Raw genomic sequence first — 72,089 nt, forward strand, 5'->3', positions numbered from 1 at the left:
AATAAAAAATGTTGCACAAATAATCTACATAACACATTGCATCATATTCAACATGTATGGCCTATCCAATTGCAGGGAACTGCTCAAAATGACCTAGCAATTGCATGGAACCGTCTGACATAATCTAGAAAATGTGTAAATATACCCGAGAGTAATAAATGTACAACAATATACTACTTGTGCGTTGTTGGAGGGGTTTTTATTGTAAGGACGTTGTATCCATCAGGGATCAAAGATAGAAGGAAGTAGATGATAGGAGATGGAAGAGAAGAAAAAGAATAGACAAGAGGTAAACACGATAAAGACAAAGCACAATGAATCAAATCAATAGGTATTGATAGAACCTGGAATCCCTTGTCTGGAACTACTCAAAAGCAATCTCTAAGCATTAGATCTCCTAGAGCTCCCTCGTAGACAAAAAACATGCATCAAAATAATAGCTTCCTCTTTGCTGCTTGGAACCCAAATTTGATGGTTCCATTGGCTTCAAAATGGGAGTAGAACCGTAGGACACCTGACAAGAATCTCTTAGACCACTCCTACTTCTCCTAGTTCAAAGTGTTGTTTACTGCCTATCAACTGCAATTGCGATGCGCCCCATTTCACCCATCTTTCTTTTGCATGAAAAATCAAAAACTAGCTGAAAAGCCCACTTGCTTTTTGCTTGCCATCCTATTCTAGAGAATTTCCTAGATTTTTAGAATATTTACAATAAATAATATCCAAAATATCAAAAATAGGCTAGAATATTTACAATAAATAATATCCAAAATATCAAAAATGACTCAGTTAACATTGACTCTCTAGATCAATAAGAAAGTTGGATGACGATCCACTCCAAAGTTTTTCACATTGTGTTCGTGTAGTGGCACGATATCCACCCCCTCTGAACCTACACATCCTCCTCCGGTATATGCCATTGATGCACCACCCGGATCAAACACACATTGCGTCAACTTGTCACTTATCATGCATATAAGAAGGCATCCTCCTGGATAATAGATCAAAATACTCAGCATCTGCAATAACTCTTGAGCCACACCTAGTACGCCCTCTAGGGTCATAAGGCCTTGGATGTGTATCATACACTAGAGGTTGTTGAATCTCCATATACATGCTATCAATGCATCCGTAAAAAAATACATAGTAACATGCTTGCTCTTTCAAAGTCGAGCGCATAGAAATGTGCTTATATTGGCAATTGTGTACCACATTGAAAGAGATCATGAACTGTCTTAGAGAAAATAACTTTATCCTACAAATCATGTGCATCCCACACTTCACCAATCTCCCTCTGAGTCCCTACATCAAGTAAAATATGAGCTTCATAAACACTTCAGATGCATTAAGAAAATCTACAGATGCAATGGCTGACTCTTCCTCTATAGGATCTTCCAAGGTATCCATAGTTGTCTTGATATCAAACTACAACTTATATCCCAACTATTTGCCCTCTTGCTTATTATCCTCTTTTTGCTCTTGTCCAATTTCTTCCATAACATGCTCGGGAGATGACTGATTTGCAATTTTAGGAGGATCCTCACTTCTTCTTATTGCTCTCTTAGATATCCATGTATTATCTTCATCTCTCTTCTATTTCTCTTCCACAAGTACATCCATGTTTTACTCTTTTTTTGAATATGTATCTGCCATCCACTGAATATGCATCTAGCAATGATTCCCAACCAGTTATGTCACAAATGTCTTGCCCTGCATGAGACATTTCACTATCAATAACTTTTCTCTTTTCGACTGCATGCAAAGCACGTGTCCATATTACAGCCTCCTTTGGACATGCATTCTATCCAACTATAGACCAAAAGTAGAAGCATGTACAACTACATAAGCATTTCGGACAGCCAAGTCTTCCAAAAACTTCTGCATACCTCCCTTTCTAAATTTCAAAGCAAGAGGCAATCCTGTTTCTTGTGCATGGATCTTGCCATCTTTCCAAAAGATGAGTTGTCATGCCAAGGCCTCCTGATAGGCAGCACAATCCTTTCTCTCATGTTGCAAACTATCATGCCATATACATCGTTTTCCTTGCTTGGGGGGACGGGCCATCCCCTTTCCTCTTGTCTTTTTTCATCCAATTTTATGACCTTCAATTGAAGATCCCGCATGCCTTTGACCAATTCATCTAATACATCTTCCCTAACATTGGGAATAATAGGTACATCCATAGGTTTAGCCATAGAAGTGGGTGGCTTAGTGGATACATTAACTGTTTTGCACATAACAGTGGGCAAGATAGAGACATGCAATCTTTCTCTTCTTCTATGCTTTTCACAAGTGCAGTAACAGCTTCATTGACATGTCTCCACTCTATTATAAGGCATGTCTCTGTAGTCTGATCCTCTAGCAAATCATCAAGTTTCTCTTGAAGCTCATGATTTGTTGCTTATAGAAACAATTGAATTTTTTGACTTGCAAGAGCTTGTTGCCCAAAAATCTAGGAAATTTTACATTGTGTATGTTAACATTGACTCTCTAGATCAATAAGAAAGTTGGATGATGATCCACTCCAAAGTTTTTCACATTGTGTTCGCGTAGTGGCACGATATCCACCCCCTTTGAACCTACGCATCCTCCTCCGGTATATGCCATTGATGCACCACCCGGATCAAACACCCATTGCGTCAACTTGTCATTTATCATGCATATAAGAAGTCATCCTCTTGGATAATAGATCAAAATACTCAGCATCTGCATAACTCTTGAGCCATACCTAGTACCCCCTCTAGGGTCATAAGGCCTTGGATGTGTATCATACACTAGAGGTTGTTGAATCTCCATAGACATGCTATCAATGCATCCCTAAAAAAATGCATGGTAACATGCTTGCTCTTTCAAGGTCGAGCGCATAGAAATGTGCTTATACTGGCAATTGTGTACCACATTGAGATCATGAACTATCTTAGAGAAAATAACTTTATCCTACAAATCATGTGCATCCCACACTTCACCAATCTCCGTCTGAGTCCCTACATCAAGTAAAACATGAGCTTCATAAACCCTTCAGATGCATTAAGAAAATCTACAGATGCAATGGCTGACTCTTCCTCTATAGGATCTTCCAAGGTATCCATAGTTGTCTCCATATCAAACTACAACTTATATCCCAACTATTTGCCCTCTTGCTTATTATCCTCTTTTTGCTCTTGTCCAATTTCTTCCATAACATGCTCGGGAGACGAATAATTTGCAATTTTAGGAGGATCCTCACTTCTTCTTATTGCTCTCTTAGATATCCATGTATTATCTTCATCTCTCTTCTATTTCTCTTCCACAAGTGCATCCATGTTTTACCCTTTTTTTGAATATGTATCTGCGATCCACTGAATATGCATCTAGCGATGATTCCCAACCAGTTATGTCACAAATGTCTTGCCCTGCATGAGACATTTCACTATCAATAACTTTTCTCTTTTCGACTGCATGCAAAGCACGTGTCCATATTACAGCCTCCTTTGGACATGCATTCTATCCAACTATAGACCAAAAGTAGAAGCATGTACAACTACATAAGCATTTCGGACAGCCAAGTCTTCCAAAAACTTTTGCATACCTCCCTTTCTAAATTTCAAAGCAAGAGGCAATCATGTTTCTTGTGCATGGATCTTGCCATCTTTCCAAAAGATGAGTTGTCATGCCAAGGCCTCCTGATAGGCAGCACAATCCTTTCTCTCATGTTGCAAACTATCATGCCATATACATCGTTTTCCTTGCTTGGGGGGACGGGCCATCCCCTTTCCTCTTGTCTTTTTTCATCCAATTTTATGACCTTCAATTGAAGATCCCGCATGCCTTTGACCAATTCATCTAATACATCTTCCCTAACATTGGGAAGGTTTAGCCATAGAAGTGGGTGGCTTAGTGGATACATTAACTGTTTTGCACGTAACAGTGGGTAAGATAGAGACATGCAATCTTTCTCTTCTTCTATGCTTTTCACAAGTGCAGTAACAGCTTCATTGACATGTCTCCACTCTATTATAAGGCATGTCTCTGTAGTCTGATCCTCTAGCAAATCATCAAGTTTCTCTTGAAGCTCATGATTTGTTGCTTATAGAAACAATTCAATTTTTTGACTTGCAAGAGCTTGTTGCCCAAAAATCTAGGAAATTTTACATTGTGTATGTTAACATTGACTCTCTAGATCAATAAGAAAGTTGGATGATGATCCACTCCAAAGTTTTTCACATTGTGTTCGCGTAGTGGCACGATATCCACCCCCTTTGAACCTACGCATCCTCCTCCGGTATATGCCATTGATGCACCACCCGGATCAAACACCCATTGCGTCAACTTGTCATTTATCATGCATATAAGAAGGCATCCTCTTGGATAATAGATCAAAATACTCAGCATCTGCATAACTCTTGAGCCATACCTAGTACCCCCTCTAGGGTCATAAGGCCTTGGATGTGTATCATACACTAGAGGTTGTTGAATCTCCATAGACATGCTATCAATGCATCCCTAAAAAAATGCATGGTAACATGCTTGCTCTTTCAAGGTCGAGCGCATAGAAATGTGCTTATACTGGCAATTGTGTACCACATTGAGATCATGAACTATCTTAGAGAAAATAACTTTATCCTACAAATCATGTGCATCCCACACTTCACCAATCTCCGTCTGAGTCCCTACATCAAGTAAAACATGAGCTTCATAAACCCTTCAGATGCATTAAGAAAATCTACAGATGCAATGGCTGACTCTTCCTCTATAGGATCTTCCAAGGTATCCATAGTTGTCTCCATATCAAACTACAACTTATATCCCAACTATTTGCCCTCTTGCTTATTATCCTCTTTTTGCTCTTGTCCAATTTCTTCCATAACATGCTCGGGAGACGAATAATTTGCAATTTTAGGAGGATCCTCACTTCTTCTTATTGCTCTCTTAGATATCCATGTATTATCTTCATCTCTCTTCTATTTCTCTTCCACAAGTGCATCCATGTTTTACCCTTTTTTTGAATATGTATCTGCGATCCACTGAATATGCATCTAGCGATGATTCCCAACCAGTTATGTCACAAATGTCTTGCCCTGCATGAGACATTTCACTATCAATAACTTTTCTCTTTTCGACTGCATGCAAAGCACGTGTCCATATTACAGCCTCCTTTGGACATGCATTCTATCCAACTATAGACCAAAAGTAGAAGCATGTACAACTACATAAGCATTTCGGACAGCCAAGTCTTCCAAAAACTTCTGCATACCTCCCTTTCTAAATTTCAAAGCAAGAGGCAATCCCGTTTCTTGTGCATGGATCTTGCCATCTTTCCAAAAGATGAGTTGTCATGCCAAGGCCTCCTGATAGGCAGCACAATCCTTTCTCTCATGTTGCAAACTATCATGCCATATACATAGTTTTCCTTGCTTGGGGGGACGGGCCATCCCCTTTCCTCTTGTCTTTTTTCATCCAATTTTATGACCTTCAATTGAAGATCCCGCATGCCTTTGACCAATTCATCTAATACATCTTCCCTAACATTGGGAAGGTTTAGCCATAGAAGTGGGTGGCTTAGTGGATACATTAACTGTTTTGCACGTAACAGTGGGCAAGATAGAGACATGCAATCTTTCTCTTCTTCTATGCTTTTCACAAGTGCAGTAACAGCTTCATTGACATGTCTCCACTCTATTATAAGGCATGTCTCTGTAGTCTGATCCTCTAGCAAATCATCAAGTTTCTCTTGAAGCTCATGATTTGTTGCTTATAGAAACAATTCAATTTTTTGACTTGCAAGAGCTTGTTGCCCAAAAATCTAGGAAATTTTACATTGTGTATGTTAACATTGACTCTCTAGATCAATAAGAAAGTTGGATGATGATCCACTCCAAAGTTTTTCACATTGTGTTCGCGTAGTGGCACGATATCCACCCCCTCTGAACCTACACATCCTCCTCCGGTATATGCCATTGATGCACCACCTAGATCAAACACCCATTGCGTCAACTTGTCCCTTATCATGCATATAAGAAGGCATCCTCCTGGATAATAGATCAAAATACTCAGCATCTGCATAACTCTTGAGCCATACCTAGTACCCCCTCTAGGGTCATAAGGCCTTGGATGTGTATCATACACTAGAGGTTGTTGAATCTCCATATACATGCTATCAATGCATCTGTAAAAAAATACATAGTAACATGCTTGCTCTTTCAAAGTCGAGCGCATAGAAATGTGCTTATGTTGGCAATTGTGTACCACATTGAAAGAGATCATGAGCTGTCTTAGAGAAAATAGCTTTATCCTACAAATCATGTGCATCCCACACTTCAACAATCTCCCTCTGAGTCCCTACATCAAGTAAAACATGAGCTTCATAAACCCTTCAGATGCATTAAGAAAATCTACAGATGCAATGGCTGACTCTTCCTCTATAGGATCTTCCAAGGTATCCATAGTTGTCTCAATATCAAACTACAACTTATATCCCAACTATTTGCCCTCTTGCCTATTATCCTCTTTTTGCTCTTGTCCAATTTCTTCCATAACATGCTCGGGAGATGACTAATTTGCAATTTTAGGAGGATCCTCACTTCTTATTGCTCTCTTAGATATCCATGTATTATCTTCATCTCTCTTCTGTTTCTCTTCCACAAGTACATCCATGTTTTACCCTTTTTTTGAATATGTATCTGCCATCCACTGAATATGCATCTAGCAATGATTCCCAAGCAGTTATGTCACAAATGTCTTGCCCTGCATGAGACATTTCACTATCAATAACTTTTCTCTTTTGGACTGCATGCAAAGCACGTGTCCATATTACAGCCTCCTTTGGACATGCATTCTATCCAATTGTAGACCAAAAGTAGCTGGATACATTAACTGTTTTGCACGTAACAGTGGGCAAGATAGAGACATGCAATCTCTCTCTTTTTCTATGCTTTTTCACAAGTGCAGTAACAGCTTCATTGACATGTCTCCACTCTATTTTAAGACATGTCTCTGTAGTCTGATCCTCCAGCAAATCATCAAGTTTCTCTTGAAGCTCATGATTTGTTGCTTATAGAAACAATTCAATTTTTTGACTTGCAAGAGCTTGTTGTCCAAAAATCTAGGAAATTTTACATTGTGTATGTTAACATTGACTCTCTAGATCAATAAGAAAGTTGGATGATGATCCACTCCAAAGTTTTTCACATTGTGTTCGCGTAGTGGCACGATATCCACACCCTCTGAACTTACACATCCTCCTCCGGTATATGCCATTGATGCACCACCCAGATCAAACACCCATTGCGTCAACTTGTTGCTTATCATGCATATAAGAAGGCATCTTCCTGGATAATAGATCAAAATACTCAGCATCTGTATAACTCTTGAGCCATACCTAGTACCCCCTCAAGGGTCATAAGGCCTTGGATGTGTATCATACACTAGAGGTTGTTGAATCTCCATATACATGCTATCAATGCATCCATAAAAAAATACATAGTAACAGGTGATCGGACCTAAAACGGGCCAGCACTGGCTCATGCACTAGCCGGACCTCTATCATGCACTCAACAACCCCACAACCTCACGGCCAGGAGCATGGATGACACATATATCATCTTCCTAAACATCTTGCATTTGTATCACGTCTCGTGGTCCAACTCTAACCCAATTAACACTCCTCAGAGGGAGTCCCAACACATTGCCCAATAGCACAAAACACAAACATAGGAGGTCCTCCAACGGCGGCTGACTACCGCTACCTCACTGCGACTCTCCTACATCTTGGGGATCGGCCCCTCGATGCGTCGTTAAACATATATAACACATTCGAACACAAACTTCTCTCTTTTATGATTCGCTTATTTCGAGGAGATATACCATGCTTCCTCACTTTACTTTCCCTTAGATCCAACGCCTAGCTTACAGCTTGGACAACCTTACTCACTCAACGTTGGTCATATTCCTCTAGAAAGTAATTGCCATGCATCCAGGAGGTATTATCTGACACCTTTTAAATTTCTTTATGATTCATGCAAATTGTGAATGTCCACGTGCTCAAACAATTAAGAAAATCAGCATTTGTGCACATGTGGAAAATATTTCTTTCAATGATTTTGACTATTGCTCGTATGTGGTGTTGCATGAACCTAGCATCGAGAAACCCTCGTGCTACTAGGTTCTTAATTTTTAATTATCGACCAACCTAAATGGTATGCATAAAACCAGCAAGCTTTTCATCATTTCATTCAGCATTTAAACACCTTTCATACACTCCACCCCCTCACCCGTTTAGGTTGTGCGTGGTGCATAGGTTTAGGGTTCATTTTTCACATTTTTATTGTATGAAAAGTAATAAAAACTCAATAAAACATAAAGGTAGGGCTGAACTGAGCCTAAACCTCATACTTCAAACCCCCCATACATCCACAAACATGGTTCTTATTTTTTCTTAAATTTCGGCACTCAAAATTTATTTTTCTCCTATTTTTCTCTATTTTTCCTATTTTTCTTGTATTTTTTCCACAATATTAAATGACTGAAAATACAAAATGAGTTGTGGGTTGTGGCCCTTAGGTTCATTTTCAGCAAAAACACAAGTTTAGTTGGTGTGTCGTACTATATTTTTCATTTATATCTCAAAAAACACCCAATTTTCCCATATTTCGCGTGTTTTACGGGTTTTACACTATTAATTTCATCCACGACACTTATGATTTTCTGATTTTCTGATCATAAAAAGTTGGAAGACATTGCAGACAACATTACAATGCATAATCATCCCATGGGAACAAATATTCATGAAGCAAATTGTATAAACCATCAATTTCCTTTGTAAAAATGAGATTATCGTTCTTTGTGGGTTGCAGGTTTTTATTTGCCATATCTCGGGACTGATTTCCAATCACCATTAATGCTCATGAAAGTCCACAATCAGCAATCTTCCTTCCTCTTGCACCACGGAGCAATCCGGTCTTCATTGGACAAGCATCCATCATCCATTCTTCTTCTTCTTCTTCTTCACCACATGAATCTGCCTTTAGAAGAGAAAGAGGGGGGAGAGAGAAAGACTGAAATCAGAAATCTTCATAGAGATGGCCATTGGAGGAGCGAAGCACGGCAATAAAGTCATCATCCAGGGGGGATTGAAGCCCCATGATCAATTGCCATGGTTGTTTGCAGGTTGCATAATGCCTCTCCATCCAAGAAGCGCAAATTTCGGGCGCCATCTTCCTCCACGCCTCCTCCACGTTTTTTCACGTTTTTTCATCTTCACAATGTCAAGTGGCATAAAATTTTAGCCCCCAAAGGTCACCACTCAATTTGGCCAAAGTTTGGTCCACCTCTTCAAATCTTGACCGGTTTCTTGGCCATTTCCCCGTCCGGACTCCGAATTGAGCTCTGAAAAATCTTGGGCGTCCGGCTCAACATCTCGCATTGGCCAATAACTCTTGTCAACCTGCACGATCGTCTGAAAAATTATGAAAAATCAACAAGTGTCGCTCAGGCGCCTTTAAAGCACTTTGGCGCTTAAAATCGTCCTAGATCGAGCCGCCGCCTTCGACATTGAATATTTTTCCCTTGATATTCCTAATTTTTAGCTATTTTTAAGAACTTCTCGGCACCAAAATTCCGCTCTCATTGGCGACTATGGGATAGGGTGACTCAGCCCGTCGAATCCCACAATAGATCTGCACAAAACAACCAAAGGAAGTATCAAACTGATACAAAATAAATACATACTAAACACAGCACAATGCTTACCCTACCCCCTGTTAAAACCAAGGCATAACATCCACAAGGAGTAGGCCTATCATAATCTGATAAAAGGTCCGAAGCTAGTCACTAACCAACCGCTCCAACACAGCCAAGCTAAAAAGAACTGTCAAAGAGGTTACCCTAAGTGGTGGTCTAAACTACCTACCTAACTAAGGACAACACAACTAGGAGCTCCTACTAGGCGAGGACTCCTATAGCCTGATCAAGAAGTATTTTCTTATAACACATTGCTTCTTTTAGGGTTTTATTTTTCAATACTCGGGCATGTAAAAAGGAGGGAGTTGAGCGTAGTGACCCAAGGAGAACAGGGCATCGGCCTCAGGACCTGTCTCGGTACCCTAGAACCTACCAAGCCCTCGCAAGACGACACTTAATCCTTTTCTAACGCTCACTTTTATTTTCGCTCCAACCTTCCTTAATTTCTTCTTTTCCAGCAAGACGCCACCCCTAGGAAGACAGGGCATCGGCCCCAAGTCTGACTCGTCCCCAGGAACCTACCAGGCCTTCGCAAGGCAATGATCAACTACTTATCAATTTTCATTTCTTTCTTATTCTATTTTTGATAGGGGTTAGAACCCCTTTTTACACACCTTTGTATTTATTTATTTTCTTGAAGATATTCAGGGTTTCTTTTCCTTTATCCTCATTATTTTCCTTCTGGTAGGCTTCTCTAACTGCCTCATAACTAACAGGAACTCCTAGAATGGATGCCTAGCAGGCTAGCAGAATAGGGTCACTAGAACTCCCTTCTAAGATAGGCCTTTTAATGCCTGACAATGTCTTTACAGGAGGCAACGACTACTCAGACCTCCCTCAAACATACTAAACCTAAACCTGGGACTTCATGCCTTGGACGCCGGTCCCCAACAAGAAACAAAAAACCCCTTAACAAGTACACAAACACATATAACATAACAACCACAGTGCTCATAAAGGAAAGATATCACCTGGAGAGGGACACAAGAAGCTTCCACGCAACAAAAGGCTCCTTCCAAGCTCTTTTTCAAACCTGTCTAGCATAGAACTCAAACAAGAAGCCATGAACTGCACTTGCACTAAACAGACAACTGGCCCTCTTGGCCTAATGAAATAAAACACTTCACTACAAAATTGAATCGGCCCTCTTGGCCTAATGAAATAAAGCATTTAATACCTCGCAACACTGGCCCTCTTGGCCTAATGAGATCAAACAGAATAGCACCTACACATCCCTCCCTGGAAGAATCTAGATATACAATAATAAGCTCCTTTCCAAGGAGGAAAAATAGGCTCGTAGCCCTAAACTAAATGCATAAGGTTATGACCCATCCCTCCTGCATAAATAGCAAGAGACGTACGCATAATATGTTGACTAATCAACCTATGGGTCCCAGATAATAACGGTAAATCAGTCTCGGCTACTCTTTGCATTACCCATATCAACCATCGTCTGCCATATATTGCATGTTTTGATAACATACCCCACAAGCGACCGGGTCTTGTTTCATCATTGATAACAATATCCAGACTAGGACCACAATTAAAGAAGAGGTCTTCTTCATAAGCAAGATTTGCCAATGTGCAAACTGATTCCAGTAACGTGGGATCAGCTGAAAAGACACTCTCTCAAACTCTTCAAGTAGGGTCATCGCAGTCCGATGATACATACAAAGAATGGGATTCCGCACTGTGTATGTCCCATCTAGCTGATTCAGGATCAACTGGGAATCCCCTTTTACTAACAATCAACGAATACCACCTTGTTTGGCAATATGCAGTCCCATAATCAAGGCTTTATACTCTGCCATATTGTTAGTGAATCCTACCCCGAGATAAGCAGCTAACTTCATCATCACTCTTCGTCGAGGATCTCGGATTACTACTCCAACACTCCCTTTTTTATTAGGGCCCCTGGACACTCCGTTAAAATATAATGTATACGTCCACAATGGGTTTACACAGCTGGCCATCACAGCCTCCTCTATTCGTAATTATGGTAATCAAAGTTTAGCATGTTGAGAGGATGAACTAACGGCTCCATCCCACCTTCTTCATTGAACTCAACAAGGATACTTGTCAACAGTCGTAAACAGTGATGGCAGAAAACTTTAATCTCCCACACAAAGGTTCCGTCTTCTTGCTCAATCACCTTATATCCTTTGCTCCACCATATGAGTTTCCCCTGATGGTATCTCTGCTCCAGATATGGGTGCTCCAAATAAGTGATTAACCGACCCATCAATCGACTTTTAAGCTCTTTTCCGCAGGTCTCAAATCATCCCTAGCATGGACCTGCAATGCATTTCTCTATATATTAGCATACTTAGAAATAATAAGGTTTAATCTTATTAAGATTAACCTTATTCTTAAACTCTACTCCCTCTAGATCAGCTAATAGGGCTGTAGACCTATTCTTCCCTAACCTAACAATCTTGTAGGGCCCATCCCATTTAGGTTCCAATTTCCCTGGGAACAACTCCCTATGCGCATCGTAATACAAAACCAGTTGTCCTTTCTTAAAGGTATACTTCTTCGCTTTCAGGCCATGCAACTGTTTCATGCGACGTTTAGCCACCTCTTGGTGTAATAGGCTTTGTAACTTAATTTCATCTAGGTGTGCTAAAGTCGTGAAACATTCTAATAGGGCGTCCTCATTACCCAAAGAATGATTTATTGCAAATCTAATGGTTGGTAACTCAATTTCTAAGGGTAAAACGCACTCCTCACCATAAACGAGTTTGAACGGCGTGTGGCCAGTGGCTCGCTTGAACGTGGTATTATATGCCCATACTGCCACATATAGCTTCTTATCCCAGTCGCGTTTCTTTTCAGATACGACTTTCGATAGGATACCCACAAGCTGCTTGTTGGTACTTTCAACCTGCCCATTTGCATGCAGATTATAAGGAGTCATTTTATTGTGCTTCATTTGCCAAGCCTCAGTCAAGCTTTTGATAACCTTATTCAGGAAATGGGTTCCAAGGTCCGACACTAATTCTTTCGATGGACCAAAATGGCATATTATCTGCTCTAAAAGAAAACTAGCAGTTTCTTTAGCATCATCTTTCCTTGTTGCACGTGCTTTTGACCACTTTGTGAAGTAGTCAGTTGCTATAATAATATACCTCTTTTGCGTAGTCGACGACGGAGTAATAGGACCCACAAAGTCTATTCCCCACTTCTCAAATGGAAGTATCGCCATAATAGGGGTGAGTGGTCTTTTCCTATTCTCTCGACTATCATGTCGTTGACAAATATCGCATCTCTTAACATACGTGGATGCATCCTGGAAGATGGCAGGCCACCAGTAACCTGCTCTTAAAGCCTTTTGTGCTGTAAGTCGTCCAGCAAAATGACCTCCACAAGCGGAATCATGGCACTCTTCCAAAATGAATGGCACCTCGTCAGGCATCACACATCGGCGATAGATGTCATCAACCCCTTGCCGATATAATGTACCTGCGATCAAGGCAAACTTTAACGCATGCTGCTTAATTTTCCTTCTCTCAGCTTTAGATAGTTCGGATCTAGCCTCTCCTATCGATAAATAATGCGTTATTGCAGCATACCAGGAGGGAATAGATGCCGTAGCTATCTTAAATAACGACTCCATGTCACTACCTTTAGCCAGAGATTCTTTCGGCTCCCCAAATTCCACAAGACATTCCACGATGCCTTGCAACCTTGGTGGCTTACTCCTGATTTCATAATCAAATTCCTGCAAAGTGATTAACCACTTCGCTAGACGATCAAGCGGCTGCAGCTTATTCATCAATAATCGAAGCCCCTCCGCCTTCGTATAAAGCAAAACTTTCTCATAGAGGATATAGTGCTTGAATTTCTTGGTCCCAAAGACCATCGCAAGACACAACTTCTCCATGTAGGTATAATTGATCTCTGAAATGCCCAATTTTCGACTAGCAAAGGCTATTGGATGATACCACTTTTCCTCCCAAATTTGGGCTAAACAGCACAGCTGATACTATGCATGGTGGCTGCTGAAAATATATAAAACACCTCACCTCTTTTAGGTGCTTTTAAAACGGGAGCTTTTACTAGCTCCTGCTTCACATCCTCGAAAGCTACCTTACATGGGTCACCCAATACAAACAAACAACTGAAGGACAATAGATTTGTAAGCGGCAACGTTCTTTCTGCCAAGGCGTTTATGAATCTACGGTAATAACCAACCGAAGACAAAAAGCTATGAACCTCTTTCGGAGTGCGTGGTGGACCCATGGCAACTATGACTTTGACCTTCTCGGGATCTGTCACAATTCCTACTGAACTGACCACATGGCCCAGCAAGAGCCCATAAGGTACACCAAAAACACACTTCCGTGGGTTTAGAGCGATGCAAAATTTCCTGCAATGCTCAAAGCATTTTCTTAAAATAATCAACTACCTTTTTCTCACGGTGGCGACCCCTAAGTCATCAATAAACACCTTCAACTCTTCAGGGGATATGTCACTGAATGTGTTTTCTGTTGTTCGTTGCCAAAAACCAGGCGCATTGCATAAAGCAAAGGCCATCACACATGGTATGCAAAAGTACCAAAGATAGTAATAAAAGTTGTTTTCAACTTGTCCTCTTCTGCAATTGCCATCTGATTATATCCTGCAAAGAAATTCATAAACAAATATATCTCCCTACCCGCTAATTGATCCAAAAGCTGGTCAATGAATGGCAACGGGTGGTAATCCTTAACCGTCTGCTTATTCAGCTCTCTACAATCTACGCATAATCGAATTTGATTATTTTTCTTCTTGCTGATAACAACTGGTGAACATCATTCCGTGTGTTGCACCGGAAAAATCAAACCCGCTCTCCGAAGCTTCTGTAACTCTTCAAACAGCCCGTCCCTTAGTTCAAAAGGCATACGCCTTACTCTCTGTCGTACAGGACGACTTCCCTCTTTTACAGGAATAGTATGAACAGCCAGGCTGGGAGGAATGACTCTCAGCTCATCATAACTCCAAGCAAAAATGTCGTGGAATTCTTGAATCAAGGACACATAGTCCTCCCTTTCCGCTGAGCTGAGCATAGAACCTAATTTAATTGGCCGTGAATCATTTGGCGTGCCAAGGTCTAGCTCGATAACATCTGCATCTCTTATACGAACTTGGGCCTCTGTCGGCTCGTTCAAAGTGATCTGATAGATGTCTTCTGTGGTGGATCCCTCTTTGGACTCATCACTCGATGATGTCTCACTGGCGGATAAATCCTCTAATGTCTCCAATTCTGTAGAAGATAGAGGAGGTCTCTCACTCTGCAGGGACTCAGGATAGGCATCAATCACCATGCACTGAGCACCTCTGCCCAATATCAGCCGACCGGTGGGTATATCCACTTGGCATTCTGCTTGCAAGATCCAAGGTCGTCCAAGTAATACTTGGTAACTTGGACACCCTGCAAAACGAATCACCCTAAAGTCCAACATGCATTCTACATTTGCAACAGTGACATGGACCTTAGTAATGCAGCCTTCTGGCTGTCTCAAACTATCATCTGCCATTCTAAGAATTGTGGAGGTATCTTTCTGGATCGTAAGACCCAACCTTTCCATCAGTTCAGAACTCATAATGTTAACAGATGATCCCGTGTCGACAATGGCATAATCTACTAATATCCCATCGACATAGGCTGCAACCCTTGGGCAATGCTTCTCAGCACGCTCGAACCAGTCATCACCAATCACCTTATTTTAGACTCTTCAAACCTTACAAAAACCAAAGAGAAATGAGTGAAGCTCATTAATAGAATTGCATGTGCTGAAATTGATTGTAGCATGGCACCTCAACATGAGGTTTCAAAATCAAATTGGATTGATTGTTAGCCAAAAATTGCATTGAGGCTCAAACTTTGAGCCTCATAGGAGGGTTATGGCTTCAAGGTGGCCATGATTCATAGCTTGAACTTTAGGTTGAACCTCACACAATGATCACAGATTCACATCGATTTCTAGAGAATGATTATCAAGTTTGCCTAGGGTATGATCACACTTCTCTTTGAAGCTCTTAAGCCTATTGGTTGGTTAAAAGACCTCATTGAGGCTCAAAAAATACTCTTAGGTAGGGTACAAATGAGCTTCACTGAGAGGCTTGAATTCAAGTTTGAGCTTGAAGTGTTATCTAAGGATTGAGAATCTATAGCCGGCAAAAGTTGCATGTATTTTTCAAGAAAATAGATAGAACCAAATATAAACCCAGTATAGCTAATAGGTATTGCTCAAACTTTAGATGAAGGCTTAGAGAATGGTGACACTACTTTGCAGAGAATGGTTGTGGAATTTGAGCAATATAGGGTCATGCAATTCACTTTGAAGCTCCAACTTATGTTCAAGCTTGGTTAGTGAAAGACCTCTCTTTGAGGCCCAAACTCTAGTTCCAACCAAGATAACCATGGGCTTTGCTCATTAAAGGTTCTACGATATACCCGGTACGCAGGATCTTTCTAAATTCCTTGCGTACTCCTGAAGAAAGCTTAATAAGCTGTAAAAGATTCACATCTGGCTTGACTTCGCAAAGAGAGCTCGCCAAATTGAATTCATGATAGTTCGGCAGAGTTCACTTTTCACGCCAAACCATCCGCTCTTTAGGTTGCTGAACCGGCTTTATTGCCTCTTTTTTAACTTTCACCTTTTTCCTTGGTGGTTCCTTATCCTTCTTAGCATCAGCTTTACTCTCCACGGGCTTCAGAGGTCCTCCTTCCATGGCAGGATCCAGAACTTGCATTTCTTTGTCGCCCTGTTTAGGGTTTCTGTCGACAGGCTTATCCTTGTCGACCTCTCTACCCTTTTGACCTCTTGTAAGGACAGCTCGCAAATTAGAGTTTTCAGCATCATTAACGCGCACAGCCTCAATCAAACTAACCCCACTACCACTAGGCAGCTCCTTCACTGTAGTCTTTGGTCGTTGGAGTATTTGTTTAGGCCCGTCTTCTCGCTGGGAATCATTTCCTTGCGCACAATGATTAACAGCCCCTAGTTGCCCACTACCTTGCTGGAGGGAACTAATCTTACTCCAGCAAGTGGCTGCTAAATGACCGGATTTCCCACAGATGTCGCACTTGACATTTGGGAAATTTCGTGGATAATGTTGCCCACCACACCATTTGCAGCTAAACCTCGAAGGTGCACCCTCATCTGGGTATCTACTTCCTATCAAATTTTGTTGTTTTTTAAGAAAGTTGACATCAACGGCTATTTGTCGATACTGCTCGGTAATCATGTCGGTATAATGCTTCATCATGTCCTTAACCTCGTCAAGAACATTGGAAGCGCTCGACTCATAGCCTTGATCATTACCCTATCGTTCCATCGGCCTAACAATCCGATTAGGCACTGGTTCTTGAACCACAGGCATGGTATTAGGATTAACTGCCTGGCCTCCACCATTTGGAGCCATTTGACTGCCCGTAGGCATCGACATGCTAGGGGGAGCTGGTAATAAAGGCACATTCTGCATCATTTTCCCTCTCCCATTAGGATTAGCCATCGCTATCCCTTGGCTACCACTGCCATTGGCCGTCGCCATATTATTTCCCAATGCTAGACCCATATTCGGATTGCTCGAGAGGCATAGGCTGCTTGTAGTCGGGATTCCACTTCTTTTGCTCGTGTAATGGCAGTATCTATATCCCCCAAAGGGACACTACTCAACTGCAACTGGATATTAAAGTCCAAACCATGCAGAAAATATTGCAATTGGGCAGCTGCGGGGATAGGAATAGAGGTGTCCAACTTACGGAAAACCTCTTTTAGTTTCTTCGCATAAGCACAAATATCCTCGTGTGGTTCTTGGCGGGTCACGTTAAGTACACGCAACCAATATTGCCCACCCCTTTCAGGGGCAAACTCCCTTCGAAAAGCTCCATAAAATGAATCAATATTCAATATGGTTCCGGCTTCTAAGCCATGATACCATATGGCAGCTCTTCCTTTGAGAGTCATGTTGAAGAACATCATTAAATGTCCTTCTTCTTGGATGCGACAGTTAAACATCAGCTTTTGAAACTCCCTGATATGGAGTTCCGCATCTTCCTCAACTAGCCCATTAAAAATGGGTAGCGGGTAACCTAGAGCCGAAAAATCCGTCGTTCTTGGAGGAATTGCAATAGGCTGCGCCATGACAGAAATTGGATTTGCACTAGAAATAGGGGACGATGGGGTTACACCTCCCGCACTTGATGTAGACTGGCTTATGAAAGAAAGGGGAGAACTAGAGCTCCCACCTTCTCCTAACTTACCGCTTGTGGCACCAAGACCTTTATATCCACTCCCTTGTAAGGGTTCAGCACTGCTATGCTTAGGGGAATACCTCCTAAAAATTTCAACATGTTGCCTAGCTCTTTCGTCTCTCTCTTGCTTTTGGATTTCGGCTAGACGATGCTTATCGATGAATAACGGGTCAATCTCAGTATCCTTTGGCATAAACTGCTAACTGGTCCCTAAACAACCAGGATTCGAGGACCACCACTTCCTAAGCAGCTCCCAGTAGACGCACCACTAATGGGACCTAAAACGGGCCGGCACTGGCTCATGCACTAGCCGGATCTCTATCATGTGCTCAACAACCCCACGGCCTCGCGGCCAGCAGCGTGGATGACACATACATCATCTTCCTAAACATCTTGCATTTGTATCACGTCTCTTGTCCAACTCTAACCCAATTAACACTCCTCATAGGGAGTCCCAATACATTGCCAAATAGAACGAAACACAAACATAGGAGGTTTTCCAATGGCTGACTGCCGCTACCTCACTGCGACTCTCCTACATCTTGGGGATTGGCCCCTCGATGCGTCGCTAAACATATATAACACATTCGAACACAAACTTCTCTCTTTTATGATTCGCGTATTTCTAGGAGATATACCATGCTTCCTCACTTTACTTTCCCTTAGACCCAACGCCTAGCCTACAGCTTGGACAACCTTACTCACTCAACGTTGGTAATATTCCTCTAGAAAGCAATTGCCATGCATCCAGGAGGTATTGTCTGACACCTTTTAAATTTCTTTATGATTCATGCAAATTGTGAATGTCCACGTGCTCAAACAATTAAGAAAATCAGCATTTGTGCACATGCGGAAAACATTTCTTTCAATGATTTTGACTATTGCTCGTATGCGGTGTTGAACCTAGCACCGAGAAACCCTCGTGCTACTAGGTTCTTAATTTTTAATTATCGACCAATCTAAATGGTATGCATAAAACCAGTAAGCTTTTCATCATTTCATTCAGCATTTAAACACCTTTCATACACCCCACCCCCTCACCCGTTTAGGTTGTGCGTGGTGCATAGGTTTAGGGTTCATTTTTCACATTTTTATTGTATGAAAAGTAATAAAAACTCAATAAAACATAAAGGTAGGGCTGAACTGAGCCTAAACCTCATACTTCAGACCCCCCCATACATCCACAAACATGGTTCTTATTTTTCCTTAATTTTCGATACTCAAAATCCATTTTTTCTCTATTTTTTTCCATTTTCTCTATTTTTCTTGTATTTTTTCCGCAATATTAAATTACTGAAAATAAAAAATGAGTTGTGGGCTGTGGCCCTTAGGTTCATTTGTAGCAAAAACACAAGTTTAGTTGGTGTGTCGCATTATATTTTCCATTTATATCTCAAAAAACACCCAATTTTCCCATATTTCGCGTGTTTTACGGGACACTATTAATTTCATCCACAACACTTATGATTTTCTGATTTTTTGATCATAAACAGTTGGAAGACATTGCAAACAACATTATAATGCATAATCATCCCATGGGAACAAATATTCATGAAGCAAATTGCATAAACCATCAATTTCCTTTGTAAAAATGAGATTACCATTCTTTGCAGGTTACGGGTTTTTATTTGCCATATCTCGGGACTGATTTCCAGCCACCATTAATGCTCATGACAACCCACAATCAGCAATCTTTCTTCCTCTTGCACCACGGAGCAATCCGGTGTCGTAGATTTCGTGTAAGGGCTGCTGAACACGGAGTTCAAGTTGCAACAAGGAAAGAGGCTAACAAGAAGAAATCGAATTTTTGATGCCAAAGTTCACTATATTCCTTGTCAAGTAAATTACATGAGGTCCATGTTGAGAAAAATCTGTAGTATCTCATAACCTGTTTTGCATTCAGGTGTTTGAAGTCAGTTATGCCATTGGCACATAGACTTGAAGAGTCTTAAAGAGTTCTGCTGGGTAGCAATCCCTGTGAACAATTCTCGATCTAATCATTTGAGCAATCAACCCATAAGTCTACCCAACATTCAGCACCAGTTCAAGGCTGTTCTCAGCATTCAAATTTCAGCAAGAGTTTGCCACAGGAGAAGACAATAGCAGTGGACAGCAAAGAAGAGAACACCTTCAACTTCCAGGCATCAAATACAGCAACCATGCTGATTTAGGCTAGAGGGAACTCTGAAGGCAAAAAAATGATACATTTGAACTGATGAATTCAATAATCTGTGCAGGAGTACAGCTCGTTTGTAAAGGCTAACATATGGAATTGAAACTAAAGAGGGAACTGGGTTAAGGTTATATATTTCAGTGCAGACGTTGATGATGGCGAGCCTTATCTTTCCTCTAGGCTTCTTTGCTTTGATTTCAAAACTCCCTCCGTAGCTTAGATAAGGCTAAGCAACAACAAAGTAATGATGACGGAATAGATCAGGTAAGACATCATGCCTGCTGGTTAAAATCGACATCTGTTTCAAAAGCTTGCCTTGATTGCATGACTCACTTCTGTAGTTCCCAAGTTGCTCATCGATTACCGGACAATAGTATTTATACCAGTCAAAGTAGTTGAAGTGCTGTCTTGAAGATGAAGATAACTACATGGACAGAACATAAGCCACAAGCAGAGAGCTTGAGAGCTGAATGGCCAATGAGGCTCGTTCACAACTTACAGATGTCCCTTTTTGTCTGATTATGTGGAACGAAGATAGAAACAATTTCAAAATCTAAACCACAAGAACAGCCACTTCATAGACTTGCAAGCCTAACATATCTGCCTTTTGCCGAATGCTGCTGCGGATGATTGCGATGGAGGATCTACCTGCTACCGAAGTGGAACAAGGATCCTAAGAAGCCCTAAACGGGCACACGAAGAGAGAGCATTTCGAATATGCCTTTCAGTCGAATTAGATGGCGATCAGCTGAGGTTCAATAATGATGAAGCAGAACTGAGAAAATCTTTCGTCAGAAGAAGCAAAGCGAAGCAGCAGATCAACAACAATTCAGTAAGGATGATGACGACAGCATGGGCACCCCGCAGTAAGGAGCTGATCATATCTGGAATATGCTATCAATAAGAACATTTCCAACAAGAAGGTCCGATTCAAAGCCACTTTTGATAGCGTTCCGATGTACTAAGCGACCCTGGCACAATGTTCTGGAGTTTGTACAGTTCTTCAAGGTTCCAACAATGTCAGCTTTGCTCAGTTTCATGGCAAGTCCCCGAGCAATGAATCACTAACTCTGCTAGCGGCGTCTACTGTGCAGAATGTCATGGCCAGACTCCATACAATTCTTCAAGCTGCTAACGATATCTGCCTGCTCCAATTCGGGCGCAGCCCGCCATTCATAGCCTTTCAAAAAGCCCCCTTTTCTTAGCTTCCCCCCCCCCCCAATCTCAACATAGCATTCGTAAAGCTATTCTGAAAGTACAAAGCTTTTTATCTTTCCCTCCAACTTTCAAAACAGAAAGCCTTCTCTTTTACTACCTCAATGGTTTCTCCCATGAATCCATGGTATCAAATGCACCAATTTATAACCAACCTTTGAAATCAAATGTAACAAAGGATTTCTGTTGTGATCCAATCGAAGCAAGGTCCATAAGTTCAGCCATGGATGACATGAACCACAAGCATCAGAAAAATAGCACGATAGCACGATCTGATTCAATGCTTCAATGACCTTCGATGTCACAAAGCTCTCTGGTTCATCTCCTCCATCCGTCTCATGTCCACATTCTTCGTATCCCCTCCTTGCTTTGTAGTCTTGACTTCATTGGCATGGCGAATTCTAGCATATTCAGGAAGGAAGAATCAATCTTTATTAATGTTAGCTTCTACTCCGCCTCCTTTGATTCCACGATTTCCTGCACTTTTCTTGGAGATCATCATTGAAATTATCAGCTTGATAATGTCCTTTGGCATCAGTTTATTTTTCTGTCACACATACAACATGCATACAAACTGAAACACACATAAACACAAACACACAAGTGGAGTATGTACATTGGATGCGAGTACTGAAAGGACGGATTATCTTAATGCATCAATCACACACAATGAATCACACGCGAGAAGATAACACAAATGCACAACAAAAATGGAGGTGTTTACGGCTCGGATGCGCAGCAGCACGACATCCACTCCCCCTAAACCTGCGCATCCTCCAGATAAGCCAACTATCCAGGATCATCCAAGTCCACAAACAGGTCCAATCCTTCATCAGTTTCTAGTAGACCTGTTTCTCCATCAGCTTCATCATCCATATTCTCTGCTTCTTCTGCTAGACTTTCTTCTACCTGCTCTTCTTCTGCCAATGCTTCAAGTGAATACTCTTCATCTTCTCTTCTCTTGAAAATCTTGATTCGTTTTCCAGCAATGGGTACCCTCAATACCGTCCCATCTAATTCAGCCAACTCATAGGTAGCATTGTCAAAAACCTGTTTCACCTCATATGGTCCAAACCATCTTTGAACCATTTTTTCTCATGCTAGTATGCTGATTCTCTAGGCTACTGCTGTAGACTAGAATCCAATCTCCCTCTTTTATGGCTGTAGGCCGCAAGCGATACCTCAAATCAAACCTGTCCTTGTTTCTAAGTCAGGATGCCTTCAAACGATCAACTGCTACTGCACATCTTCTGTTCTTCTCTCTAGTTGACGAATCCGAAGAGCTAGTAGCTCCTCCCTTGCTAAATTCTCTTGCCATGGAAGAGCACTCCATGTGAGAGCACAGATTTCTGTAGGCATGACAGGTTTTTGCCCATACATCAACTCTGCAGGCATATATCCAGTAGTCACACTATGTGTAGAGCGGTCTGCCCACAATGCAAAAGGCAGTAATCTCGACCAATCTCCAATCCGACCTCTACAAGCTTTTGCCAATGCCTTAACTATCGGCGGATGTCCTCTTTCACTCTTGCCATTTCCCTCTAGATTATAGGCAGAAGTAAGAGCCAACTTAATCCCAAGCCGTGAGAAAAATTCTCTAGCTTCATCTGCATCTAGCTCTCCACGATCAGCTGTAATCTTGCCTATACACAAAATATTTCTTCCAACAAGAATTTACATACTGTAGTGGTGGTCTTCGTCCGTAAAGATCTGCCTTCAACATAGTTTGTAAGATCCTCCCTAGCCAAGTCAAGATATCTCATCTGCCAAAGTCCCACTGGCAAAGTAACCAAGTCAACCACCCATTTATAATGCATACATAGTGGATAGGTTGGATGCAACTCATCACGATGCCGCACTAAAGAGTAAAGCTGACAGTCCTCCCTGCAAGTCTCCACAAAGTGGGAAACACCTTTATACATCCCTTTCCACCAGTATCTTTCTTTGATTTTCTCATAGGTAGCCCACACACCTCTATGACCAGCCCAAGAACTCTCATAAAACTCTCGCGTAATCTGTATCTTCATCGCTACCTCACAAACTACTCTCAAGGGTAAGCCGCCTCTCTTCTTTGGATGCTTCCAAAGAAAACCATCTTTCAAGAAATACCCATAAGCCTTTCTTCTGATTTTCTTGAATTCATCATCTGTCCAATCAGCTCTTTGAGTCAATGAACTTAGATACTGTCCAATTTGCAGCCACTCGTCAACATAGAGTTCTTCAATAAAGGCTTCAACAGTAGATACATGACAATCATGAACAAGGGCAGAAGCTGCAAACTCTGTCTCATCATCTTCTGCAAGTATTGACTCCTCATCCTCATATCTCGCTCTAGACAGCATGTCAGCAACTGGATTATCTTTTCTTGCTATATGTCGAAATTCTAGATTCAATGATTTGATATAGGCAATCCACCGAAGCATCGCTATATGTGGAGTCGAACAGCTAGTAATCATGCCAAGCAAAGGCAAGCAATCTGTTTCCACAACAACTGAAGCACCAATAAAATACCCTTTATCACACTTCAGTGCAGTGACTACTCCCCACAACTCTCTTTTAATCTGCGGATATCTCCTCTATCGCTCATTAAGAACTTTAGCTCCAAAACGGATTGCATATCTATTTCCATCAGCATCATCCTGTCCCACTGCCTAACCTATGCCAATAGGGCTAGTATCAACTGTCAACATGATTGGCCGTCCACACTGATAATCCACCTTGCGAAGAGTAGGAGCTGATTGCAACAGCTTCTTGAGTTTATGCATGGCTTGCGAATGCTTCTCATCCCAATGAAATTTCTGCCCCTTTCGAAGCAGCTGATAGAGAACATCTGCTATGTGAGCAAAATGAGGAATCCAAATCATGTAAAATACACAAGCTCCCACAAATCTCCGCACCTCTGAAGTAGTCGAGCAATACTCTGCAATCGTGCTTATGGCATCCACCTTTGCAGGTGATGGCTTCCTGCCATAATAACCAACCATATGCCCAACTATGATGACTTCATTAACACCAAAGACAGATTTCAGCCCGGAAAGAGTCAAGTTCACCTCCTCTAATCATGTCAATATTTGCTCACAAGCAACCAAGTGTTCAGCCACAAACTGTCTACATCCTCGCAAATCAAGACTCTCATTCTTTTCTTCTTCTGCACAACCCTAAGTAGGCACATCATCTAGGAAAGGCATGGTATACTGCGGAATATAGTCTCGTATAACTCTATGCATAGCATTCATCATATGAGCAACTGAGTTGGTGGCACCTTGAGGCAAGGTACACATCCTCACAAGACCAATAGGTGTCCACATAGTAGTAATATCCCTGCTTTCCAAGGCAAACTAAAACTGATCATAAATAGAATACAAGTCACCTAGAGAATAGATGGCTCGTCCTGCAAAAGCCTCATCAAACTCATCCACAACTGGACCTGTTCCCACATTCCTGATTGTCACTTTGTTCACGGGCTGCATATCCTAAATAAATCTCAAGGTACCATTCTTCTTTGGTACAGTAAACCACCTGTTAGAATAGGGCGTAGAAGAGGGTTCCAAAATCCCCATCTTAATCTTCTCATTCAGCAACTCTATCAGCTTTGGTAAGTGTGCTCTAGGCACAGGTATAGGACGTATATTCCGTGGACATGAGGGACAGTGAAGATGACCATAGGCGCAACCAATTCGGGACTAATGCAGTCAATTTCATGAGGAAAGAAAGCAAATGCCTTACCATGACGTCCAAGCATCTCTCTAAAACATTCTTTTTCCACTGGAAGCAAGAAATCATCATTTCCAATCTTCAATTCTGCAAGAGTTTTAGCTGTAAATTTATGTCTAATATTTGTAGGATCTCTCAACATAGGCTGTTTCATAGCTTTTTCTATCTGCTCATCACTATCAGGAGGAAGCGGCCTTGCAACCGGCTTAACCTTCTTATCAACTGTTTTATACTTTGTGTCAACCTTGGCATCAGTCAGAGGCACTCTTTTCTTTGCTACAATTTCTGCAAATTTTCAGCAACTCTCAATTCTGTTGGCTGAAAGATTTCGGCCCTTTGCTCTATGGACTGCATGGGTGCAACCTGAAACTCTATATGCTGAAATTTTTCAACATTAAACTCTGTGGGGCTGAATGGATTCAGCCCTCGGCTCTATGGACTGCGTGGGTGCAGCCTCATACTCCATATGTTGAATTTTTCCAGCATTTAACTCTGCTGGCTGAAAGGTTTCAGCCCTCTGCAACTCTGTAAGCTGATCAAGATCAGCCATAGATTCAGTTTGCTGAGTTTTCTTAGCCTCTAACTCTGTTTTCAGCATAAAATCAGAAATTTCCTGAAACATATCCAAGGTTTGCACAGGTATGATCTTTGAACCCTTACATACATTAGTTTTCAGCATAGTTCCCATATCAGACAATGTATCCGCATAAGATATCCCTTCATACAGTCCATCTACATGCTCTTCTGCGTGCAAAATACCTGCAATCTTCAACTCTTTCTCCTTACGACCAATGTACTGTGGCTGGCAGCTCTAGACAAATCTGAAATTTTCTGATAACTCACTGAACTATCTGAAGAAAAACCAACAAAATTAGTGGAGAAAGACTAGCTGCCAGGAGGCGAGATCTGCTCTTTTCTCTGCTCCGTACCACTGGCGTCTCGCAAGACAGCGGTACTTAATGAAAATCCAACTCCTTCACAAGTAGTGGTGCCTCACACAAGGAGTCCCTGTTTCTCGGATGATTTACTCCAACAGTCATAAGCTGAACAGCTCGCATACCATCCTTACTGCGTATCCGTGCATAGGCTGAGCCATCATCCATCACTTTCGTCTCCATTCTTGCTTCTGTAATAAAAGGTTGTCCAAGAATAATTGGATAAAGAGCAAGAATCCTGAACAAAGCAATGATAATCCTCTTCAACATTACCAATAGAAATTCTGATGCTCGGACAAGCAGCATACATATCACCGGAAGTATTATTAGCGGCTCTCATGCGCCAGCCATGCTCTGCATCCATAGGCCACTTGCCACTCTCATAGACACCTCGAGCAATAAGATTAATCTCGGAACCATGATCGACTAAAGCGACCAAAGGAATTTGTTTCTCTCCAATCCTTACCACCGTCTCAGTGGTTGCTCTAGCCCAATGACTACGTGAAAAATGGCTGCGAGGAATGAGGATAGGGGTATCATCATCTTCATACTGCATAGGCTGAACTATTTTCTCCAATTGCGGATTGACAGAAGCATTCTCAACCATCACTGCATCATCATGCTCTTCCCCAAGAGCTCCATGCCATAATCCCTGTAAAGCAGGTCCTTCCATCGCATGTCATTTCCTCCGCAAAAGATTGTCCATCTGATCCTGTATTTCTCTTCTAGCACTCCCAAGAGCTTCTCCAACAGTAAAAGTGACTTCACTATTCAAAATTCTTTCATGAAAAATCTTACTCATATCCGTCTGCATATCAAGGTCTGAGAAGAGCTTGAATCGTGGCTCCTTTCTTGGTTGCCTCTTCTCTTTCATCTGCTTGTCTCCCATAGGTTGTTCAGGACCTGATTGAGCTGGAGAACTTGTCATAGGTGGAGTTGTAACAGGTGGTGAAACAAAGTCACCCCCTCTAGTCTTTTTGGAGGTGCTGAGACCCTCCTCATCTCTTCTTCTCTTTTCCTCAACCATGGCATCTAAACCCTGTGTTTTCGCCATATAAGAAAAAATAGAATACCTGTCAATAGGAGAATCCCATCCCGTTTCTCCTCGGATACTAGAGCTCACACAAGTCATAGTGGATGCCTGAACTTTCCCTCTTCTCGCTATCTCCAAGGCAGAGGACCATAAAGCAGAGTCTCCATCTGATTTCTGCTCAAGCTGGACTCCATAAGCTGAAGCATCTCCTCTAACACTCACATAAGCTGATCGCGCAGCCATATCATCAACGAGCTTCTTCATGCCTCCCTTACCAAAGTTCCTATCAAGAGGAGCTCGTCTCTGTCAAACATATCTTCCCATCTTGTCCCCAGAACACTGCATTCTTCTTACGCGCTTCCTGAAAAGCATCACAATCTCTGCAGTGTTGGTGCTCTATACTATCGCACCAAATACATCGTCTCCCTTTTCTTTGGCCAGCTGGAAAAGCAATCGCTGGAGCAGGCGCTACAGCAGGTACTGACATAAGTTGATCTTTTAACTTTCCAACTTCAGCTTTGACTGCTTCAATCGTCAAATCTACCAAGCCTTTAATAACATCATCTACGGATAAGGGCACTGGAGCAGCAGGAACTGGTGGATTTACAACAGGAGGAGTAGGCTTAGGCATAGAACTTGCAGCAGGGGTAGAAGAAGAGGTCTCCAAGGATTTTTCAGAAACAGATCCTGTATTACGATGCAATCGTACTCTCCTACGCTGCTTCTTAACAAGAGCATTCACAGCATCAATAACATGTCTCCACTCAGTCTTTAAACCTGAATCTGTAGCTTGATCTTCCAAAAGATCATCCAACTTTTCCTGTAAATCAGCATCAGCGGCTTGTAAAAATAATTCCACTTTTTGCATCTCCAAAGCTTGCTGCTCAGTTCCATCCAACTGATCATAGCGGCTCTCAAATTCTCGTAGAAGGGCGGTAACTGAAAGTCCCTTATTAGGCATAGAAACCCATGCTAAGAAATTCCTACGGTTCATAAGACCTGTATCCTCTAGGTAATATTCATCTTTTAATGCCTTCTTAAACTCTGCCCAACCAGCATGTGTTCCTTGAATTTATGAAATTCGGACTTCAAGAGCGTGTACCACGATCCGCAAGAAGTAGCGGCTCCAAACATCTTGAGAAACCCCAAAAAACTTCATCTTTTCTTCATATAAATGCAGGTAAGTTGACACTTGTTGGCCATTGAACTGCTTCATCTCTTGTTGGACAGCTTTCAAGGCATCCATGGCATCACTATCACGTTTCGCGTGAGCTTGCTGCTACATATAGGTTGTAAATGACTGAAACAGGTTCTTCATGACATTGTCATCTGTCATCTCTTCTTGCGAGTCTCCCATCTTGCTGAAAATTGACGCAACACTTTCACGTCGGGTTCACTAGAAATGTCGTAGATTTCGTGTAAGGGCTGCTGAACACGGAGTTCAAGTTGCAACAAGGAAAGAGGCTAACAAGAAGAAATTGAATTTTTGATGCCAAAGTTCACTATATTCCTTGTCAAGTAAATTACATGAGGTCCATGTTCAGAAAAATCTGTAGTATCTCATAATCTGTTTTGCATTCAGGTGTTTGAAGACAGTTATGCCATTGGCACATAGACTTGAAGAGTCTTAAAGAGTTCTGCTGGGTAGCAATCCCTGTGAACAATTCTCGATCTAATCATTTGAGCAATCAACCCATAAGTCTACCCAACATTCAACACCAGTTCAAGGCTGTTCTCAGCATTCAAATTTCAGCAAGAGTTTGCCACAGGAGAAGACAATAGCAGTGGACAGCAGAGAAGAAAACACCTTCAACTTCCAGGCATCAAATACAGCAACCATGCTGATTTAGGCTGGAGGGAACTCTGAAGGCAGAAAAATGATACATTTGAACTGATGAATTCAGTAATCTGTGCAGGAGTACAGCTCGTTTGTAAAGGCTAACATATGGAATTGAAACTGAAGAAGGAACTGGGTTAAGGTTATATATTTCAGTGCAGACGTTGATGATGGTGCTTTCCCCAGTCGCCTTATCTTTCCTCTAGGCTTCTTTGCTTTCATTTTAGAACTCTCTCCGTAGCTTAGATAAGGCTAAGCAATAACAAAGTAGTGATGACGGAATAGATCAGGTAAGACGTCATGCCTGCTGGTTAAAATCGACATCTGTTTCAAAAGCTTGCCTTGATTGCATGACTCACTTCTGTAGTTCCCAAGTTGCTCATCGATTACCAGACAATAGTATTTATACCAGTCAAAGTAGTTGAAGTGCTGTCTTGAAGATGAAGATAACTACATGGACAGAACATAAGCCACAAGCAGAGAGCTTGAGAGCTGAATGGCCAATGAGGCTCGTTCACAACTTGCAGATGTCCCTTTTTGTCTGATTATGTGGAACGAAGATAGAAACAATTTCAAAATCTAAACCACAAGAACAGCCACTTCATAGACCTGCAAGCCTAACATATCTGCCTTCTGCCGAATGCTGCTGCGGATGATTGCGATGGAGGATCTACCTGCTGCCGAAGTGGAACAAGGATGCTAAGAAGCCCTAAACGGGCACACAAAGAGAGAGCATTTCGAATATGCCTTTCAGCCGAATTAGATGGCGATCAGCTGAGGTTCAATAATGATGAAGCAGAACTGAAAAAATCTTTCGTCAGAAGAAGAAAAGCGAAGCAGCAGATCAACAATAATTCAGTAAGGACGATGACGACAGCATGGGCACCCCGCAGTAAGGAGCTGATCATATCTGGAATATGCTATCAATAAGAACATTTCCAACAAGAAGGTCCGATTCAAAGCCACTTTTGATAGCGTTCCGATGTACTAAGCAACCCTGGCACAATGTTCTGGAGTTTGTACAGTTCTTCAAGGTTCCAACAATGTCTGCTTTGCTCAGTTTCATGGCAAGTCCCCGAGCAATGAATCACTAACTCTGCTAGCGGCGTCTACTGTGCAGAATGTCATGGCCAGACTCCATACAATTCTTCAAGCTGCTAACAATGTCTGCCTGCTCCAATCCGGGCACAGCCCGCCATTCATAGCCTTTCAAAAAGCCCCCTTTTCTTAGCTGTTCCCCCCCCCCCCCGATCTCAACATAGCATTCGTAAAGCTATTCTGAAAGTACAAAGATTTTTATCTTTCCCTCCAACTTTCAAAACAGAAAGCCTTCTCTTTTACTACCTCAATGGTTTCTCCCATGAAACCATGGTATGTAGCAAAGGATTTCTGTTGTGATCCAATCGAAGCAAGGTCCATAAGTTCAGCCATGGATGACATGAACCACAAGCATCAGAAAAATAGCACGATAGCACGATTTGATTCAATGCTTCAATGACCTTCGATGTCACAAAGCTCTCTGGTTCATCTCCTCCATCCGCCTCATGTCCCCATTCTCCGTATCCCCTCCTTCCTTTGCAGTCTTGACTTCATTAGCATGGCGAATTCTAGCATATTCAGGAAGGAAGAATCAATCTTTATTAATGTTAGCTTCTACTCCGCCTCCTTTGATTTCACGATTTCCTACACTTTTCTTGGAGATCATCGTTGAAATTATCAGCTTGATAATGTCCTTTGGCATCAGTTTTTCATATTTTTCTATCACACATACAACATGCATACAAACTGAAACACACATAAACACAAACACACAAGTGGAGTATGTACATTGGATGCGAGTACTGAAAGGACGGATTATCTTAATGCATCAATCACACACAATGAATCACACGCAAAAAGATAATACAAATGCACAACAAAAATGGAGGTGTTTACGGCTCGGATGCGCATCAGCACAACACCGGTCTTCATTGGACAAGCATCCGTCATCCATTCTTATTCTTCTTCTTCACCACATGAATCTGCCTTTAGAAGAGAGAGAAGGAGGAGAGAGAAAGACTGAAATCAAAATTCTTCATAGAGACTGCCATTGGAGGAGCGAAGCACGGCGATAAAGTCAGCAATCCAAGGGGGGATTGAAGCCCCATGATCAATTGCCATGGTTGTTTGCAGGCTGCATAATGCCTCTCCATCAAAGAAGCGCAAATTTCGGGCGCCATCTTCCTCCACGCCTCCTCCACGTTTTTTCATGTTTTTTCATCTTCACAATGTCAAGTGGCATAAAATTTTAGCCCCCAAAGGTCACCACTCAATTTGGCCAAAGTTTGGTCCACCTCTTCAAATCTTGACCGGTTTCTTGGCCATTTCCCCGTCCGGACTCCGAATTGAGCTCTGAAAAATCCCGGGCGTCCGGCTCGACATCCCACATTGGCCAGTAACTCTTGTCAACCCACAGGACCATCTGAAAAATTATGAAAAATCAACAAGTGTCACTCGGGCGCCTTTAAAGCACTTTGGCGCTTAAAATCGTCCTAGATCGAGCCGCCGCCTTCGATGTTGAATATTTTTCCCTTGATATTCGTAATTTTTAGCTATTTTTAAGCACTTCTTGGCACCAAAATTCTGCTCTCAACATGCTTGCTCTTTCAAAGTCGAGCGCATAGAAATGTGCTTATACTGGCAATTGTGTACCACATTGAAAGAGATCATGAACTGTCTTAGAGAAAATAACTTTATCCTACAAATCATGTGCATCCCACACTTCACCAATCTCCATCTGAGTCCCTACATCAAGTAAAACATGAGCTTCATAAACCCTTCAGATGCATTAAGAAAATCTACAGATGCTATGGCTGACTCTTCCTCTATAGGATCTTCCAAGGTATCCATAGTTATCTCAATATCAAACTACAACTTATATCCCACCTATTTGCCCACTTGCTTATTATCCTCTTTTTGCTCTTGTCCAATTTCTTCCATAACATGCTCGGGAGATGACTGATTTGCAATTTTAGGGGGATCCTCACTTCTTCTTATTGCTCTCTTAGATATCCATGTATTATCTTCATCTCTCTTCTGTTTCTTTTCCACAAGTACATCCATGTTTTACCCTTTTTTTGAATATGTATCTGCCATCCACTGAATATGCATCTAGCGATGATTCCCAACCAGTTATGCCACAAATGTCTTGCCCTGCATGAGACATTTCACTATCAATAACTTTTCTCTTTTCGACTGCATGCAAAGCACGTGTCCATATTGCAGCCTCCTTTGGACATACATTCTATCCAACTGTAGACCAAAAGTAGAAGCATGTACAACTACATAAGCATTTCGGACAGCCAAGTCTTCCAAAAACTTCTGCATAAGATTTTAGTCAAAAGCCCTCCTGCTCACCCTCGAACACTGAAAACATAGCCTTTTGCCACGTTGAAATCTCCTGTTCAAGTCTACCCATGATCAATCAACCCTTCTACGCTACTTTGATGCCTATGTCAAAGTGCAACAAATGTGGAAATATATGACTAGACTGAAAGAAAATGAACACTGAGAGAAGAGGGAGAGTGAAAGAGACAATAGAACATAGAAATATACAAAGTGAATAAACATTGAAATGAAGTAAATTTGTACAATGGGCTATGGAATGTATCTCCACCACTGAGGATCTCTCTCCACCTAAAAATACCAAGTGAGAATGACTAGGGCAGGCTAAGCAATATACATGCAATAAAAAATAGGATGACCGAGTCGGCTAGTAGAAACCGGTCAATTCCTAGATAAAACAATTGCAATAATAAAAGGCAATAAAAAATGTTGCACAAATAATCTGCATAACACAATGCATCATACTCAATATGTATGGCCTACCCAACTGCACAGAACTGCTCAAAATGACTTAGCAATTGCATGGAACTGTCCGATGTAATCTAGAAAATGTGTAAATATACCTGAGAGTAATAAATGCACAACAATACACTGTTTGTGCACTATCATAGTGGTTTTTTTCGAAAGGTCGTATCCACCAAGGATCAGAGATAGGAGATGGAAGAGAATAAAAAGAATAGAAAAGAGGTAAACACGATAAAGACAAAGCACGATGAATCAAATCACTATGTATTGATAGAACCTGGAATCCATTGTCTGGCACTACACAGAAACAATATTCAAACATTAGATATCCTTGAACTCCCTCATAGACCAAAAATGTGTATCAAACAACAGCTTCCTCTCTGCTACTCGGAACCCAAATCTGATAACTTTGTTGGCTCCAAAAGGGGGGTAAAACCTAAGGACACTTGGTCAAGAATTTCACAGTTCACTCATTCTTCTTCTTCTTCTTCTTGAAAGTAATGTTTGCTGTTTGTTAATTGCGATCGCAACACGTGCGATTTCACCCATCTTTTCTTTTTCATGAAAAATAAAAAATTGATTGAAAAATTCACTTGCTTTTTTCTTACCACCCTGTTCTAGAAATTTTCCCAGCTTTTTAGGATATTTACAATAAATAACGTCTAAAATATCAAAAATAGGCTAAAATTGTCCAAAAATCTAGTATTTTTTAACCATCCATGTCACTGACACTAGCACTAATGACTCAGATAACATCGACTCTCTAGATTAATAAGAAAGTTGGATGATGATGCACTCCAGGCACTCCATCCGCGTAGTGGCATGACAGCGGCCATCCAAGGGATGATCAAATTTGTAGCAAGAGAAGCGTTGCATGTGTCATTGCACTATCTATTTAGAGATCGAAGGGAGATACCACTACCTATTAGAGGGTTTTCAGCGATTAAATAGATTCAACTAGGAGAAGACCCAAAGGTGCCAAGGATTGTTCTTACTTGAGGTCCACCACCAAATGGGGACTCTCATGAGAGAGGGGAGTACATTCAAACCCACCTATTGAGTGACAGAATATGAAAGCATTTACACAAAATTATCATGCATTAAGTTCAAATTTAGATCCATAAAGTTAACATGCATTAATTCCAAATTTAAGGAGGGAGATTCTCACAAGCTCCTGCACAAAGCCATTGGGTAAGAACAATCCAAGCAAAAGAAAGAGAAGAAGCCAAACAAATTGAAAGCCATCTTTTGATTCTAATACACGGATACTAGGGAGAAGCATAATGGGTGTTATATCCGAGATATGATCCGATGATGGATCAGTCATCCGACGACTCTCAAGGGGCCGCCTTTTACTATTAATATCGTAACTCGTTAACTCTATCGTTACTTTACGGTTAATGCGATAGTCACGTCCCGACTCCGGATTCCGGAAGCCATTCCATAAGAAGAAACGCCAATCAGATGCAAGGACCCGTTTGTCGTGACTCATGACTCGTCGTCTTAAAACGACACAAGGTGTTTTGTGACTTGTCGCGTCATTCCCTCCTACAAACCTAACCCATTCCCAAACGACAACACATGGAAGCTGTAGCCTGTTCGTGCATGAGTTTTTTTGGGGGGAGGTTTTCGAATAAAACTGGAAGCCACTCCGATCCCCATGGGGGGTTTACGGTTTTCTCTTAAAACCGGGGGTTCACTTTTTGAACTTGTTTTACCTTGGTGGGTTTTTTTCTTTTCGCTTTTTGAGGGTGCGTGTGTTTAACATCACTTCTCTCGCTTTTCCATGTAAAAAGACTTGAACTTGACGAGTGTTTGTGTCTCTTCTCCGTTTAAAAATCGAAAACAAACTCTGACACCTTCCCTCCCTCTCTCTCTCTCTTTCTCTCCTCTATGTCTGTCCCTGTCCGGGCCGTCCCTCAAGTCTATGCATCTATCCATGTTTATCCCTATAAGCATGCCCATCATCTAGATGCACCACCCTTATGTTGGAGAAGATGGCATATCCATCTATCTACCATCAAAAGTCTTATCTTCGTCCTCCTCACCTGCTATGCGTGATTGCTTTTGATTCTTTGACGCCAACCAATTCACAATACATGGTGATTCTTCTTTCCAAATCCGTGCACCCTCTTCTTGATAAGTGTTTTTAGAGCGTAGGCTTTTGATCCATTTGACTTTCTCATTTTTAGACATATTTTCTCTATTTTTTTCCACCATTAAATCTTGGACAACAAGTATATGAGCCACATGGTAGGTACTTACATGCTATCTACTTGGTGTAGAGGCTAATCTTGGGGCTCTAACAAAGATCTTAGAGAGATTTAGCCAACTGTGGCTAAAATAGCAGGTCATGGATCAAGTTTTGCCTATTTTGAATAGCATTTTCGAGGTCTATGGCTAACTGGGCTAGAGGAGCAGTCTTGTTTACTTTTCAAAGAGAGGGTTCTCTCTTCCCTTTCCTCAAGCTTTTCTATAAGTTTCATGGATTTTCTAGCCAAATCTCTTCCTACTTTACAAATCCTAGCTTGTTGCAAGTGTTTGACACTTGAATCTTCTTCTAATCTTCATCCTCAACAAGATCATTACAACCTTGAGCCATAACTAAACAAGATGCAACCAATAATATCCCCAAAAAAATTGGCATAATTTTTAGGCTGATGTAGGCTTGATTCTTGGTGCTGATGACTTCTATCTTGCTTGTGGTGCTTCAACTAGTCTTTGCCAAGTAAAAGCATCAACAAACCATCAACATTGGTGGCATTCTCTTCTTCTCCAACATTTGCAAATCCTAGCTATGAAAGCCATGAAAGCTTGAGTTCAAGATTCAAATCTTCTCGATTTTCTTGAAGATTTCTCATCACTTCAGCCTTGGATTTATTTTTGTAAAGATTCCTTGAAGAAATTACAAGGATCAAGCAAGATTTATTAACATTCAACCTCAAGAGCTTCCATGGAGTCAATATTTGAGGCAATTGAGTTCAAAGCTTCAATCTCAAGCTACTGAGGCTTCAAGGCTACTCTCAAGTATAAATAGAACAAGGATTGAAGATTATTTCATCAACATTAAACAATAAATAGCTTATTTAAGCTTTGGGGAATATTCAAGTCTTCATCAAGTAATACAAGAGCTACTCTCACCTATCCATTTGTTGAGCTTCATCCACTTGATTGAGAGATTTAAGAATTGAAAATTTTCCATCAAAAATCATCTCTTCATTGGTTAGATCAGCCCATTTATGGATTCATTCCTCCTTTGATTCAAGTAGTGAATTAGAAGATTTTACTTAGTCTTTTGGCATTATACTCAATCCTATTTGTTGAAGATTCAATTGATTGGTTGGATTCCTCACTCTAAACATATACCTTGCTGATGTTTGATTAACTCATGGAAAAAATATGTAAAATCCATTGTAAAAGGGAAGTCAAGCAATAAGTCTGGTGCGCAGATCGGACGCAGAATGCTCACGTGGTGAATCCCGGAAGGTCCCCAAGAACAAAGAACTCTACCTTTTTGCACAAAAAAACATGTAAAAGCATGAACGACAAGAGGCAAGAGACAAATTGGGTTCAATCTCCCCCATGCCTTGTGTGAGTGCTTCACAAAGCATGTATTTTATGTATATTTCAATCTTCATGCTCAATAATAGCCCAATTTACAAAAATATGACAAGCTTTTAGCTTTTGAGTTTGCTTTCTACAAAAATAGGAAATAAAGCTAATGGATGGTGCCCATAGAGTCTGGCACGCCCAATCTCAATGTCCAAATAGAAATAACATATCCGGGCGCATAAGCGCATACAAAATAATAATCAATAATTGATGTCTCAATAGACATAACAAAATATAGGCGTGGCGCCTATCAAAATATAGTCCAAAGGTCGAATACTCGCTAGACTCCAATGCTTTCCTCCGCCACTACTGCTATCTCTACACATCAACTGAAGCATTCACAATCGTTAGTAAAATAATACAATTAAACCGACAAAAGTGAATACCTAGCAGTCTTCCTAACTTGAATGCATTATCATTAATCTTATGAATGATTCTAAATGGTCCATAGAATCTAGGAGTTAATTTGACAACTGGATGTCTATCTACACTTTGCAGTCTACGCTTTTCTATTCTAAGCCAAACATAATCATCAACTTTGAAATTCATGGCTTGTTTGGTATATGATTGTTGGGTTTTAGCAATCATATCCTTAACCTCATCAAAAATACTGTTATGCATAGTAGCAATATCATCAGCACTCTGAATTCTATTAGACAAAGATGCAACAGGTGTAGATAATCTATATCCATAAATAACTTCAAAAGGTGCTTTCTTTGTAGATGTGTGCGGTGTATTGTTATATGCAAACTGTAATAAATGCAAATGAGTATCCCATGTCTGAGGTTTAGAGATAGTATATGCACGTAAAAGATCTAAAATGGTGCTATTTGTGGCTTCTGTTTGTCCATTTTTTTCTGGATGAAATGCAGATGAGAAATCAATCTTTGTGCCTAGATTTGCAAACAGTGTTATCCAAAAATTGTTACAAAATCTAGAATCTCGATCTGAAATAATCACTTTTAGCAATCCATGGTTAGTAAAAACAGTTTTCAAAAATAACTGTGTTGCTTGTGATGCTGTTAAAGTTTTCTTACATGCAATGAAATATGCTTGCTTACTAAATCTATCTACAATTGTCCAAATCATGTCATGGTTAGATTTAGTATTTAGTAAACCAGTAATGAAATCCATAGAAATATATTCCCAAGGTTTAGATGGAATAGACAAAGGCATTAATAATCCATACTGTTTACCATGATGTCTCTTTATTCTTTGACAAATCAAACATTCAGAAACGAAATTAGATACATCTGCATCCATATGCGGCCAATAAAAATCTTCAGTTAACATGGATAATGTAGATATGATACCTCTATGACCTTGATATGGGGGACAATGAATTTCATTCAAAACAAAAGATTGAAATGGAATAGTAACACACAGTCTTTTTTCAAAAAACATAAATCCATCATTATATGACAATGAATCAATAGGAATGAAATTATTTTGAACTAATTTTTGCCAATCAGAATGAAAAGTAATATCTTGGTGATATGTATCTTTCATAGCAATCAAAGAATCAAAAGATATGATAGAAATATTATGAATTGCAGGTCTTCTACTCAATGCATCAGCAACTACATTTTCTTTTCCAGGTTGGTATTGAATGATAGGATGAAAACTTTGAATGAAGGAAGCCCATTTGATATGACGGTCAAAAATTTGGGGTTGGCTAAGTAGATGTCTAATGCTTTGCTGGTCGGTCTTTATCATGAATTCTGAACCCATTAAATAATGCTTCCACTGTTTTAATGCTTGTACAACTGCTAATAGTTCTTTGTCATAAGTGGAATATTTGAGCTCAGAGGGTTTCAGCTTAGAACTAGAATATGCTATTGGATGATTGTCTTGCATTAGTACTGCTCCTATTCCTGATCCGCTAGCATCGGTCACAACTAGAAAGAATGGTCTGTTAAAGTCAGGTAATTGTAGAACAGGGGCATTAGTTAATGCACGTTTCAGTAAGTCAAAGGATTTCTGCTGAGTTTCAGTCCATTGATAAACAATTCCTTTCTTAAGAAGTTTGGTTAGTGGTAAAGCAAGTAATGAAAAATTACGTACAAACTTCCTATAGAAACTAGCAAGACCAAGGAATGAGCGTAATTCATGTACATTCTTAGGAACAGGCCAATGCAATATTGCATCAATTTTCTTAGGATCAACTTTAATTCCTTCTTTTGATACAATATGACCTAAATATTCTATTTCTGTCTTAAAGAATTCACTCTTTTCAGGATTTGCAAACAATTGATTTTCTTTCAGTAATTGAAAAACTAATGATAAATGCTCATAATGCTCTTTTTCATTTTGACTAAACACCAAAATATCATCAAAGAAAACAATCACACAATACTGATATTTCAGAAAGATACGGTTCATCATTCTACTGAAAGTAGCAGGTGCATTAGTCAATCCGAATGGCATGACTAAGAATTCGTAATGGCCAAATTGTGTTCTGAATGCAGTCTTAAATATGTCGGATCTATCTAGCCTCACCTGATGATATCCAGACTTAAGGTCAATTTTACTAAATATAGAATATCCTTGCAGTTTGTCCATAAGGTCATCAACTCTAGGTATAGGATACCTATTCTTTACAGTGATCTTATTTAATGCTCGGTAGTCAATACACATACGATAGGTATTATTCTTTTTCTTGACTAAGAGTACAGTGCACCGAATGGAGAATTGCTAGGTCGAATTAAGCCTCTATTTTGTAATTCTTCAACTTGACTCTGGATTTCTTTTTACTCTTTTTGATTGTGCCTATATGGTGCTTTGCAAGGTGGTTGTGTGCCAGGAATTAAATCAATCTTATGGTCTTCTGGTCGTAAAGGAGGTAAACCTGGTGGTAGGTCTTCTGCAAAACAGTCCTTAAAATATGCAAGAAATTCCTTATGCCTAGGGTGCATATGATTTTCCTTTACGTGCAATTCATTCACCCAAATGAGATATGATTTAGTACTCTTGCGTAATGCACGTTTTGCTTGAGTATGAGAAAGCAATGGAAAAATATGAGATGCATGCATACCATATAATGTAATAGATTTTCCTTGAAAATTAATATTCATTGTGTGCGTGGAATAATCTATATTTGGATTATGCTGGTGTCTCCAAGGCATTCCTAAAATAATGTCGCTTGACTGTAATGGGACAACTATGAAATTTCTTCTTTCAATATATGAACCAATTTGAATCTCTAAATTTTGTACTTCTTGTGTGCCATTGTACCTAGTGCCTAAAAATGCAGCTTTTATGCGATAATGCATAGGTACTGTATGTAATTTCAATTCCTTTACCAGTTTTGCTGAAATAAAGTCATGGGTACTACCATCATCATGCAAGATAGTTCTTTCCTTTCCATGCACCATACATTTCATAGTCAACAATGAATGTGGAGTAGGCATACCTGGTAAAGTGTCGGAAGTAGTAGTAGTATCATCCTCATCTTCAGTGAAATCTGGCATATCGTCATGCTCGTCTTCGTCCATGGCTCCAAGGTAGTTGATATGTGCTGGTGGCTTCTTTGAATGACAATTTGCTGCGAGATGCCCTGGCTGGTGACACTTATAGCATACTATTGGCTTGGCTTTGGTTACATTATTTGCAATGGCTAGAAGTCTGGGTACATTTGGATTTGCTTGTGGAATAGGCTTTGGATTTGGATTAACATTGGAGGGTAATGCAGGTGGTTTAGGCCAATTCTTGCGGAAAGATGGTGATGAGAAACGACCTGGATTAAACCTTCTAAAATTGGAATTGAATTGTTTAGATCCATAATTACCATTGGCTTGGAATTGTTGTGGTCGTCTGTCTCTTCCGCGTAACTTATCTTCAGTGTCATGAGCTAAGGAGATGGCGTCTTCAAGGGTAGCAGGCTTGAACACGTTCACTTCAGCGTAGTAATGTCCAAGAAGTCCGGACATATACTTCCGCTTATGTGTCGTCTCTGGTACGTCTTCAAGCATGCGTAGCTGTAGGAGTGCATTCCAAAAACGCTATGTATACTGTAGAATAGACTCACGATCCCGTTGTTGAAGTAAATCCCATTGCTTGATAGCCTTCTCATGAAATTGCGGTGGAAGGAAATTCTGCATGAACTTCTTCTTGAAATCTTCCCAAGTAGCAGGACATTCTATGCTCTTGCGGACTACAGTCCACCAAAGTGATGCTCTGTCTATCAGATGATTAGTAACACACTTGATTTTATCTTTTTCTGGATAAGTTTCCTCATGGAAATAGTCATCAAACTGGCTAATGAATGATAAAACAGTCTTTCCTTCTTGTATACCATTGAAAGTGCGAAATTTGAAACTTCGTTTACTTATCTTGGATTCCTTGCGAATGGTTTGTGCTTCAAGAGTGGCGTCGATGGTACGTCGAATCAAATCTTCAGCTTGAGGTTCTTCTTTGTCGGTGGACGCTCTTTGTAGTTTTGTCAATTGCGCTTGCAATGCTTGCCTAGCCCTTCGCTCTTCTTCCAATTGTAGCATGATTAGATCCAGCTTTTGTTCCATGGTAGGCTCAGGTAAGTCATCTTCAGCCATAGGATCATCCATATGTGGGGTTGTCATCCTGTAAAACTCAATAAACCTTTCTCACTCAAAATCAGGTTAGCCGGATGAGCGTAGCTCAAATTTGGGGTTACAAGGCTATGTATTTTTGGGTATTTCTTTGTCTATTTTCAGAAAATTTGCAATTTTTCTGTAGCCGTTTGCTGAAAGTACTTCAACGAACTTGTAGATAGGTAGAACAACTTGCCACGAACAACTTTCCAGTTCAGAGTTTTTGCATAGGAACAAGTCCTCTATGAGTTTTAAGCACTAGTCAGTTCTGACTCCAGTTGACTAATCTGACTTGCAAAGTTGCAGACTTAGCAGACTTGCAGAGTTGCTGACTTGTTGAACTTAGGCCGACTTGCAGAACTTGCAGAACTTGATTCCACTTGACTTGTAGAACTTGACTTTTGCAGCGCAGGACCCGGAGTTTGTCAACCTGTGTGTCTTGTCTAACTTGAGTAACTTTGATTAGACTTAAGTGATTAAGCCTTTAAGCTTAATCAAAACACAGTCGGCGTCTGATTTTCGTGGGGGGGGCCTTTTTTGGCCGCGCGGAATTTTTGGAAGGGTCTTCTGAGACCTCGATGTGAATTGTTGAAGCTTATTAAGCTTCTTAAGCTTTCTCTTAAGCTTTTTCAAAGAAGTAATGATAAAATTAATGAAGCTTATCTCTGGTTTTCAATGACTTGATGAAGGAGGTGTATGCGTGGTCCTCCGCCTGCTGCAGAGCCTGGTCCTTCGCGATCTGACAGTAGAAACAGGGGTTCTTGATCGCCAGAAGTCTGCCTGTATCGACGGTTCGCGATGAGATTGACTGTAGAGCCCGATCGTTCCTGGAGCTCCGCCTTCGCCCGAGATTGGTAGCGATTGGAAGCTCTTGATCTCTGCTCCGCTCTGATACCACTAGTGCGTAGATCGGACGCAGAATGCTCACGTGGTGAATCCCGGAAGGTTCCCAAGAACAAAGAACTCTACCTTTTTGCACAAAAAAATATGTAAAAGCATGAACGACAAGAGGCAAGAGACAAATTGGGTTCAATCTCCCCCATGCCTTGTGTGAGTGCTTCACAAAGCATATATTTTATGTATATTTCAATCTTCATGCTCAATAATAGCCCAATTTACAAAAATATGACAAGCTTTTAGCTTTTGAGTTTGCTTTCTACAAAAATAGGAAATAAAGCTAATGGACGGTGCCCATAGAGTCTGGCACGCCCAATCTCAATGTCCAAATAGAAATAACATATCCGGGCGCATAAGCGCATACAAAATAATAATCAATAATCGATGTCTCAATAGACATAACAAAATATAGGCGTGGCGCCTATCAAAATATAGTCCAAAGGTCGAATACTCGCTAGACTCCAATGCTTTCCTCCGCCACTACTGCTATCTCTACACATCAACTGAAGCATTCACAATCGTTAGTAAAATAATACAATTAAACCGACAAAAGTGAATACCTAGTAGTCTTCAGCTACATAAATAAATCAACTGGTTAGAAATAAATCCTAACCTTAATTTATTACGAGTGCGCACTCTAAACTCATAAACGTTTATTAATTTAATATGCATTTTACGGAATCACCCGCTATGGAATCACCCATGTACACACTAAATTAATGAAACGCCCGAAAAGGACAGGCGTCCCCATCAACTTCTCGCACAAAGAATCCTCTTTGTGTATGAGCCCCGGTCATCTAAGTTTACGGAATCCACCATAAAACCTCACGGAATCCACCGTGGAATATGCCTCCTGGCATCAAAGTCATTGCATGGTAAGATCCTCTTCCTATTCATTTTATCCATTTCAATTTCATTATTGCATCACATTGAATGAACTGAATGGATATTTCCAATTATGCATATCATAATGATTGATTAGAATAGAATGTCATTGCCATGTTGAGATTCCCACCAAGGAAAAAGGTGGATATCGAGGGAGATAGTGGAACAATAGAGAGATGACCCTCCCCAACTATTAAAGATCTTGAAGGGGTGCAACCAATCAACCTTGGGGAACTTTGCCCACCTCTAAGTGATTCTGAGCCTATGTAGGGAGCCTATTATGTTGTTTTATCCCTCATATAGGTACCACACATAGAGTGTTGAAGATTTAAGTCCTCACAAAGATTCAAGCCTCTTGATTGAAGATCAAAATAGAGTAAAACATGGCCATTAGAGGACACTACAAGGCATAATCATGCCATTATAGGTACCATCCTCATCATTGGGGTACAGATGCAAGTACTATATGTTTTCCAAAAGTCCTATCTAGCTCCTCACAAGGTCTGGTAGCCTTTACGTACACCAATTTTGGTTCCACCGGTTGGAAACAAGGCACTGACAGGTTGAGATAGGGTGTAGGATTGGACAGTTCAGTCACATATATTGGATTACATAATTTTCAGTTTTAGGTTTGTTATAATGTGCTACTACTCATCTCAAAGAGTGCATCTTTGGCCTTTATTTTAACTAAAAATTTTGGTAATCTGAGTTTCGAGTAATAGTTGATTTACTGACAAGGAGTCCTGCAGGATTGCACTTTATGGCATGTCACAAAGGGGAAGAATAAGTGCCTGGGATGAATATGCCAAATAAATTAGAGATACTTTGCTAGAAGACACATCCCAAGAGATCCTTAAAGAGCCTCAATTTCAAGGAGAACTTAGCAGTCTCAATTATACTATGTGTGAACAGGAAAATAGACATGCTCATAGGTATGCAAGGCTTTTATCAAGAGTTGAGCAAATGGTATTGTCTAGCCATAAAACGAAGTCTACTATTGAAAAGTTGGTGGATTCCATAACCTAAAAAAGGCTTCATTTGACAAATTGGTAAAGTCCAATGCACAAATTATGGCTCAATTTTCTCAAAGGATGCAAATGCAAATGGGTACTAAGGATGCTAGGGACAAAGCACAATCAAATAGTGAGCCCATTAGTTCCACTTTCACCACCCAATATTAATATTCAAAGTCAGGTTATTATTGGATAAAGGAGCATTCCAAATAGTCAATATGAAGTGGGAGAAGCTTCATAAAGGAATGATGATTATTTGGGCACCATAAATGGTGTTAATCCACAAGTTCATGGGTTGAATCCTCAAGTTTTTAGGGGTACTTTACCACCAGGAAGGTTCCAAACTAATTCTCAGCCACCTTATGGAAGAGAATTATCACATTTTGGAAGTCCAATGCCTACCAATCATGATTAGCCTATTTTGAGATAACAATCTTTTCATAAGAGGGAGTTGAAAGACAAAATAGTTTTAGCAAAGTACAATGGATAGTCATCTTCACCATCTTACCTAGAGGAATGGATTTTAAAGTTGGAGTTCTATTTTGACATATTCCTTAGGATTGATGACATGAATATAACCTTGCTTCACTACATTTGGAAGGGTTTGCACATATTTGGTTGAGGTACCTTAAGAAGGAGAACATACTAGTGGAGAATTGGAATGAATTTAAGACACTTATGGGTAAGGTTTTTGTATCCCCTCTTGAAAAAGAGAAATTGGCACGAAGATGTATGGATTAGAGCAAAGAGACTTAAGTGTGTAGGAGTATACCATTTCTCAATCTCACTGTATGTAGAGAATATAAGTGATAAAGCCAAACTCCACAAGTCTATGTATGGTCTACAACATTCATTATAGACTGATGTCATGGTGCAAAATCCGCCACCCCCCATCATCTGCATGCACTTAGATGATGGGGGGGTTGCCACCCCCTTCTTTTCTGCACACCTTGATAGCTTCTAATGAGCCTTAGCATGTAGAAAAAAGGGTGTGGCAGCCCCCCAATTGGCCGCATGCATGTGAACGATGGAGGGGCTTCCACACCCTTTTTTTTAACACACCGTGATAGCATCTAATGAGTGGTGTGTAGGAAAAAAAGGGTGTGGCAGTCCCACCATCCTTTGTGTATATGCGGATGCGGATGATGGGGGGGAGGCTGCCACTCCCCTTCTTTTCGACACTAAGGTTCATTAGAAGCTAGTACCTTGACTATTATAGGTTGAAGACCTATTACTCCATCATTGCAGAAGGAGGTTGCTCAACCTTGTCATGTTTACTTAGCTACTATTTTAATTTCACTGACACTTAGGACCAATTATGCAACTGCACAAGAGGACCATGAGTATCCTAGAGGGGCTCTACTCATGGTAGCTTAGTGTGGCTTGTTAAGAGGTGCAAGGCCTCTGGTAGGGTATAATTGTGTTCTTTGAGTTAGTCTATATCATAGTTAGTTGTTTATCTTTTCTGTCATTAGCTACATGCTTGTGGATTCGAGTCATGACTGTTCCAGTCATCCACCGAGTTGTGCGAGGTGTTAGGGCTCGAATTCTACCATATATTTGCTATTTTATACCTTAGTACTAGTGCGCAGATCGGATGCTATACGCTCGCGTAGTGAATGCTGAAAGGCCCCCAAGAACAATAGAACTCTACTTTTTGCACAAATTACAAGGTAAAAAGCATGAATGACAAGAGCAAGAGACCAATTGGGTGCAATCTCCCCCCATGCCTTGTGTGAGCGCTCCACAAAGCATGTATTTTATGTATTATTCATCTTCAAGCTCAAATAATAGCCCAAATTACAAAATAGCAAGCTTTTAGCTTTTGAGTTTGCTTTAACACAAAATAGGAATAAAGCTAATGGACGGTGCCCAAAGAGTCTGGCACGCCCAATACAATGTCCAAATAGAAATAACATAATCGTGCGCCCATGCGCATACAAAATAATAATAAATATCCAACGCCTCAATAAATAGGCGTGACAAAATATAGGCGCCATGCCTAACGTATGCGCCCATCAAAATATAATCCATAAATCGAATACTCACTATCCTCCAATGCTTTCCTCTGTCACTGCTACTATCTCTACACATCAACTGAAGCATTCACAATCGTTAGTAGAATAATACAATTAAACCGACAAAAGTGAATACCTAGCAGTCTTCAGCCACATAAATAAATCAACTGGTTAGAAATAAATCCTAACCTTAATTTATTACGAGTGCGCACTCTAAACTCATAAACGTTTATTAATTTAATATGCATTTTGCGGAATCACCCGCTATGGAATCACCCATGTACACACTAAATTAATGAAACGCCCGAAAAGGACAGGCATCCCCATCAACTTCTCGCACAAAGAATCCACTTTGTGTATGAGCCCCGGTCATCAAAGTTTACAGAATCCACCATGGCACGGAATCCACCGTGAAATATGCCTCCTGGCATCATACCCTCGGGGTGGGATAGCAATTGACCTCAATTGCTATTAGCTCAATGTGGAGCTAACAGAGTGGGGAAAGCATTTAAGTCTCTAGCGTGCATCCATTGTGCTTCCTCTACAGGATGGTTCTTAAATTTAACTAGATATCTAGAATATCTTCGGCCAGTTCTAGTGGTCATAAAGTCAGTGTCTATGATAGCTTCTGGTTCAAGTATTTCAGTCTCTTCCTCTAACAAAGGTGGGTTTTCGTAAATAGGGTGTACATGTAATTGGCCTCTAAAAGGTCTTAATAAACTAATGTGAAATGTGTTGTGAATTTTCCAGTGAGGTGGTAATTCTAACTTGAATGCATTGTCATTAATTTTGTGAATGATCCTAAATGGTCCATAGAATCTAGGGGCTAATTTCACAACTGGGTGTCTATCTACACTTTGTAGTCTATGTTTTTCTATTCTCAACCAAACATAGTCATCAACTTTCTCAATAAATAGGCGTGACAAAATATAGGCGACATGCCTAACGTATGCGCCCATCAAAATATAATCCATAAATCGAATACTCGCTATCCTCCAATGCTTTCCTCCGCCACTGCTGCTATCTCTACACATCAACTGAAGCATTCACAATCGTTAGTAAAATAATACAATTAAACCGACAAAAGTGAATACCTAGCAGTCTTCAGCTACATAAATAAATCAACTGGTTAGAAATAAATCCTAACCTTAATTTATTACGAGTGCGCACTCTAAACTCATAAACGTTTATTAATTTAATATGCATTTTGCGGAATCACCCGCTATGGAATCACCCATGTACACACTAAATTAATGAAACGCCCGAAAAGGACAGGCATCCCCATCAACTTCTCGCACAAAGAATCCACTTTGTGTATGAGCCCCGGTCATCAAAGTTTACGGAATCCACCGTAAAACTTCACGGAATCCACCGTGAAATATGCCTCCTGGCATCAAGTACTAGTATACATGTAGAACTAGCATATGTAAAATGACTTAAAATGTCATATGAATTTTTATTTGACATTTAGGTGCCTTCCTGACTTCAGAAAATTGTATCTTTTGAGATCCTGCATGATGAGTAATGCTATCTTCTTCAGGATAGCGCTAGATTTTGGTCGCTCATATCTGGTGCTATTACTGTGTATTTGTGTCATGAATATTTACGATATCTATTTCAAGTTATTTGATCAGGATTGGTCGTGATGACAGAGAACTGTGTGATAGTTTTCAGGACAGTAGTTCTGCATTGATGAATCTAATATGTAGTTCATGTTTGCATAGTGTTCTTCAAGAATAAATGTATGAAATGGTTGTAAATCATGCTAGGGAGTTTCCTGTAGTAACATAGTTGTTTTAGGCAGTTTGATATTTTTTGTATTTCTGTTATGGTCTTGATAGGCCATAACATTGTTACTCAAAAGGATTATGGAGAGATGTAAATGATTAATGTCATGAAGTGTATACCTTGTCAACATAATAAAGGTAGCACCCATAAGCTAGGTGGTTTGCTATAGCCATTTCCTATCCCTGAAGACAAATGGGCACATATTACCATGAATTTCATCACTAGCTTACCTACTACCAAAAAGGGATGGAATAGCATCTATATAGTAGTAGATAGACTTACCAAGGTAGCCCATTTTATTCCTACCAAGATACAATTTACTACATAGGGAGCTAGTCAATTCATGGAGCAGATATTTAGATTACATGGATTACTGCAGGTGATTGTGCATGACAAGGATAGCAAGTCCATGAGTAACTTTTGGTAGTGATAGTCATCTCCAGGGGTACCAAGTTGGATCCTTCTATAGCCTATCATCCGTAGGCTACTAGCTAGATAGAAATGATAAATAAGTGGTTGAAGACTTACCTTCACCATTTTTTTCATGATGTGCATCATGCGTGAGATTCATGGTTGCATTTGGCTAAGTTTTCTTATAATAACTCCACCCATGCTAGTATTATTTACCCTTTGAGGCTATTTGTAGTTACCAGGTGCCCTTACCCATAGTCATTTTCAGTGAGACCCTCAACCCTCATTGAAAGGAAGCATTTGAAAGAATGCAGACCCTTTTTTAGCAGTGTAAGATAAATCTTAGAAAGGTCCAATATCAAATAAAGATGTATGTTGATGAGAAGATGTGACCTTTGGAGTTCTAGGAAGGAGAGTTAGTTTTGCTAAAAGTACCCAAGTCTCATTACTCTACTTTGAAGGATGGATCTAATAATAAACTTGCTTATAGGTTTTGTGGACCCTATAGGAACTTGAAGTGTATTGGAGACTTAGCATATACACATGAATTAACATCTTCTACTAAGATTCATAACGTGTTTCATGTTGAGAGCGGAATTTAGGTGACGGGAAGTGCTTAAAAATAGCTAAAAATTATGAATATCAAGGGAAAAATATTCACCATCAAAGGCGGTGGCTCGATCTAGGACGATTTTAAGCGTCAAAGTGCTTTAAAGGCACCCGAGCGACACTTGTTGATTTTTCATAATTTTTCAGACAGTCGTGCGGGTTGACAAGAGCTACTGGCCAATGCGGGATGCTAAGCCGGACGCCCAGGATTTTTCAGAGCTCGATTCTGAGTCCGGACGCGGGGAAATGGCCAAGAAACCGGTCAAGATACGAAGAGGTAGACTTATTGATGGGCAAAGTGGGCATGACCCTTGGGAGCCCAAGAATTTTATGCCACATGAAAGGTTAGCAACAACCAAATCGTGGAGAGAGAAGAGATGAGGAAACGTGGTCAGAGAGGGCGCTGATTTTTGCGCTCCATCCTTGGGGATGGAGATGGCAGCCTGCACACAACCCATACCACCGACATTACCCCCGAATTACTCCTTCCCTGCTGACTCTATCGCCTGTCTTCGCCCCTCAATTGATGGCCTGGATGCTGAGATGGAAATCTAGTCTTTCTCTCTCCTCCCTCTCTCTCTTCTAAAGGCAAGTTCATGTGGGAAGAAGAAGGAAGAAGAAAGAATGATGGAGGCTTGTCCGGCATGGATCGGATTGCTCCACGGGCTGGAAATGGTGATTGGTGATTGTGCTGGATATGAAGTGCTGCTGATTTCCAAATTTGCAGCCATGGACATGAAACCCGAAACACGCAAATAAGCGATAATTCAAAATTTTCAAAGGAAATTTGAGATTTTATGGCTTTTGATTGATGAAATGTTGTTCATGTGGGCTAAAAATTGTTTATGTTGCTGTTTTCCATGAGTTCTTGCTGGTCATAATCAGAAAATCAGAAAAATATGTATCTTGTGGTTCAAAATAACATGCTAAAACACGTAAAATATGAAAAATCAAGGGAAAATGATGGTTTTTTGGCATAAAAATGCGAAAGTGAATAGGAACATCAACTAAACTTTCATTTTGCTGCAAGAAGGAACTAAGGGCCACAGCCCATAACCTGTTTTGAATTTTCAGTAATTAAATAATGTAAAAAATAAGGGAAAATACAAGAAAAGGGTGGAAAAACCTTTTAAAAAAAGGAAAAAAAAATATTTTGGGTTTCGAAAAATAAGGATAAATAAGAAAAATGTTTGCGAATGTTTGTGGGGACTGAAGCATGAGGATTTGCCTCAGTTCAACCCCACCTTCTTGTTCTAGTGTGTCTTTTTCCTCTTTCTACACATAAAATGATGTCAAAATACCCTATAAACCTATCCAACGATGCAATACTTAAACGGGGAGGGGTAGAGGAGTTGAAATATGTCTAAATGCCGTGTGAGACGATGGGAAAGTTGCTGATTTCTATGCATAGCATTTAGGACGGATGATAATTAAAATTAAGAGCATAGTAGCACGAGGATCACCTCGGTGCTAGGCCCATGCAACGAAGCACGAATGGTAGTTGGAAACCATTAAAAGAATGTTTTTGCACTTGTGCACAATACTGTTTGCTAAATGTTTGAGCACTAGGCATCCACCAAATGCATAGAGCATGAAAAAGAATTTAAAAATATCAGTGACCAGCTCCTGGACATGCATTGCAATTGGTTTATTAGGACATGACCCACAATGAGAGGCAGTGAGGTACCCATGTTGTAGGCTAGTCGTGGGGTCTAGGGGAAAGAGAAGTAAGGGCAATGGTACATTCCTGGACACGTTTATTTGGTACCTTGAGCGATTTTTGTGCGAAATGTCTATTTGTTGAGTGACGCATTGAGGGGCCAATCCCCAAGGTGTAGGAGAGTCGCAGAGAGTTGACGGCATTCAGCCGTAGGAGGAACCCCATGTGTATGTGATTCGAGCCTTTTGGCTATGTGAAAGGGACTCCCTCTGAGGAGTAATATTGGGTTAGGATCAGTTGGACTACAACGTATTACAAACGCAATGTTTAGGAAGGCAGATATTTCGATAGACGCTCCTGGCCGTGAGGCCGAGGGGTTGTCTTGTGCGTAGTGACGAGGCCCGGCTAGTGCATGAGCCAGTGCCGGCCCGCTTTTAGGTCCATCAGTGGTGTGTCTGCCGGGATCCGCTTAAAAGTGGCGGTTCTTGAATCCTGGTTGTTTAGGGACCAACTAGCAGTTTATGCCAAAGGATACTGAGATTGATCCGTTATTTATTGATAAGCATCGTCTAGCAGAAATCCAAAAGCAAGAAAGAGACGAAAGAGCTAGGCGACGTGCTGAAATTTTTAGGAGATATTCCCCTAAGCGTAGCGGCACTGAACCCTTACGAGGGAGTGGATCTAATGGTCTTGGGGCCACAAGCAGTAAGTTAGGAGAAGGTGGAAGCGCTAGTGCTCCCCTTCCTGCCATAAGCCAATCCACGTCAATTGCGGGAGGCGTAACCCCATCGTCCCCTATTCCTAGTGCAAATCCAATCCTTGTCATGGCGCAGCCTATTGCAATTCCAACAGGAATGACGGATTTGCCGGCTCTAGGTTACCCGCTACCCATTTTTAATGGGCTAGTTGAGAAAGATGCGGAACTCCACATTAGGGAGTTTCAAAAGCTGATGTTTAACTGTCGGATTCAAGAAGAAGGACATTTTATGATGTTCTTCAATATGACTCTCAAAGGAAGAGCCGCTATATGGTATCATGGTTTAGAAGCCGGAACCATATTGAACATTGATGCATTTTATGGAGCTTTTCGAAGGGAGTTTGCCCCTGAAAGGGGTGGACAATATTGGTTGCGCGTACTCAACGTGACCCGCCAAGAACCACACAAGGATATTTGTGCTTATGCAAAGAAGATAAAAGAGGTTTTTCGTAAGTTGGACACCTCTATTCCTATCCCCCCAGCTGCCCAATTGCAATATTTCCTACATGGTTTGGACTTTAATATCCAATTGCAGTTGAGTAGTGTTCCCTTGGGGGATATAGATACTGCCATTACACGAGCACAAGAGGTGGAATCCCGACTACAAGCAGCCTATGCTTCTCGAGGCAATTCGAACATGGGTTTAGTATTGGGAAATAATGTGGCAATGGCCAATGGCAGTGGTGGTCAAGGGATGGCGATGGCCAACCCTAATGGGAGAGGAAACATGATACAGAATGTGCCTTTATTACCAGCTCCCCCTAGCAGATCGATGCCTACGGGCAGTCAAATGGCTCCAAGTGGTGGAGGCTAGGTGGTCAATTCTAATACCATGCCTGTGGCTCAACAACCAGTGCCTAATCAAATTGTTAGGCCGATGGAACGACATGGTAATGACCAAGGCTATGAGTCGAGTTCTTCCAATATTCTTGGCGAGGTTAAGGACATGATGAAGCATTATACCGACATGATTACGGAGCAGTATCGATAAATAGCCGTTGATGTCAACTTCCTTAAAAAACAACAAAATTTGATAGGAAGTAGATACCCAGAGGAGGGTGCACCGTCGAGGTTTAGTTGCAAATGGTGTGGCGGGCAGCACTATCCAAGAAATTGCCCAAATGTTAAGTGCGACATCTGTGGAAAATCTGGCCATTTAGCAGCTACTTGCTGGAGTAAGATCAGTTCCCTCCAACGAGGTAGTCGGCAACCAGGGCCTGTTAATCATCGTGCCCAAGGAAATGATTCCCAGCGAGAAGACGGGCCTAAACAAATACTTCAACGACCAAAGACTACAGTGGAGGAGCTACCAAGTGGTAGTGGGGTTAGTTTGATTGAGGCTGTACGCGTTAATGATGCTGAAACCTCTAATTTGCGAGCTGTCCTTACAAGAGGTCAAAAGGGTCGAGAGGTCGACAAGGATAAGCCTGTCGATGGAAACCCTAAACAAGGCGACAAAGGGATGCAAGTTTTGGATCCTGCCCTAGAAGGGGGACCTTTGAAGCCCATAGAGAGTAAAGCCGATAAGGAACCACCAAAGAAGAAGGTGAAAGTTAAGAAGGAGGCAATAAAGCCGGTTCAGCGACCTAAAGAGTGGATGGTTTGGCGTGAAAAGCGAGCTCTATCGAACTATCATGAATTCGTTTTGGCGAGCTCTCTTTGTGAAGTCAAGCCGGATGTGAATCTCATACAGCTTATTAAGCTTTCCCCAGGAGTACGTAAGGAATTTAGAAAGATCCTACGTACCGGGTATATCGTAGAACCTTTGGGTATTGCGCGAGTTGGTAATGACTAGTTCGCGCATGCTGAGAAGCATTGCCCAAGGGTTGCAGCCTATGTCGATGGGATATTAGTAGATTATGCCATTGTCGACACAGGATCATCTGTTAACATTATGAGTTCTGAACTGATGGAAAGGTTGGGTCTTGCGATTCAGAAAGATACCTCCACAATTCTCAGAATGGCAGATGATAGTTTGAGACAGCCGGAAGGCTGCATTGCTAAGGTCCATGTCACTATTGCAAATGTAGAATGCATGTTGGACTTTAGGGTGATTCGTTTTGCAGGCCGTCCAAGTTACCAAGTATTACTCGGACGACCTTGGATCTTGCAAGCGGACTGCCAAGTGGATATACCCGCCGGTCGACTAATATTCGGCAGAGGTGCCCAGCGTGTGGTGGTTGATGCTTATCCTGAGTCCCCGCAGAGTGAGAGAGCTCCTCTATCTTCTACAGAATTGGAGACATTAGAAGATTTATCTGCTAGTGAGACATCATCGAGTGATGAGTCCAAACAGGGATCCACCACGGAAGACATCTATCAGATCACTTTGAACGAGCCGATAGAGGCCCAAGATCGTATAAGAGATGTAGATGTTATCGAGCTAGACCTTGGTATGCCTAATGATTCGCAGCCAATCAAATTAGGTTCTATGCTCAACTCAGCAGAAAGGGAGGACTATGTGGCCTTGATCCAGGAATTCCGGGATATCTTTGCCTGGAGTTATGATGAGTTGAGGGGCATTCCTCCTAGTCTTGCTATCCATACAATTCCGTTGAAAGAGGGCAGTCGCCCTGTACGACAGAAAGTAAGGCGTATGCCTTTCGAACTAAGGGACGGCCTGTTTGAAGAGTTACATTGATGACTTAGGGGCTGCCACCGTGAGAGGAAGGCAGTTGCTCATTTTAAGAAAATGCTTTGAGCGCTGTAGACAATTTTGCATCGCCCTAAACCCACGGAAGTGTGTTTTTGGAGTACCTTATGGGCTGTTGCTGGGTCATGTGGTCAGTTCGGTAGGAATTGCGACAGACCCCGAGAAGGTCAAAGTTATAGTTGCCATGGGTCCACCACGCACTCCGAAAGAGGTTCATAGCTTTCTGTCTTCAGTTGGTTACTATCGTAGATTCATCAACGCCTTAGCAGAAAGAACGTTGCCGCTTACAAATTTATTGTCCTTTAGCTGTTCGTTTGTATGGGGTGACCCTTGTAAGGTAGCATTCGAGGATGTGAAACAGGAGCTAGCAAGAGCACCCCTTTTAAAAGCACCTAAAAGAGGTGAAGTGTTCTATATATTCTCAGCGGCCACCATGTATAGTATCAGCTGCTGTTTAGCCCAAATTTGGGAAGAGAAGTGGTACCACCCGATTGCTTTTGCTAGTCGGAAGCTAGGGGTATCCAAACTCAATTATACTTACATGGAGAAATTGTGTCTAGCGATGGTCTTTGGGACCAAGAAATTCAGGCATTACATTCTCTATGAGAAAGTCGTGCTTTATACGAAGGCGGAGGGACTTCGATTATTGATGAATAAGCTACAGCCGCCTGATCGTCTAGCAAAGTGGTTAATCACTTTGCAGGAATTTGATTATGAAATCAAGAGTAAGCCACCAAGGTTGCAAGGCATCGTGGAATGTCTAGTGGACTTTGGGGAGCCGAAAGAATCTGTGGCTGAAGGTAGTGACATGGAGTTGTTGTTTAAAATAGATATGGCATCTATTCCCTCCTGGTATGCTGCAATAACGCATTATTTATCAACAGGAGAGGCGGGATCCGAATTATCTAAAGCTGAGAGAAGGAAAATTAAGCAACAAGCGTTAAAGTTTGCTTTGATCGCAGGTACATTATATCGGCAAGGGGTTGATGACATCTATCGCCGGTGTGTGATGCCTGACGAGGTGCCATTCATTTTGGAAGAGTGCCATGATTCTCTTTGGCCATTTTGCTGGACGGCTTACAGCACAAAAGGCTTTAAGAGCAGGTTATTGGTGGCTTGCCATCTTCCAGGATGCGTTTGCATATGTTAAGAGATGCGATATTTGCCAACGACAAGACAGTCGAGAGAATAGGAAACGACCACTCACCCCTATTATGGCGATACTTCCATTTGAGAAGTGGGGAATAGACTTTGTGGGTCCTATTACTCCGTCGTCGACTATGCAAAAGAGGTACATCATTGTAGCAACTGACTACTTCACAAAGTGGTCAGAAGCACGTGCAACAAGGAAAGATGATGCTAAAGAATCTGCTAGTTTCCTTTTAGAGCAGATAATATGCCGGTTTGGTCCGTCGAAAGAATTAGTGTCGGACCGCGGAACCCATTTCCTGAATAAGGTGATCAAAGGTTTGACAGAGATGTGGCAAATCAAGCATAACAAGACAACCCCATATAATCCGCAAGCCAATGGGCAGGTTGAAAGCACCAACAAGCAGCTTGTGGGCATCCTGTCCAAAATTGTGTCGGAAAAGAAACAGGATTGGGATAAAAAGTTATACGTGGCAGTGTGGGCCTATAATACGACCTTCAAACGAGCCACTGGCCATACCCCGTTCAAGTTAGTATATGGGGAGGAGTGTGTCTTGCCTTTAGAAATTGAGCTGCCGACTATTCGGTTTGCCATCAATCATTCTTTGAGTGATGAAGATGCACTTTTTGAGCGCTTGACGACATTGGCACATTTAGATGAGCTTAAGCTGCAGAGCTTATTGCACCAAGAAGTGGCAAAGCGCCGAATGAAGCAGCTACATGACCTCAAATCCAAGAAATACACCTTCAAGAAAGGACAGCTTGTTCTGTATTATGACGCACGATGTGAATTATTTCCAGGCAAGTTAGAGCCCAAATGGGATGGGCCCTATAGGATCGTTAGAATAGGAAAGAATAAATCCACTGTCTTGTTAGCTGACCTTGAGGGGATAGAATTTAAAAATAAGGTTAATCTTAATAAGATTAAACCTTATTATTTCTGATTGCACTAATGCTATGACTGCCTTGTAGGTCTAGGCGAGATCGATCAAACATCTGCAAGGAAATTGTGATAGAGGTTGATGGGTCGTCTGATCCCTTATTTAGAACACCCATATTTGGAACAGAGGTATCATCAGGGAAAGCTCATTTGGTGGAGCAAAGGATATAAGGTGACTGAGCAAGAAGGCGGGACATTTATTTGGGAGATCAAGGTCTTCTGCCATCACTGCCTACAAATTTTGACGAGCATCCCTGTTGAATTCAATGATGATGGAGGGATGGAGCCTACAGTCCACCCACTGAATATGCTGAATTTCGATTACCATAATTACGAGTAGAGTTCCGGATGGTGGGATGTGTAAACCCTTTATGGATGTACACCTTGTACTTTGATGGGGCGTCCAGGGGTGCATGCAAAAAAGGGAGTGTAGGAGTTGTCATCCGAGACCCCCGACGACGCATTGTCATGAAGTTAGCTGCTTATCTCGGGGCGAATTTTACCAATAATATGGCAGAATACAAAGCCCTGATTATGGGTTTGAATATTGCAAAGAAGGGTGGTATTCGCCAGTTATTGGTGAAAGGGGACTCTCAGTTGGTTTTAAATCAACTCAATGGGACATACATGGTACGGAACCCCATCCTTTGTATGTACCATCATACTACCATAGCCCTGCTAGACGAATTCGATAGAGTGTCTTTTCAGCTGATTCCACGGAACTGGAATCAATTTGCCGATTCATTGGCTAATTTTGCGTATGAAGAAGACCTCTTCTTTAATTGTGGCCCTTGTCCCGATATATCTATTGATGGTGAGACAGGACCCGGTCATTTGTGGGGTATGCTTTCTGAACATGCCCTCTTTGGCAGACGATGGTTGATCTGGGTGATGCAGAGGGTAAGCGAGACTCATCTGCCTTTATTATCTTGGACCCATAGACTGATTCAATGACATGTGATGCGAACACCTCTTGCGATATACGCACGAGGGATAGGTCATAATTTAATGCACCTAGTTTAGGGCTACAAGCCCTATTCCCCTGGGAATGGTATGCTTTGATGTCTATCATGGTTGTTTCCAGGAGGATGTTATGCATAGTCATGTTTTGTGTCATTAGGCCAAGAGGGCCGATTCAGTTTTGTAGCAAAGTCATGTCTGATTTCATTAGGCCAAGAGGGCCATTTGCCTGTCTAGTGCAGGTGCGTTTAATTGGGTTTTTGTTTTAAGTGCTGTGCTAGACAAGTTTGAAGGCAAGCTTGGAGGGAGCCTTTGTCGCGGCATTGATGGAAGCTTTTTGTGGCCAATCCAGGTGATACCTCTCCTTTACGAGTACCTTTCTTTCCTGTTATATGTGTATTTGTACTTGTCGAGGGGATACATTTTTGTTGGGGACCGGCAACCAAGGCATGCAGTCCCAGGTTGAGGTTGAGTATGTTTGAGGGAGGTCGGAGTAGTCATTGCCTCCTGCAAAGACATTGTTGGACATTGAAAGACATGTTTTAGAAGGAAGTCCTAGTGGCCCTGTTCTGCTAGCCTGCTAGGCAGCCGTTCTAGGAGTTCTTGTTAGTAGTGAGGCAGTTAGAGAAGCCTGCCAGAAGATAATAATGATGATGCCCAGAAACCCTAGACATCCTAAAAGATGAATATAAATACGAAGGTGTGTAAAAAGGGGTTCTAACCCCTATCAAAGAAAAGAAAAGAAATGAAAATATATAAGCAGTTGATCATTGCCTTGCGAAGGCTTGGTAGGTTCCTGGGGACGAATCAGACCTGGGGCCGATACCTTGTCTTCCTAGGGGTGGCTTCTTGCCAAATATAATACCAAAACAAGGAAGGTTGGAGCGAAAATAAAAGTGAGCGTTAGAAAAGGATTAAGTGTCGCCTTGCGAGGGCTTGGTAGGTTCTTGGGTGCCGAGACGGGTCCTGAGACCGATGCCCTGTTCTCCTTGGGTCACTACGCTCAGCTCCCTCCTTTTTACATGCCCAAGTATGTTCATCCAATACAAACCCTAAAAGAAGACATGTACTGAAATAAAATACCCTTTGATCAGGCTATAGGAGTCCTCGCCTTGTAGGAGCTCCTAGTTGTGTTGTCTTTAGTTGGTAAGTAGTGCAGACTACCACTTAGGGCAACCTCTTTGATAGGTTCTTTTTAGTTTGGCTGTGTTGGCGCAGCTGGTTAGTGACTCACTTCGGATCTTCTATTAGATGATGCTAGGCCTACTCCTTGTGGATGTCATGCCTTGGTTCTGTCTAGGGGTAGGGGGAGCATTGTGCTGAGTTTTATTATATATTTGTTTTGTATCAGTTTGATGCTTCTTTGGTTGTTTATGTGCAAATATGTTCGTGGATTCGACGGGCTGAGTCGTCCTATCCCGTGGTCGCCAATGAGAGCGGAATTTAGGTGACGGGAAGTGCTTAAAAATAGCTAAAAATTATGAATATCAAGGGAAAAATATTCACCGTCAAAGGCGGCGGCTCGATCTAGGACGATTTTAAGCGTCAAAGTGCTTTAAAGGCGCCCGAGCGACACTTGTTGATTTTTCATAATTTTTCAGACAGTCGTGCGGGTTGACAAGAGCTACTGGACAATGCGGGATGCTAAGCCGGATGCCCAGGATTTTTCAGAGCTCGATTCCGAGTCCGGACGGGGAAATGGCCAAGAAACCGGTCAAGATACGAAGAGGTGGACTTATTGATGGCCAAAGTGGGCATGACCCTCGGGAGCCCAAGAATTTTATGCCACATGAAAAGTTAGCAACAACCAAATCGTGGAGAGAGAAGAGATGAGGAAACATGGTCAGAGAGGGCGCCGATTTTTGCGCTCCATCCTTGGGGATGGAGATGGCAGTCTGCACACAACCCATACCACCGACATTACCCCCGAATTACTCCTTCCCTGCTGACTCTATCGCCTGTCTTCGCCCCTCAATTGATGGCCTGGATGCTGAGATGGAAATCTAGTCTTTCTCTCTCCTCCCTCTCTCTCTTCTAAAGGCAAGTTCATGTGGGAAGAAGAAGGAAGAAGAAAGAATGATGGAGGCTTGTCCAGCATGGATCGGATTGCTCCACGGGCTAGAAATGGTGATTGGTGATTGTGCTGGATATGAAGTGCTGCTGATTTCCAAATTTGCAGCCATGGACATGAAACCCGAAACACGCAAATAAGCGGTAATTCAAAATTTTCAAAGGAAATTTGAGATTTTATGGCTTTTGATTGATGAAATGTTGTTCATGTGGGCTAAAAATTGTTTATGTTGCTGTTTTCCATGAGTTCTTGCTGGTCATAATTAGAAAATCAGAAAAATATGTATCTTGTGGTTCAAAATAACATGCTAAAACACGTAAAATATGAAAAATCAAGGGAAAATGATGGTTTTTTGGCATAAAAATGGGAAAGTGAATAGGAACATCAACTAAACTTTCATTTTGCTGCAAGAAGGAACTAAGGGCCACAGCCCATAACCTGTTTTGAATTTTCAGTAATTAAATAATGTAAAAAAAAGGGAAAATACAAGAAAAGGGTGGAAAAACCTTTAAAAAAAAGGAAAAAAAATATTTTGGGTTTCGAAAAATAAGGATAAATAAGAAAAATGTTTGTGAATGTTTGTGGGGACTGAAGCATGAGGATTTGCCTCAGTTCAACCCCACCTTCTTGTTCTAGTGTGTCTTTTTCCTCTTTCTACACATAAAATGATGTCAAAATACCCTATAAACCTATCCAACGATGCAATACTTAAACGGGGAGGGGTAGAGGAGTTGAAATATGTCTAAATGCCACGTGAGATGATGGGAAAGTTGTTGATTTCTATGCACAGCATTTAGGACGGATGATAATTAAAATTAAGAGCATAGTAGCACGAGGATCACCTCGGTGCTAGGCCCATGCAACGAAGCACGAATGGTAGTTGGAAACCATTAAAAGAATGTTTTTGCACTTGTGCACAATACTGTTTGCTAAATGTTTGAGCACTAGGCATCCACCAAATGCATAGAGCATGAAAAAGAATTTAAAAATATCAGTGACCAGCTCCTGGACATGCATTGCAATTGGTTTATTAGGACATGACCCACGATGAGAGGCAGTGAGGTACCCATGTTGTAGGCTAGTCGTGGGGTCTAGGGGAAAGAGAAGTAAGGGCAATGGTACATTCCTGGACACGTTTATTTGGTACCTTGAGCGATTTTTGTGCGAAATGTCTATTTGTTGAGTGACGCATTGAGGGGCCAATCCCCAAGGTGTAGGAGAGTCGCAGAGAGTTGACGGCATTCAGCCGTAGGAGGAACCCCATGTGTATGTGATTCGAGCCTTTTGGCTATGTGAAAGGGACTCCCTCTGAGGAGTAATATTGGGTTAGGATCAGTTGGACTACAACGTATTACAAACGCAATGTTTAGGAAGGCAGAGATTTCGATAGACGCTCCTGGCCGCGAGGCCGAGGGGTTGTCTTGTGCGTAGTGACGAGGCCCGGCTAGTGCATGAGTCAGTGCCAGCCCGCTTTTAGGTCCATCACATGTCAACCATGTCAAACCCTTCTATGGTACTCAAGTGGAAATAGTTGATGACTGCCTCCTATGGATGAAGAAGGTCTTCTTCAGTACATGAGATCATAGGCCAGTGTGAGAAGAAGCTTTGCTCTCATTCTATCATTGAGTATTTGATCAAATGGAGATATTTACCACACCCGAGGAAGCTTCTTGGAGGCTAGATTCTATATTAGATGAGTTTTCCTACCTATAGGAAGCATTAGTGTGGTTGGGGCATAGTTAGCAATGGAGCCAATTATGATGCACACTGTAGACAACATTATGTTTTAGAACAATTTTCATTATCCCTAATTTTTAGAAATACGCCACCTACATAGGGTCAATGTACTCTTTAATACTAGCTATGTTTTGACATGTAACACACTTTATTGATTATAACAGAAGTTATGACAAATTTTGTTCAATAGGGCCTTTTCTTACAACAAGCTGTCTATTGACTTTACAAACTTTGTTTGTTGAAGTTATAAAGGCTCAAATTTTGTTTTGAAGACATTCAAATTATGTATATGGAGGCTTTCCTTAATGTCATTGTTTTAGTCAATAAATCTCAATTTCTTCATTCATTTCCCATAGTTTGTATGGCTAAAATTAGAGTAATACTTTGTTTCTTCCAACCTTCTCAACCATTGTAAGTTTGATTTTGTGGGTTAAAACCTTTGGGAAGGAATGGATTGTAAGAAGCTGTGGGAAGACACATGCTTTAGTGAGAGATGATTGATAATACCTTTTTACATTAACATAGGTATAAAAGGTGTGAGACATGTAAATTTTGATACCATTTGATAGTAATACAACAATGTCTCTCATCTCACCTCCTTGCTCATAGCTTCCATGGCTCTTCTTTCTTATCTTTCTAGTATTTCTCTCTCCTTGTCACTCATTCTCTCTCCTCTTTCCTCTCTCTTTTTCTCTCCTTTCTCTCACCTCTCAGCCCTCTTCTTGATAATTTTCTTGTTGGCTCATGGAACACATGTTCCTCTCCCTCAACAATTTTATGTTGTCATGTTCCATTTCCTTAGGGAAGAGTGCATCCTTCACAGTATCCATGGACTTTTCCTTGGTCTTTGACTTTTCCATCATTATACCCAAGGTAGACAACATTTGGGCTAGCATCATATGTGTAGCTTTTGTAACTTACTATAACACAAGGGATACATTTACACACATCCTTCTATAAGGAGGTGGCTAAATTTGAAGAGAGAGGTGTATGCATAAAGAATCCTCAATTAAAACTGTAGTTTCTAACATTAGGGCTATATAAACTTGAAAATTTTATAAAAGTAATGTATCCTCCTATGAAGGGTAGCTTTTATCAAGTTGAGCAACGTGCCACTTTAGGCCCATTTGTTTATTGTGACATGTATGAGGGGGTGTTTTCTTATCATTAATAAAAGCTGCAAGATCAATCATTGATATTGCAATACCATAGTATTCCAAATGTTCATTTCTTGTTGACATGTACAAACTCACATGCAACTTATCAACTAGGCCTTCAGCCATATTATAGTCACCTACTAAGGTGGTGTAATTAGCCCTTTTTGACAAACTTCTAGAGTAGGTTGGAGGATAGAAGATCTCAATCACATTCAAATGACTATATGCTACTAACTATCTGTAGAAAGTGGCTTGATTATAATACGTATACTTGTAGTACATTATGCATGGGACCATCATGTCAAATACAAATATCTAGAGAGGATAATCTACAAATGTAGGACACTTGAATGAAACAATTAAAAAGCTAAACAAACTACCAAGACCAAATCTTAACAATTAGAATTGGTAGAGGTAGGGATAAGGCTATCTATAGACTCAAATTTGACTTCGAGGGGGGGGGGGGGAGAGTGATTTTCTATAAGAGCTCTTACCAATGTGTTGGGCATGTTCTGCAAGGTCGAAGTATGCACACAAAATTCTATTGAATTTTGGTTAGATTAATGTGTGTGAATATACTTTGGACTATTGTGACAAAATTTTCCCTCTTTAGGAGGTCTTTTTCCCTAGCCTAGTATATATGTCTATTCACTTTTAGGGCATACATAGTCTTGTAATTATATTCTATTGACAACTTTGAATACACTTTGAGTTGTGTTGTCTCAAGCTTCTTCTTTTCCACATTGTGTATGTGTATTCTCACAACCCTAAATCCAAAAATGGATATGAGAGTAGGATTTGACCTCTTGGGTAGAGTCATCAATATCCTCTACTTGATTTCCTTAGACTGGGACAAGATTTTGACCTCTTGGCTCCACATCCTTATATTTTTTATTTGGGTATTTTTGAGTACTTCCAATAGTGTGCATGACATTTTAATATCCTTTTGTGTAAAATATTCGGTAGCAATAGGTAAAGTCTTATAGTCTCTTTTATATTGCTACGTAGAACATGTTGGTTTTGTACATATTTTCCTCTATACATGCAACTTTTAAATCATGTATAGTTCATGGCTATGGCTTGCAATAATGATGTATTCTATATGTTGGCTATTGAGGACATGTTGGATGGAACCAATTGTTCACTGTGAGCTTATATGTTACATCATGTATTGGTTGCAAAGAGACTTTGGAATATGGTAGCTTGGAATTCAAAGACGTCCTAGTCATGTTTCAAAAGCTAGAAGTGCGATAGAAGGAGGTGCTATTGAGGATGCTGTAGGCTCCAATTTTGCTCAAAGTAATGCTAAAGCACCGCGCCACCATCTACTCCTAAGAAGATTCATTGGGACTTGCAGAGATGTAAAGGATCATGCTTTGGTTGTATTATCTTTTAAACATATCATAATCCCACATATTCACTCATGCAGAATAGCTAAGAATGATTGGGATACTTTTATATGTTTGTACCAAGAAAGAAATGAGATTGGTGTTGCTTGCATGTATAAGTAGTTAGAGAGTGAACATATGATGAAAGTGGATCCATGGATATTTTTTTGACAAAGATAAAATAGCTTTAAAAAAAGTTGATTGTTAAAGATCTCTTCACTTCTGCAAATTGTTGTTAGTTTTCTTTGTGATTCTTATCAAAGTTTTACATCTACTCTTTGTTTGATGATGAAAGGAAATTCAAATGCTTTGATGAGTAATTGGGAGAATATTTTGCTACAATAAGAATAATCTAGACAAAAAAAGTCCATTATGTGTGTTGCAAACCAAGCTTTTGTATCTAGTCAGAAAGATAAAGAAAAAGGTTCCTTTTCTCCTAGTAAGCAAAACATTGCAAATCCTATTTAGATAATGAAGGATAATATAGACGAGGAAAAAAAGAAGAGGATCAAATGTTTTGTGTGTTGTAAAATAAAAGATCATATCATGAAGGACTGTCCTAAAGTCTATCATAAATTGGCTATGAAAGAATCCAAGCAGAAAGAGGCTAATATGGCTATTTTGCAAATACTCTCCTAATTTGAAATTTGCAAATGTTGTTTAGAATGCAGACTAGGCATTTAGTGTACAATGCAAATCATGAATCTTCTTTACATAATTCTTATATATGTGTTGTAGATTCACATGTAGGGTACATTGAGATTGATGCCACAAAGCATACTACTCTACAAATAGTTCTTTACAGCAAGTGGGAGCAAAGGTCTCACAAAAATTAGCTCCCTTCTACTGATCATAATCGTTTGCCACAAGTCTAATTTTGTAATGATCAACACTATCATTTGGCTTACACTTTAACTTTGTAAATCCATTTGCTACCAATGACATTCTTTCTTGGAGGAAAATCACATAAGAACAAAGAATCATTGTTGACAGCATCATACCCACATTGCATACCTACCATCCAGTTTTTTGCCTATTTAAAAGACATAAGAAACAACCAATGCTATCGTGACGCTACACGTCCACCACAGTGAACCTGAGGGTGAAGTTTATTCGCCAATGATTTGATCATATTAGTCAACATCATTAGGATTATGTTTCCTCTTGTGTGTGAATCTTTTGTGTTTGCATTTGTATGTCATGGGAGCTTGTAGAATCTAGCAAAGGATTTATAACTTCGGTAATCAATGGCTTAGGTAAGATGCTCGTAACTGATGTTGGCATGAGAATAGAGCGGGAAAAATTGATGTTCAAGCTCAGAGAAGATGGAAATTTGGAGACATGGTTACAAGTTTACAAGTTCAGATCAATGTGGTTGCAACTACCATAGGGAAAATTGGACTAGATTTTATTTCTTACTTTTATAGTCCTTTTAGTACAATTTTTGATAGTAGGGTTCCAATGGAGATCCGAGTAATTTCTTGAAATTGTGAATTACTTTGCAATTGCAATTTCATTCCTGGGTGTTGCAGTTCTCAAGGGGCTCCCTCTTTCTGTAACACTTAATCTTGCTTATGCCAAAGCTCTTGTTCGAAACCTAATAGCTTGCGAGACAGTGGGCTCAACAACATGCATTTGCAATAGGAACTCTAACAACAAATCATATGACCGTTGTAAAAATATGCTATGCTGAATTTCTTGGTTGGGCAATGGAAAGAAATAAGATATCGACGTGAGATATTAAAGGTTGAACCCTTCAATTTCAGAGGAAAAGAGGATGACGGTATTGTTGGAATTGGCAAACGTAAGGTGGCATACGTAGAAGATGGTCAATGTAGGGTGACTCGACGGCATTACAGGTAGGTTGATGTGACGAAAGCCTTGATGTTAGATAGAGGCACAATTATTGAATGCTTTTTGAAGGCGACATGAGAGATATTTTCATTCATGTCAATTAAAGATTCTCTGAAGCTTTTCTATAAGAAAAGCTATGAGCTTTTATGTGTGGCCGCATGAAGGTGGCGCTATTAAGGGAGGTGCAATCAGTTTAAAAAGACCAAACAGTGTGACAGGGGGGACGGAAGAAGAAGGACGAGGAAGAGGAGATCTTTGGAAGATGAAGACATACATCAAACGGGATGACGAAGAAGAGGACGCGGGGCCATGATGAAGATGACGAAGTGGCGGCTCTTCAAAAGACGGAATGGAAGATGAAGCTGAAGACGACGAGCAGAGGACGCTAACAAAGAAGTAGCAGAGGATGAAGACGAAGACAAAGATGAAGAATAGCACGAGGTGACGACATTGCTGATGAACAGCATCAGTAAACACCACTGCAGTAACGACGCAGCGAACATTAGCAAACATGACGAAGAAGAGGCGATGTTAACCGTCAAAAGAACAAGGTGAAAAATCTGGAAAAGCTAAAGTAGAAGACAAAGGCCAATGCAAAGTGAAACGAAAGACAAAGGTGCGCCAAGAAAAATCTAGAAACACAAGAAGTGCAAAAAAGTCCTAAATAAGGGAAAAAGGTGCACAAGTAAAAGCGCAAGTCAATACTTTTGTAAAAGAGCACAAGTGCATCATGATTTAATTTAAGGAGCTTCAGGCTCTCACCCGTGCAATTTGTAAATGTAGATGGGCGGTGGAAAGGAAGCTAGGAAGATAGAAGGACAATGGGAAAAAGGGCCTAGGCCACGACGAGCCATGTAAAAAAGGGGATAAGGGGATGACCGCCCAAAAGGGATTTAGGGTTTTGTATATAAAGTTGAAAAGTGAATGAGAAGCTCATTCTTGTGTGTGGCCAAAAGTGGGTCTCCTCCTCCTCTTCTTCTTCTTCTTCTTACTTGCTTGAGCTTGTGCTTGAGAGAGGGAGTGTGAGAGTGTGAGGGAGTGAGTGTGTGAGGGTGAGGGACTGGGGAGGAGAAGCTCTCTATCTTCTTCTCTTCTCTTCTCTTCTCTTCTCTTCTCTTCTCTTCTCTTACTTGCGGCGGTGATGGAGCTTGGAGTGTGGGGCTTGAGGATGGAGCTTGCTTGAAGCTTGTACTTGGATAGTGGAGCTACCAGAGTGCACAGGAGAGGAGGTAACTTGATCGGCATGGAGGTAAGCTCACTACACTCGTAGATATGGATGGCACGTCGGATATGTGAGAGGTAGCGATTACTGTTCGGCTTGGAATGCTTGAAACAATAAGCAGTCCATGGGTCTTGGCAGTTGAGTGAAAGCTCCCACATTTTGGTTCCATTGTCGGGACCAACGAATTCAAGCCTTGAGCACCTACACGCTTCGAATCTAGCATTGAAGTAGGGTTTTCTCCGAACCGGTGCTTGAGGTAGATAGGTAGGAAGCGAGGGAGTTTGAAGAGGTATTTGATCTCCTTAGCAAGTAGGTTTTTGTTGTTTTGGACTTGGAAAGCATGATGGAGTAGTGTAGGTATTTTCCTTATAGTTTTTTCTTGCATTTGGAAAGGATAGGAGAAAAATGTTGGAGCAAATAGTAGGGTTTTATGTTGCTGTATAACAAGATGAAACAGGGAAAAGAAGGGAAATAAATGAAATTTTGGGTTAAATGTTAGTAAGGGAAGCAAGATTAAGGTGAGTGCAAGCCAAGACAAGGTGATAAGGGGCCAAGAGTGGCAAGAAAGGAGACAATGTGCATTGCAGGGTTTCAGGAGAGCAAGAGAGAGGAAGAAAGCTTCGTTGAGTGGATCCGCTTTGATCCGACCATCCTGGAGTTATTTGCCCAGCCCAAGTAATTCCACACCTTCCATTACATGAGTAGGTTGGATCTAGAGTTGCTCGACTAGTAGGACGGCCTCCATCGCTCGATACGACAAATTTTTTGAAGTTCGACGAAAAAACATGTCGTGTTCGGCCTGTCCAAGTGACCACGATTCTGGGACGAGAATCGACCCTCAGACTGCTCGGCCATTTGGCCCTCGGCCTGGCTGCCTCGGCCCACCTGACTCAACCCTCGTCCCACTTGGCCACTCGGCCCTTGGACAACAGACTCGGACTGGCCGAATTTAACATTCAGACCAGTTACATTCGGTCGTTTCTACTCGGCTCTCAGACAGGCCGAATCAGGCATTCAGCCCCTACAATTCGGATCTGTTGGGCCGAATTTAGATTTTTTCAAATTTTAACATGAAGACAGTGAAACTAATCGAGAGACCATATAGAGCCGAAACCATATCATAGATCTGTCACTGGGTTGAAATCTAGAGCAAGTAGTTCAAAACTTGGTCAAAAACGGTCCTTCAAATCGCGCATGGTATTTATCGTAACGGCCCTGCGAGCCTGGGGGACCCCCCCCAGACCCCCGCAGAGGGGCTGCACCTCCCCTAAGTAGGTTGGAGAGAAAACGCGTGCCGTGACAGGTCCTCCAAATTGGACCCTAGTGTAGTAATGGCTCTATAGGAGCATGGATTCTCACTTGCAAAAGAGCAACCAAAAGCCCATACCCGAACATAGATAAACAGAGACCCTAGAACCTCAATGGGCCAATCTAGCCAACAAGGGAAAAAATGCCACACTGAAAAAACACATACATATTGCATTCGGGGTCAAAGTGGAAATCAACAACATCAAGCTACAACAATGATGATGACTAGATATGATTGTCCTAACGATAGATGCACCTTGAATAGCACTGCATAGGCAATCCAAGATATCAGTGGAGAATCCACATCTAGTCATGCAGTTGGGGACTCAAGGGCATTTTTCAGAAGGCTTAAATTTACAAGCCAAGACCTGGAAGACGAAGACATAGTACCACCTGCTTATCTTAGGGTCAAACTCACCGTGAAAAGAGAGCATATTATCGATACTCTGATTGATGAAGGAGCAGATTTTAATATCTTGACCTATGAATCATGGACCCTACTAGGCCAACTAGAGCTCACACCGATTAATGCAACTCTTAGCCCTTACGGGGGACACCCACAAGCATTCATAGGGAAGTGCAAAATCCTTGCAACAATTGAAACTGAAAGCTTTCCTATCCTATTTCATGTTCCTCAAAATAGTGCTAATTACGGGAAGGAAACCCTCCTAGGAAGACCCTTCAAAAGGGTGACCAAGTGTGAGGCCGACTATGTAGCACAAAGGATACACCTAATACTATCGGGTGTGAGGATAGTCACAACCTTTAGTAAGGGTGACCTCTCATCGAACCTCGAGGGAAAGGCAAGAAAGGTGCTAATATAACAATCAAGCCTACTAACGAGAGAAAGGACTTGTTGGAAGAATTGATGCAAGCACAGGTCGAACAACGAGAACCAGTGATGAGTGAGGCCATGCCTGAAACAAGAAGGTCAGGAGACAATGCCAAGGACGGACTTTGGACTTACAAATATCATAGAAGACCCCAAAAGAAACCCAAGCCTTATAGATGAAGGCATCGATGGAGGGTCAGCACAACGCTGCGATGGATATCCAAATCGTTGATACATGCTCAAGGATATTACGCAAGTAATCGATGGATTTGGGTGCCAAAACCCCCTGCTAAACCTCCTCTATCGACTGAAGGCCAGATTGTATCAAGAGCAAAGAAGCGTAGGAGGAGATCTAAACGAAAAACCAAGTCTCGAGTCAAAAACAGTGGAGTGACCGAGCCCCTTACAATCGAAATCAAGAAACCAAACGGGACCACTCAAAGGGTAGACCCTCAGCCTAGCGTGCTTGACAAGCAGATATCAAATGTAATCCTTGAGGATATGCAAAAGCCATTAGTGCCCAAAAAGCCTTTGATTTCCCAAGAGGATAACAGACATCATAGGTACAACATTGCTCATGGCAAGGTTAAATGCTCAAGAAAGCAAATAGTAGAATCATCTAATAGCCACAAGCAAATCTCCCTACCAGTGTCAAAGCCACTTAGGAGTCCCAAGTCTCCTACACCCTCTTCCCCTAAACGAACATAGGAAGCACAATAGTCGTCAAGTGCGACTACTCAATCCCAATCTGTACCTACATCTGAGCTTCCAAATGTCCAAGAGGCAGGACATGATACCACCCTTAGCTCTCAGCCTAAGGATATGCTTGTGCAATCCACCATGGCTAGCTCAAGTGATACTCGATCTACACAAGTGAATTCTCTAAGGGAAACAAAAGACACGACCACTTCCAATCGACCTAAGGACTTGACACCGCAATCCACCAATAGTAGCAAGTCCATTGAACTAGCTGCTACTACTTCCAATCACGGATCACAGCAGTCACAGCCCTTGGCCATGACAATGCCCCTTACGAAACGTGTCCTTAATAGTTTACTTGTGGAGGAGGTGTCGCAACCAACTTCCTTGATAACTCTACCACTTCCAAAGTGCCTAAAGCCTAGGCTAGAGGAGTTAAACAGAAGGGAATTGACTAAAGAGATGGACTCTCCAAAAAGGGAGGCAGTTGTACCCTCACAACCTAGCGAGTCTATTGAGCAAGCCACGGCTATGTCCCATGAGGACACACTAGAGAAAGAGAATGCTGAGCACATCAATGCTTGACCTAGTCCAGGGTCCTGAGTCATTGAGAGATACACCTTCACTGACTAAGAAAAAGAGGAGAAAACAGTGAAAACAAAAATAGTTATAGGTGGTTGTGGACTCCAAGAACATTGAGACTAAGAGCGCTAGAGAGCTAAGAAATAAAGCATCGAGTCCATCCATCAATGAACCCATTGATGTCTCTCCTAATAGCGGTGAAACCTCAAACACATCTGTGTGTTCTGAAAAATCAAAGTAGCCCCCATTACCATCAACGGTTGCTTGCAACACTCAATCCACCGACAACAGAACTCACATTGACCAATCAAGAGTGGATACAACACTGTCACAATAGGGTGACAAATCTATACCAGTCACATCCGAGGAGAACCATGATAAAATAGCAGCAAAACCTCAGGAAAAATGCACAAACCTTAAGAGCATAAGAAATCCTAGCATTGACCAATCTTGCTCATCTAGTCCCCAGCTATGCTAAAGCCTAGGGAAACTCCTAGAACCTTGCATGAGATAGCAATCGAGCAAGCCCTCATTGAACATAGAAGTGTCACAGAATGCTTAACTGAGTTGGATGCTAAGCTCAAAGTGTTGGCACGTGTCTATGTCCTAGTAGACATGGACGCATTCCCTAAGGAGTAGCTTGGGGAATACTTGCCATTTCCCCTATCCTGGGAAGAGCAAGAATATCTTGACAATCACTATGACAGGCTCTTGCATGAACGCATGAGACTCATCTCTGACGAGGAAGCCGACGAACTATGCTTAATTGTGACATTCAGTGACGTGCTCTACCAACCAAATCTCTTAGAGAAAGAGCAACTAAAGTGACAATCAGAGAGTCGAAGTCACTTTGAAAAACGTTGGTTTGAAAACCGTGTTGCAATGGCCGAACTAGGAGCCCAAATTATGATAGTCTCAGAGGAGCGATTGGCCAAATGGCGGTCTCAAAGAGACCCAACCTATGTGGCACCAACTTCCTTTTGAGTGCTAACTGCCATTCGGGGTACAAACTTAGCTGAAACTAGCCAAGAGAACTCTCTATCTAATAAGGTTCTCACTGAGGAGGAGTTGCACATTGCCAGTAGACTCGGACAAGGTGCCATGCTACTCGATGTTGCAAAATATCTATCGTTATTGAGTAAGCTGCCACAAGTACTGGATGCATGTGCCACACTCCAGTACAATCCAGAGTTCTACAATTGGCTTTTATCCTCGTGAAGTGACATGGATTCACAAATATGTATATAAATAAACAATGAATTTTGTGACCCTGTATAGACAATATCAACACATACAAGCTATGATAGTCAAGCACAGGGAGAAGAGTTGGGTTTGACAGGCTAAGCTCCTCAGGTCCTCCTCTCACCACACATTTAGAAGTTGTGTGACCATTCCTGCCTCCAAGTGGTGGGCATGCAACCCTCATTACTACCATAGGAAGCCTTGAGCAACATCTCTGATGGTGTAGACGGGGTACCGTCCCTTTATACACCTTTCCCCCTTTCCCTCTATCCTTCCGAGGATGAGTTTTGCCCCACTCCCTGACAACCAATCCACACAACTTAGCATAAGCCAATATCTGCTAATGGATGGAGGCAAAACGAACATTATCATGGGGGCCACCTCTCTACAGCAAATGCTGCATGCCTCACCTCACCCCTCCTCATCATATGGACTTGATAACCCACTGTATAATCCCTTCCATGTGAATAGTTTTATCCAGTCTCAAGGCCTAATCCTTGGTTCACATTTTGTAGGTCCCCCCATGGTAGCCGACATGGAGCACCCGATGTAGTTGGCTTGCAAGGATGCTATCCGCCGTCGGAGGGAGCATGCATCACAAGCTCCTCCACCGGAACACTGCATACCCACCCTTAAAAGGTATGCAAAGAAATGAGGCCCCAAGCAACACCGCCTCGGACGTAGGCCAAAAAATCCCCAGGCTAAGGGAATAGATGCTCAAGGGAGCACACAGGGCATGGCAACACTGGTTGTGCGGGCCCACACCAGACGCTCGGGCACCAGGTGCTCGAAAGAGGAGAGGGCAGCTCAAGACAAGCAAGAATTTAATGCATTGTTCAAAAGAATTCTGGAAACAGTTGGGCCAAGGACTACACCATTCAGGTCCCGGCCGACATTTTCCCTGCCCAGCCTCACAAGACCCCCTCACCAGCACAGCCTCAGTCGCCCGACCACTTCAACTCGCCCCGCCTCATACAAATAGAGTAGCCCCATGTTGTATAAAAGGCTTATCAAATGCTACTATGACTTTTTGTCTTTAAATGGTTAAGTGTTGACATGTTCCCCAATTGTACAAACTTTTCATATTTTTGTTTAATATATTTTACGTCTTTAGCAAAAGAAAAAGCTAATCAAGCACAGGTGATAAGTATCTAAGTCAACACCATGGAATTAAGATAAGTGATGTCTCCTTGTATTGCACTGGTTTAAAATAGTTGGGGCATGTGCCGTGCATGTACTCTCATGAAGTGACAAGTGGATGCAGGATGGCACAGGTCTTTGTGCGAAAGTGTTCAATACCCAAGAAGCCACAAGACCGCCAACCCCACAAAGAGCCGTGAAAAAGCCACGCTGCCGAAAGTG

Source organism: Lygodium microphyllum, chromosome 2, assembly GCF_053477565.2.
Source record: "Lygodium microphyllum isolate KBCC chromosome 2, Lygodium_microphyllum_v1.1.10, whole genome shotgun sequence".
Taxonomy (NCBI): domain Eukaryota; kingdom Viridiplantae; phylum Streptophyta; class Polypodiopsida; order Schizaeales; family Lygodiaceae; genus Lygodium; species Lygodium microphyllum.